This window comes from Leiobunum rupestre, chromosome 4, assembly GCF_980474605.1.
Source record: "Leiobunum rupestre chromosome 4, qqLeiRupe1.1.hap1, whole genome shotgun sequence".
In the NCBI taxonomy this organism is placed as follows: domain Eukaryota; kingdom Metazoa; phylum Arthropoda; class Arachnida; order Opiliones; family Sclerosomatidae; genus Leiobunum; species Leiobunum rupestre.
The window spans coordinates 38,941,826-39,013,497 of NC_143387.1; the positions used below are offsets into that span (position 1 = coordinate 38,941,826).

General features: G+C 38.9%; 6 protein-coding genes across 6 annotated transcripts; 1 reads left to right on the forward strand and 5 right to left on the reverse strand.

The window, feature by feature from the left end:
- Positions 1-9,092: 9,092 nt before the first annotated feature.
- On the reverse strand, positions 9,093-17,262 carry LOC149947706 (monocarboxylate transporter 12-like). The gene is made up of 4 exons (XM_090170939.1): positions 17,142-17,262; positions 16,850-16,993; positions 10,470-11,357; positions 9,093-9,305 (listed from the first exon to the last, which is right to left on the reverse strand). The coding sequence occupies exons 1-4, from the start codon at positions 17,260-17,262 to the stop codon at positions 9,142-9,144; spliced, it is 1,317 nt and encodes a 438-aa protein (XP_090027065.1). The 3' UTR covers positions 9,093-9,141.
- Positions 17,263-26,625: 9,363 nt separating this feature from the next.
- On the reverse strand, positions 26,626-27,633 carry LOC149947707 (uncharacterized). Its single transcript, XM_090170940.1, has one exon. It carries the CDS (start codon positions 27,631-27,633, stop codon positions 26,626-26,628), a length of 1,008 nt encoding a protein of 335 aa, XP_090027066.1.
- A 211-nt stretch (positions 27,634-27,844) lies between these two features.
- LOC149947708 (uncharacterized) lies at positions 27,845-28,938 on the reverse strand. The gene is made up of 3 exons (XM_090170941.1): positions 28,847-28,938; positions 28,523-28,789; positions 27,845-28,469 (listed from the first exon to the last, which is right to left on the reverse strand). Exons 1-3 carry the CDS (start codon positions 28,936-28,938, stop codon positions 27,845-27,847), a joined length of 984 nt encoding a protein of 327 aa, XP_090027067.1.
- An 11-nt stretch (positions 28,939-28,949) lies between these two features.
- On the reverse strand, positions 28,950-30,389 carry LOC149947709 (uncharacterized). Its single transcript, XM_090170942.1, has one exon. It carries the CDS (start codon positions 30,387-30,389, stop codon positions 28,950-28,952), a length of 1,440 nt encoding a protein of 479 aa, XP_090027068.1.
- Positions 30,390-38,126: 7,737 nt separating this feature from the next.
- Positions 38,127-38,708, reverse strand: LOC149947710 (uncharacterized). Its single transcript, XM_090170943.1, has one exon. The coding sequence runs from the start codon at positions 38,706-38,708 to the stop codon at positions 38,127-38,129; it is 582 nt and encodes a 193-aa protein (XP_090027069.1).
- Positions 38,709-63,345: 24,637 nt separating this feature from the next.
- Positions 63,346-70,053, forward strand: LOC149947711 (uncharacterized). Its single transcript, XM_090171613.1, has 8 exons — positions 63,346-63,423; positions 64,217-64,435; positions 64,948-65,299; positions 65,443-65,643; positions 66,239-66,577; positions 66,653-66,881; positions 66,980-67,481; positions 67,967-70,053. Exons 2-7 carry the CDS (start codon positions 64,218-64,220, stop codon positions 67,456-67,458), a joined length of 1,818 nt encoding a protein of 605 aa, XP_090027739.1. The 5' UTR covers positions 63,346-63,423; position 64,217; the 3' UTR covers positions 67,459-67,481; positions 67,967-70,053.
- Positions 70,054-71,672: the final 1,619 nt, after the last annotated feature.

The window sequence follows — 71,672 nt, forward strand, 5'->3', positions numbered from 1 at the left end:
TTAACGGTCCAGGACGTCGGGCCACTACCCGGATCGTTCTCGACATTCAAATCAAACGAGTTGAACAAGTCGATTAACAACCTACCCCTCTCATCGTGATGCTTTGATCCCCAAAGCGCGTGATGGGCGTTAAAGTCACCACACAAGATAACCTTTTTTCCACTCTGTACTTCCAATTGATTCGCAATCTTATCGATATGGAATTCAATGTCATCATTTGGTGGTATGTAAATGGAGAACAGGCATAAGCTTAGATTCCCCAAAAGCACATCCACCACAACCATGTGAGTCTTCTTAGAGCACGATCACTTGTGCCTGAGGGTTGAAGACAGCTACAGCTGCCTTTGGATTGTCCTGGGAACAGACGATCCCTGTTCCCATGGGTAGACCTATTACCCGACCGTTAATTGCGTATGGTTCCTGTAGTAAGGCAATGTCTATAGGGTACACGCTTTTCGTACTGGCGGGACTCGTTTTCCCGCGCGTTCGACCTTTGGTTCACCCGCTTCTGGGTCGCGTTCTCATTCGGAAGGAGGTGCTGGTGCAAGTACACCTTGTTTTCGTTGTGGAGAGATGGCTCACGTTGAAAGTTCCTGTAGATTTAAACGAGCCCAGTATAATTTTTGTAAGCGGCATAGTCATATCAAACGAATGTGTAAACAGAATATCGAGCGTAATAAACGCCAAGAGAAACGTACCAACAACAAGAAGAAACATGTTCATTCACTTGACGTCGAAAAGACCGGTAATTCTGGTTCCGAAAACGAAGATGACTCCCACTTCTTACACAACGTATTTACAATCAAGATGGGTGAAGAACAAGACGCCCCGATATTTATAGAGTTGGAAGTGGAGAAAAAGCGCCTACTGATGGAACTCGATACCGGAGCGTCCGTATCCGTGATACCGAAAAAGTTATACGATGAACAGTTTAGCAAAATTCCTTTACAGCCAACTGGAAAAAAGCTCTCGACTTATACCAAAGAAATTGTTAAGCCCTTAGGTGTTCTTCTTGTCGCCGTTCGTTATGGCTCTCAGGAGATAAAAGATTTGCTCTACGTCCTAGATGGTGACGCAATACCACTCTTTGGTAGAAGCTGGTTGAGAAAAATAGTTTTGGATTGGAAAACCCAACATTCACTCTCAAGCTCAGTTTCGGATTTGAATACTGTTAATGATCGGCCGGAAAAACTTAATGAAATACTTGAAAAGCACTCGCAAGTTTTTGATTGTTCGCTTGGCAAAATGAAACATTTCGAAGCTCATCTCAATCTCCGAGACGGAGAACACGCTAAGTTTTGCAAAGCCCGCAACGTGCCATACGCTCTCCGCCCGATGGTTGATCAAGAATTAGAACGTCTGGAAAAAGAAAATGTTATTACCCCTGTCGATTTCAGTGATTGGGCTACACCGATAGTTCCTATAGTCAAGCCAAATGGCTCCATTCGCCTGTGCGGTGATTACAAAGTAACGGTAAACCAATTTTTATTAGTTGATCAACATCCAATGCCTCGGGTCGAAGAAATGTTCGATAAACTGGCCGAAGGACAACGTTATTCCAAAATAGATCTCAGCGAAGCCTTCATGCAAATTCCCGTTGATGAAGATACTAGTAAGCTTTTAACCATTAACACATCGAAAGGACTTTATAAAGTAAATAGACTAGCCTACGGAATTGCGTCTTCCCCGGCAATATTTCAGAAGGTTCTGGAACAATTATTATCTGGATTAAAGGGAACCTGCAACTTCCAAGATGACATTTTAGTCACTGGTAAAACGGATGAGGAGCACTTGGAAAACTTGGATAAGGTACTTCAGCAATTAAAAGACTATGGTCTGCGTGCGCGAAAAGAAAAGTGCACTTTTTTTGTGGACACTCTAGAATGTTTAGGACACGTCATAGATTCGAAGGGTTTGCATCCAACTACCAAGAAGCTCGACGCTATTAGAAATGTACCTATTCCAACTGATGTTTCTCAACTAAGGTCGTTTTTAGGACTTGTGAACTATTATGGGAAATTCATACAAAATTTAAGTATGAAGCTGTATCCGTTGCACAAACTCTTGAATAAGAACGAACAGTGGAAATGGACTGAAGCTTGCCACGATGCCTTTATAAATATTAAGAATGAACTGACTTCGAGTCACGTACTGGTAAATTTTAGTCCGAATTTACCTCTCGTTTTGTCATGCGAACAGAGATACGCGCAAGTTGAAAAAGAAGCCTTATCCTTAATATTCGGTATTAAGAAGTTTCACACTTACCTCTATGGTGCACATTTCACTCTCTACACGGATCAGCAGCCCTTAACAAGAATTTTTGGTCACCATTCTGGTATTCCAACTTTGGCTGCGTCCCGCTTGCAGCGATGGGCCGTGATTTTATCAGCTCATAACTACACAATTAAGTATAAACCCGCTTCCGGACACGCCAATGCGGACGCCTTGTCACGTTTGCCTTTGCCAACTACATTACTTGAAAAAGACGACGGCGCAGAGCTATATAATCTAAATCAGCTGAGCAACATGCCACTGACCAGTCACGATATCGCAAAAGACACCCGTAACGATCCGACCTTGTCTCGAGTACTGGAGTATACCTTGAACGGATGGCCGATTTTAAAGAAAGAGGAGGTGGATTTGAAGTTTTACTTCTCCAGGAGAGATGATCTTACCGTAACCCAAGGTTGTTTATTACGGGGAATGCGAGTTGTAATACCGCCAAAGTGCAGACTGAAAGTTTTGGAAGAGCTTCATCGCAACCATCCAGGTATCGTTAATATGAAAGCCATTGCGCGTAGTTTTGTCTATTGGAAAGGTATAGACAACGATCTAGAAAACCAGGTTAAATCGTGTACCGAATGCCAACTTTCACGAAAAAACCCGACTAAAAGCGCATTGCATCCTTGGATACACGCTGACAGACCGCTACAGCGCTTTCACGTCGATTACGCCGGACCTTTTCGCAACCATATGTTTTTCGTTATTATTATTATTATTATTACTAACAAATATCTTTTCACGATTTGGACTAGCAGAGTGCATCGTTAGCGATAACGGATCTAATTTTACAAGTTCAGAGTTCGCCGAATTTACTAAAGTTAACGGAATTAGACACGCTTTCTCCGCCCCATTTCATCCTTCGACGAATGGGCAAGCTGAAAGATTCGTTCAAACTTCGAAACGAAATCTCAAACACCCGCATACATCGACATCTATCCAGCGACACTTGGACGATTTTCTAATGTCGTACCGAAACACTCCTCATGCAGCGACTGGAGAAACCCCGGCGAATTTGTTATTAAAGAGAAACTTACGAACACGTCTTACTCTCTTAAAACCTGATGTCAATGCTAATGTCAGATCTCAACAGACATACCAAGTCTTACGGCGAGATCAGCATTCTTCAAGGAATACGTCGTTTAACGTCGGTGATTCAGTTTACGCCCGCGACTACAGAGAAACTAAACCAACCTGGACACAAGCAAAAGTCATCGAACGAACTGGACCACTGTCTTATCGATTACAGACCAACGAAAACGCCATTTGGAGAAGACATCAAGATCAAATAATCGAACGAGTTGAACCTGTAGCTGAAAGAGCAGTTCAAGCTCCCACTTCTCCAAACCAATCTTTTTCCTCTCCCAAGCCTCCTAAAAGTCAGAGTAGTCCTAGTCAACTACCTCAACGCGGAAGTGTCTCACCCAGGAGACAAGCTACACCTATTCCTTTTACCGTTTAAAAAACACCTATCCGGAGCAACGGTCAATAACTAATACCTCTAGTCTCCGACGTGAAAATTCCAACGCCACTGAAACGGCCAACGATACTGCAACAATTCCACTTCGCCGTTCTGGTCGTTTAATAAAACACCCTATTAAACTCAATCTTTAACTTTATGGTTAACTGCCAAGAACTTTAAGCTTAAGTTCTCTAACTACTAAGAATATGTGAAACTTAAAGATTAAGTTCCTATTTTGATTTTGTAATTTTATATTAGTTTGAAGTGTAACTTCCAATGTAAACAGGGAGGAGTTGTTATGTTCTACGTATTAGGTTAGATGGCGCTAGCGTCTCTAATAGGGAAAGCCCCTTTCTTTACTCTTGTGATCCCCAATAGCGCTAGAGTTAGTCACCGCGCCAAAAGCTAAATAGTAACAGCTCGCCCCTGGTTCCGTGTTAATCCTGTATTGATTAGTTGCATTAAAAAGTTGTTTAGTTTAATTTAGACTCTTCCATTACTTAAGTGTATATAGTCTCTATATGTAACTCAATTTACAGTTCTGATAACAGACCTATCTACGACTAACACAATAGTGGGAGATAAAACGGATCCACAGCTGAAGCGGGGAGACAACATTTCAACAAGATGGCCAAGGTTATTTTATAAAAAGAACTATTAATCCTTTTCTTAGAAAGATGACCAGAAGTGACAATGTTCTACGCCCGATGGCCATTGAAAGTTTCTGGTACCTTAGTACCAGTTGAATAAAATTCTTCACGCACTGTTCACCATATTTGGTGGTTAGTGTAGAAGTAGCGACGAATCGCCTGTAAAGGGAATAGAACCTCCAACGCGTTCTTTATGGAAGACCCCATCAATTTCCTTTATTCCCTTCACAATCAACGATTATCAGCGCCGCAAGTGTTAAAAGCCATGGGAGGCAGCGGAAAATGTTGGAACCCTCGGAGGGCGACAGAAATACCAGAGGTTATATTCCCTTTAAATGTTAAGATATTAAAATGATACTTAAAGGGGCTCCAAAGTTTGGTGGCAAAATGTGTGTAAAGTCAGTAAAGTGCGACATTTACGGTTGACTCTGCCCGCCTCTGCCAAGGCCGAGTGAGGGGTTGGGGGGAATGAAAAGCATGCTCAATTTTATTTTTTTTTTGCCACTGAACTTTGGAGCCCCTTTAAGTGATTAAGCAAAGTCCAACGAAGTTTTCATCCTGGGGTGATGTTCCTGGGATCACTTTATCGCGAACCGCACATACGATCGAGTATTGGTAAAGAGGAACCGTTAACGAAAAAACCGGAAACTTCTTCTTTGCTTTGACCACCCGAGCTGAAAGCTCAGTCTCACTAGGGCTGAGACCTCTGAGAGAAGATGGCCCAAAATCCACTGTCTTCTGGTTTTAACCACAGGGGCACGGGACCTATTTCATCCGGGTCGGATAATAGCGTCACTTGGAACCAGTAGCAGCGCTAAGGTTTTTTCACAGGTGGGCTAATTATTTTGTGGCCCCTAAGAATTTTGTGGCCCTTACAACCATGGGGTGTAACTACACTCCATTTTACAAATTTAGTGACCCCTTATAAATTTTCCAGGAAGCGAGAAGAGCAAGGTCGTTTTCTTGGTGCGGCTCTCGTCGCGTTTACTGGACCCCCTATGACCTTGTATCCGACCTGGAGGGGACATGTGCATGCCCGGGTTATTTCACTAAATTCCCTTTCTTTTCTTTCTATTGTCCATTCAACTTTCTCCCAATTTCCGTTCCCTTCCTCCCGAATCTATCTGTTTATGGTCTACTATCTTATTGAGTAAACAAATTGATTTTGAAGTTTTTTTCCAGAAAATTTTTCTTGGCAATAAAACCAATTTCTAGAGATAAAGAAAATTCATACATTCAAATATGTGGCCCCTCTCAGAATTGCAGGGGGGCTAAAGCCCACTTCAGCCCACCCTTAGCGCCGCTACTGCTTGGAACCAATAACCTATTGGCGTCCATATTTAAATAGCCCAATAGACCGAGGTGGGATGTACTAACAATGTAAGCTTTAATGGCCAAGGGGGCACTGAGTCTTGATGACCCCCAGGGGGGTCAGAGGTCAGGACAATTTAACTGTAAGTTGTTAAGTCCCGCACCCCACGCGCAACATCCCAGGTTAGAGACCATAAATAACATCTTTCACTTTGACACATTCGATATCTAAAAGCAATATAACAAAAATACTTTCTAACATGAAAGCCTCGATACCGATGCTTTATTTTACACATTACTGGTTTTATGGCAATTCTCAATTCTTGGAATATGAGTTCAAAATGAATAAAGAAGGTAAGGAACTTTATGGGACTAACATTTGGGAACGGGCGGCTTAAAACAAAGCGCAGAAAAGTAAAAGGGTGAGAGAGAGGGTTGAGCCTATCGGACTAAGGACAAAGACGAGGTCGGGGAATAGAGACTATGCGCTCTAGCCTTCTAAACCAATTTGGGGACGACTCTGCTACAGTGCCTGGGGGCACCTTCGCGGAGGCCAAATGAGAATATAACAATCGTCAGAAAGAACGGCCAGCATTCAAACTCAGGAAAGATATTTTAAACGAAACTTAAGGGGGGAGAAGCGTGAGAGGAATAATTGTTACTAAGAAAACTTAACGAAAGAGCAATGTATTCCAAAAATTAATATTTGGGCATTACATCCGGCCGATCTTTATGTAATTTTACACGCTTGTTTGTATGTTAAAAAAATCAAGTTTGCTAGATTTGGAGGCAAATATATCAAAAATGAATTTTTGAGGGGATTTGGAAGTAAACCCCGCAAATTTTATGATTTTCGCAAAGCGTTTGCGCCTCTTTACTCAATGACCTATAAGTTGCGTTCTTTTCAGTTGAATCTATTGAAACCATTCACTTTTATGAAACAGTAGTCGAGGAATACGATGGTGCAACTAAAAATTAGATGATTATCTTACGTGTTTTGTTATGGATATTTGAATATTTTGCGGGGGGTCCGATAGTATGGTCCATAACATAATGTAGTCCAAAATTTAAAAATTATTTTTTGACGGGTTTGGAATACCTACAAACAGATCTTTCAAACGATAACCATTTCGTTTCTGGTTGATGATTTGTATTTAATTGGCATAAAAAAACGAAATTTCAATGTTTCGCCCAAAAATATATTTTCTAGGGTATTTTATTTATTTTATTAATATGATTTGAAATGACCAACATCGTATTTTTACTACAGAACTGTCTTTTTATTTAGTATACTTGATAAGAAGAGTCGATAAATCGCCTTTTAAATTCCTTTAAGATTAATAGCATTAGTTTTTATTGAAATATTAATTTAGAAAAATAATGAAAATGCTTTCTTTATTGCTAGTTCGTCCTTCTAATTTAATTTTTGAATTGTAACGTTGCGCCATCGCTAAAATAGTGAATGTGCTCCAAATTGAGCGAAGGCAGCCAATATCATGAACTAAAGTGTTGCTGGGCTCAACGACCAAAACTCCGCATTTCAGCCGCTAGAGACCCGCAAAGATAGGATTTATATCCCGTTCCCCTACGTGTGTTCCCTGTGCTTTTCCTTGTTCCTATAGTTTTCTCGGTACTTTTCTGACAACCTAACCTTACTACCTGACCTGGGTCGTGTGCGTGGTCCTTTCGCTATGAGATTCAGAAAAAACTCACAAGTTTGACTGTTGAAATTCCAGGCGGAAAAAGGAGGTAATTTTTGGTTTCCTTTAATTTGCTATTAGTGAAACCATTTCATGGGCGATAATTTCAAGACACGCGTATACGTTGTATGAAACGAAGTTTCAGCATTCAGCTCTGGCAGGTGAAAGAGCGTTTTTACACCTTAAAGATAGAGCGGAAGTGACAGCGCGCGGGTCAGCCTGTATAAACACTGACAATTGAGGGCGACCCTACCCAAGACCTCATACTGATTTGAACGTTTTCGTAAGAAAGTGTTGAACCTAAATTTAGAGATTTTGAACGAAATTCCGAAAGATTTCTTTAGATTATATCAAAAAAATACACGAAAATTCCAGAGATTAAAATAAAATTCAAAATATAACACAAAATTTCACATATTTAAATTTATTTGTACCATTCTAAACCGAAATTAAAACACCTAGTTGAAAACCCAAACACCAAGCTGAAAGCCTGGCCGATGAACTTACGGATTGGATACAGGCGTGCGCACGGGTGGACCTGTAAAGTAAGTTGGGGGCCGAACATTCGAGGAAATTAGGGCGCCAAAAAGAAAAGGAGGTGTAAAATATGTTTAATAAGAATATAGGGAGCTCAATATAGTATGTTTTTTTTTTAAATAGAGCTAATACCCAAGGCACCACCTTCGACCACATAAGCAATGTTGCTTGTGCGTGATCAAGTAACAGGTGGCCGGGTTACAATGCGTAGGAGGGTGGTGGCAAGCCCTTCATGCCACGCGAGCCAACAGCTCCCTACACTAACTATTACCGTTAACCTTAGCAAGTTTTTATGGGAAGGGGAAACCGAAGATCTCGGTGGAAAACCCCTTTAACCAGTGGGGAGATAACTTACAAACTCTACGCAGAAGGAGTGGTTCCGGATTTTCACCCAGTGCCACTAGCTGGGATCGAACCCGGCCCCTCTTGCTGCGAGGCTAAAGTGCTAACCACTCAGTATGGTTGTCCGACCTAACTTTAAAGGCACGCCTATTATTGGGCAGAATAGCGGATGACGAGACCCGGCGATGCCCCTCCTATAATATGATGCAGCACCAAAAACTATATATACATCGTATATACTAGTCTTTGTGCAGCACAGATGTCGGCTTGCTTTAATTTTAAATATGTAACATAATAAACGTAAGTATGGCACTTCCTATAGTACCGTTTCTCCTAAAGCAACCTTTTTAATAGTAGTCGATTTTCGTCAATGACCGTAAAAATCATAACGGGACTGAGGATTAAAACGCTTTTAAAAGTAAAAATTACGCTTACTTAAGGAAAATTATGATGAATTATTTAATCTGAACGTGAAATTGGCATTTATTTTCGAATTTGAGACCTAAATGCGTTTTCGCTCGTATTTATCGCCATCAAGCTAGCCTGGAGGGTTGGAATAATGAATATAGAGCCGGTTGGGTGACACCAAGAAATGGGCGTAACAGCAATTAGGATCGGTCATGTATAAAAAAAAACAATAGAGGCTAATCCCATTTTTGAAACATGGTTGCTCCTTGTGATACCTTCGCGGATGTGCAGAGTGGATTACGCATTTTTTATAGGGAGATGGATCGGGAAAAGTGTATTAACGGTTTTTATTGTGATTTTGCATCACTCAGGTTGAGTAAACGTTTTTTTTTTCTGAATTAATATGGTGTCTTTATCTCAATCATTTATTAATATTTTTAAATACAAAAAATTAAGTAACTTCATGAGATGTATCGTTCTTCTGTCTTTTCACATTTTTCGGGTAGTTCTGTGTAAAACACCGCTCAGTAAACCACATGGCTCCAACTACGAAGAGTATAACTCCATTCAGTCGAAATATATTGTCATACGTTCCAAGGCTATCCCTGAAGTAACCTAAATTTCGTAAGAAACGTGTAATTAATACCAGAATTACTTTGTTAATTTGAAGGATTTTGTGTTTAAAATAAAATTCGATGCTATTTAATATTGAAAATGCAAAGTTCGAGTCAGGATAAAGTGCTACTATAATCATTTTCGTTCTTGATTTTATTGGTCTTATATGCATTTTAGTTGTGAAATGCATCTTATGTACAGCCCGGTACCTATTACAAAGCGGAAATTTTTTAAATAAATTAAATGTGAGCCCAAGTTGGATACTTCGAAATATTGCGGTTGAAACCAGTCTAGGTGTAGCCGCGGCGCCCCTACGTACTTTCATTGTAGCGGCGCCTATGATCTAGCGTCTGCTATTATCAAATTACCGAAAAATCCCGAAATCTGGGAGTCGTCATTGCTCACAAAACAGTGTTAAATTATAATAAAATACAAATATGAACCTTTGATAGCTTTCATTTCATCCATCAGAACCCTCTAATGCGTATAATTTCGTAGCATGAAATTCCTGGCGCTACTGGCTGCCAACCGCTAATAGCATCTGCTACTTATTAATTTTTTTTACGGCAACCGAAAGAGGACGTGGCGTGGTGATACCTTTCGGTCACGAATAAATCACCGCCATTCAACAATCTTTATATATATTAATATTTAAAACCAGAAAGCATATTTACTCAATCAAATCTTACCATTTTACAAAACAATTTAGTATTCTTGACGACAGCAAGCCAATGAATTTGAAAAAACGAGCAACGTCATAAAATTCGACGTACTCTAAAGGGGCACAGAATCGTTTGAATTTTGGGGTAGTGGTAAAGAATCACGTGTTTTTGGAAAGGGGAATGTATTTCTAAATCACGTGATAGAAGGGGAGAAGCTACCTGAAATGCAGCCCGAATTTCTTTTAAACGATTATGTGGCTTTTAAATCTAACCCGTTTCTCGAGTGGCATTCATGAGAAGTTGGAAATGGAACTTTAGATATTGCAAATGTATGTACATAAGTTTGATATACATAGTGGATTATCTACCACCGATTGTAAGTAACTAGCGCTAGTATTGCCTAGTAACGTTAAAACTAGTTGTAGTGTTATATATCAGATGTAAAATATACCCCCTTTAATAAAATTGTTTTACGGACTTCGGAACGATATGATATACATACCAACCAAACTGGCTCTTGTAAGAAAAGATATTCCTTTTAAGCATCTAGAACATCCCATAGCCATCATATTACTCGACGAAGAAACGTAGTCCTTGAACACTGCTGTTCCCACTGACTTTCTAGTTCCTTGAGAGATTCCGATGAGGATTCCTAATAATAGGAACATTTCGAAAGATTCTATTTCAGCGAGAGTTAAGGCCATTACTCCCGTTAATATGTTGAATGTGCCAAGATAGGTTTGGGAGGAAATGAATTTCTTGTCGGTGATCCAACCAAGTCCTAGGTTACCGAGCATTTGACCAAAACCGTAAGCGCTCATTAAATACGACCCTTGACTTAAAGGAATTCCCTTATCTTTCATGTGGTCTATCACGAAGACTACGAAATTCATGCCAAAATAGGACGAAGCTACCGAGTTAAAAGTTATAAGATAAAAACCTGGTGTCAAAAGAACCTCTTTCAAGATTTTACAAACCGGTGGTCTACTCGGGGCTGTTGCCAGTTGGGAACTTTCCATTTCCGATCCCTGGTGTTCGTAACATTGCGCGTCGTTACCTAAATCGTTCTTTTTCGCGTCACCTTTATCACATTTAGTGTCGAGATACGTGGTAACGTCTCGAAGCTCGTAATTTGTTCTAGAGTCTGGTTTTTCAGTCGGTTCAACGATAAGCACCACTCCTAGCAGCGAGTGAAGCGCGATGCCTCCCAATAAAAGCATACAACCTTTCAATTCGTACGTTTCTAAAAGGTAAACAGTTAGTGGCGGGAAGAAAAATGAGGCGGTGGCCGATAATCCTTGATCAAGTCCAATTACACTCGCGGTGTTTTTCTTGTAGCTTGTGGTAAGAATGGATGGAATTATTGTTAAGGCCATGGATATTCCACAACCTATGAAAAGAGTAATTTTGTAATTAATCGGTATTTTACTTAAATTAATCGTAAAACGCTCCACGATGTCGATTGGAGTTTATTATCAAAGTGTGTCAGTTCCCTACCTTACGTGTTAAATTTTAACCGTGAGCAAGCATAGCCGACTTTATGCTTTCGCCTATTGCGTATCTTTTCAAATACTCTGCTTCTGAACTGTCAGAATTATAATGTTGATTATTTTAATGTAATAAAACAATTATAATTTGCTAATAGTATCATAGCCCGTTCATGGGTTGTTGGCAGTGAAGGATTAACCAATAGACTGAGTAAGCTTAAGCCTAGAACCCCTAAATCTAGGGAGACCCGAAATGTTAAGTTAATAAGAACCACCTATGGACTGCATTGCAAAGAGTGATAAAATACGTAAATAGGTAGAAAAGTCCATAATGAAAAGGGAAAAAAAGTTAAATCCTATCAAATTTGAAGAAATTAAAATACTTACAAATAACTCGTACCAATAGGTATTCGAGCAAACATAAAGACGCGAATCTCGGACCAAATAGATCTTCGAGTAAAAAACTTCAAACTAACTAAAATAGGCAGAAATTCCAACGATAGACCGGTTTCTTCCTATTTGTGACTCATCACGACCTATTCAAGTATTTTATCACTCTAGGGAGACCCAAGACGAGCCTAAATGTAGCATGGTCATCGGAACCCTATTAAAGCTTAAGCTTAGGGGCCCGGATTGTAGTTAATCCGCCACTGGTTGTTGGGCGCCCAAGTGCAAGAACAATTTTGCCGCTCTTATTGGTTTAATATTATTTAATAAATAATTTGATATAGTTTTTCAAGAGCGTGTTAAAGGGTTTAGAGGGGTTTGGGGGATCAACCTCTCCCCCCGAAATGGATTAAAGGGAGCGGACGACGTAAGTGGCTTTTAGGCTAAAAAGGGGTGCGCCGAAATGAAATCCTGAATACGCCCTTGCGGTGTTGCAATTACGTTTGTCTAAAAGGTTAATAATTATCAAAAAAGTATTGATTATTTTTCTTAATAGTAAAAATTAGTACAATAACCGGTCTGTGGCCGCCCTCGGATTTGGCTGCTCATATGCACCATTTGATCCCCCGTCAGGAACGGCCCTGTGATCGTCTCCATGTTCTCGCTCAAATATATTTTAAAAACAAAACTTTTACCCTTTTCCATTTCTCCGTCACTATACCCCGAAGCAACAAAATTAGATGCACTTTTATGTAAAACTCGATTAACTCCGAAATCTGATCTTGATAGCCCAATCGGATATGCAAAGAAAAACCAAGTATAATGTCCTAATTTTAGTAGAAATCCCAAATGAGGCGGATACTTTAAGCTTGTTTTCGCATTCGCAAGGACAGAGTGGAAGTAAAATGATGTCAAAGAGCTAATAGCTAACCAACCTCAAAATAACAGAACAGCTGAAGAGTATCATCCTGCAGACGATCAAATATCAGTTACGAAATAGTAGGTAAAAACTATTCGTCAGTCCAGAACAGTTCGGACTGTCCCGACGCAGGCTATTCGCCGGATATATAATTCTCGGACAGTTCGGGCGCAGACTATTCGGTCTCGAGAACCAGTTTTCAGATCGTTCGGGACTGTCCAAGCAGTTCTTACTCAAAAACAGGTACTGGCGAGAACCCAATTGATGGCTTTTAAAATTCATTTTGCGCGTGAAAATACTTCTACATGTTATGGTCAAAAAAGCACGCAAAGAAGGCTGTGTGCCCAAGACATGTATCTGTAGTGTCGCGCGCTAAAACGTCATTTCAAAATCCGTCAATTCCAAATAACTGAAAATTAGTCTGCATATTGCTCTGCGTAGAATCTAGTCTCAGCTAACATTTGTCGCTATGGAAGTTAGCCGATGTTATTTACATACATTGTGTGCCCATTGTATTTTCTTAGTCCGCGGTAAATATTATTTAATAGTTTTTTATTCATTTTCCTTAAACTAAATCGATTATATTTCCTTTTGTTTTTCACGGCTAAGGGGGATAGACAAAGGCGTATTCTCAGTTAAATCTCAGATAACAATAATTAATTCTTGACTGACTGCGTATAATAAGCATTGGGAAATTAACAAGTATTATTATAGAAATTAGATGGGTTTAGCCTGTGGTACAAACTGTGTACCGAACTTGTAGGAGTGAAGATAGTTTTATCGCGTACAGTCTACACTCCTACAAGTTTTCTACAGCTGGCTAAACTAGTCTATGTATATCTTCTGCAACAAGCATTGTGATATTAATAAATGCCAAAAATTCAGTATTATTTTCAAAACTAGACAGGTATATCCTCCACAAGGTTATGAATTTTTAGTTATTGCCTTCAGAAATGCCAACGAAGGTTTGGGAACAATTAGAACATCCCCTACATGTTTTCAACAACTGGATAAACCTGTGTCTTGTAAATAAGGCAAAGAAGTAAGCAACTATGAGGGGATTAAAATGTAAAAAAGTGAATAATAAAAAGAAATAAAATTGGTTTGCCTCTAAATGGATTTTCATCTTACTTTATCGCTATATTTAAGAGTCTACAAGTACAGGCCAACCATAAAACAAATTAAGACAATATTGGTTGATGGATCAATGGTAAATGTCCTTTATTTTCTATAAAAATTGACAATTTACGGTTATACCAGTTTTATTGTTTATCCTTTGCGCAAGGTTTGTTTTAAAATATGCCCTGAATTAGACTAAAGAGTTCACTAAAATCCCTTAGAAATTAGGTAAATCTGATATCTGTTCAAACCGTCCCTTTAAGCCTTCTTTATCTTCTGACTATCGAATTATACTTGCAGACACATAAAACAAATTTATTGAGTCTTTTTAATGTTTCTAACTCTGTTTTATGTTATGTTGAATCTGTCTGAAGTTTCATGGAATGATACACTACAATGTCTAACAAACCAGAGGAATACTAATAGACGTTTATCTGGTGACAATACCCGTCTTCCACTCCCTATAATTATGTTACAATTTTATTTAAACCATTACAATATTAAGTAATGAAACATCCCTGAAGAATGTTCAGATGCTATGAGCTACCAAATTTCATGACTAGCTCTTCGTAAATGATAGGCCTAACTCTAAACATACTCTTAAATTCAATATCATGATAACGATTAACAATTAAACAATCATAATTAATTATAATCATTCGGAAATTTCGTGCCGTACTTAAAACAATTCCTATTACTTCCATTTCATCATCAGATGAAGATTCTGAGCTTTATATATCTTAATTTAATAAATTAAGTAACATGCCCATTACGGCCGCCATTTCTTAATTTTTATTTTAGGTTAGACTATTCGTGATCTAGTCCCGAACTGTCCGGGATATTTTGCTGACGTCAGAGCTCATGCCTGAACAGTTCTTTGAGCAGTCCAGGACTGGCGAATAGTTTTCACCTAGTGTAGTGCATTTTGAAAACGCCCAGAATTCCTCGCGCGTTTCTGGTTTTTTGTGTGTATTACGATCACCTACTGTGTAGCCGCCGCCGCCGCCGCTGCCGTACACACGATTGCTCGCGGTACGTTAGTGGTACAAAGGCGATTGATATCTCAATCGATAGGCACTATTATAGCCTCGACGGGATTTTCGTAATTTTGGGATCGGAGCCCGAGAAGTTGGGCAAATGCCCAATTTACAATTTTTTGTGGTTTCGCTTTGTGTGGTTGATATTTTATCTAAAATTAAGTCCGATAACGTTAAAAAAATATTTTTGGTTAGGTTAGGATTCAGCGGATATACAACTTCAGTTATATCAGTAAATATTAAATTTAAGTATAGTTTCCTGGTTAATTTACGGGACCCCAATTTTCGCGGTTTTATATTTTCGCCTAAAAGTCTACATAACTTTCTTTAATTTAAGTCCGATTTTCATGAGAGTTATATTTTTGAATAGCTGTGGTTTCCCTTAAACCTAGATTTACAATTACGTTGCTTAATTTTAATTCTAAGTGAGGTTTTTTGGACAGCGTATACGGACCCCCGCAACTTCCGACATGGTAAATCCGCGTGTCTATAGAGTTCTAAACGCCAGTTTCCCTCTCGCATTTTTCAAGGCCGTTCGCGCCGAGCTTTCAACGTGTTCCCAGAAGTAACAATAAGTGTGACCCCCAACGTTTTACGCACGTTTAACGCCCTTTTTACGCACGTCGTACGACAGGAAGTAGGTAAGTAAGATTTGATCAAAAACAACCAGTTTTGTTACTTCTAGGCCTATTCCAGCTTAATTTGCAGCCGCGTTGGAAAAAGTTAATTTTAAGTGAGTTAATTAGCCATTTCGCGTCATACCTGAATTCTTTACGCGCTGAAGCTATATTCGCATTCCATTGAAAGTTTACTGAAATAAGCATAACGTATGAACAGGCGCGTAAAAAATAAGTGTGACCCTAAATATTTGTTATGCCCAGAAGTTAAGCATAAGTGTGCCACTAAATATTGTTTTGACCAGCTGCCGTACACACGATTGCTCGCGGTACGTTAGTGGTACAAAGGCGATTGATATCTCAATCGGTAGGCACTATTATAGCCTCGACGGGATTTTCGTAATTTTTGGGATCGGAGCCCGAGAAGTGGGGCATTTGCCCACTTTAGTGTTTTTGGTCGATTTTCAATTAAATGTACCCCACCACCCGCGTAGGCACTATTGTCATATTTGAATTTCGTGCCAATTGATACAGGTGCCATCTAACTCGTTGGTTTTTATAAAAATTAATTTAAATGAACGTGTTCGCGTTTCGCCACCTTATTTCCAAAACCAGGTAACTCGAAAAACTTGGTTTTTATAAAAATTAATTTAAATGAACGTGTTAGCGTTTCGCCACCTTATTTCCAAAACCAGGTAACTCGAAAAACTTGGTTTTTATAAAAATTAATTTAAATGAACGTGTTCGCGTTTCGCCACCTTATTTTCAAAACCAGGTAACTCGAAAAACTTGTTCGCTACCTTATTTCCAAAACCAGGTAACTCGAAAAACTTGGTTTTTATAAAAATTAATTTAAATGAACGTGTTCGCGTTTCGCCACCTTATTTCCAAAACCAGGTAACTCGAAACGCTTGGTTTTTATACAAATTAATTTAAATGAACGTGTTCGCGTTTCGCCACCTTATTTCCAAAACCAGGTAATTCGAAAAACTTGTTCGCTACCTTATTTCCAAAACCAGGTAACTCGAATAATTCTTTTCCGATAACATTCCTCTTGGGTTTATTAAGTTAATACATCAGTACGAGATTTTGTACAAACGGTAACCTTTTCAATAGCACAAGGAATATAAGAAAATTAAATTAATGGTCCACTATTTGCATGTTCTGCGTATTATTGAAATTGTTTCAATAGAAAAGTTTATACAGAGACATTCTTACTTATGGTTACACTTTTACTTCCAGAGCAAAGAGATTTACGGTAACCAACTAAAATTCCGAGGTAGCTGACAAACTAAAGGTAACGTGAATGTACTTACTTCTTATGAAGCCGTAACAGACTGTGAAATAAGGAATATCTAGTGAAATTGAACAAGCACATTGTCCGACAGCGAACAAAAGAGCCGCTACCGTGGCTAGAAGTCTCGGTGAAAATCTCAAACTCAGTAGTCCAGTTAAAGGCGCTGTAAATATCATTTAACTCTTATTGGAGTGAATCATCTTGAAACCAACGAGCTTGATTATTGTAAATCCGAAATTTGTTATACCAGAGGTATATAATAAACATGTATATCTAGGAAATTTATTATTTAATTGAGGTAACGCTATTACCAATGGCGATCTGAGCTACTCCCACGATATTGAACGGCCATGAAGCTTGGCTTCTGCTGATGTTAGAAGTCGTGTATAAGGCGACGAATATCAGTCCATGAACTTTAGTTAGTCCGGTCATGTTGAAGGAGTAAAATGTGCAGGCCAAGACTAATTTCCATTTGGAAAAGAACCTACTCGTACGCATTTTCCAGTTGTATCTGTCTCGTTGCATTTTCTTAATGAATATAAACGGTAATTGCCCCGAATCGGCAGCCTTTAAATCGGACCTACGATTTCGATTAAAGCCTTCAATCAATTAATAGAAACTATCAATATTTGATAAATAACAGTTTATCGTAAAATAATTTATAGAATTTTATAATAACGGGGTTGGTGGATGATGTAACATAATCACTTACAATATTACATATGGTGTGACTATAAGTGTATAATATTGTTACATAAGTGTAACACTTCCTATTCTTCACATGCAAAAGTTTTACTGAGAGCTATTCACAAGGCAGACTGCATTACAGGCTTTTTCGCCGCTTTGCCTTTGACAGCGCCTCGCTAGGGGGACATTTTCTTCTTGTTATGACGTCGCTCCGTTACTAGCTCTTAGAAAAATATTCCCCGAAGTGACAAAGTTATAGAATAATATTATAGACTTATGGTGTAACGTATAAAGTGACACGACGTCAACCCATGCTTTTTCCTACAGATAAAAAAAACATACCCTCAAAATAGTGGCCACGGTCAAAGCTACTGAGTGGGACAACTCTGTACGCGTATACACATTTTTAGTTATTAATGGAATGAAATTGTAACATTCTCGCGATAGTCACAGGTCGCTCCATGTGAAGATTGAAGACGATATTCTGTTGTCACACGGAATAAATTATTTTTGGAGGTTAACAGTCTCTGTAATAATCTCCCTGTAATATTTATGAACCGAGATTTTAATGCTTTGAGACGGTTATTTGTCCAAAGGCATATTTAAGAGAGTTTAGATAAAGAGATATTTAGTACGGAGAGTTATCGTAAAACGGTATAATAGTCAATTATTTTTAATGCTCTTTATCAAAGACATAAATTGTTTTTGAAATGTTTATTTAACCAAAGATAAGTTTATCAGATTTCTGTGGTGTACGTTTACCCTGACTAGCGCGTTATATAATATCTCATAAACTAACAGAATGGAAAGTTAGGATCGACTTATAATGTAAGTTATACTACCAGGATACGATCAATAAAGTTTGCTAAAAGAGCCTAGAATTACGGAAGCTTCGTTTAATTTTTACACGAGCTAATACCTGGATCCGAAGAATCAAAATGTATCTCCTAGAGAAATGTATCAATTTTTCTTTACTGTTATTCGCAAGCTCCCTCGGATTTTCAAAATATCTTCCGGAAGAAAAATTAGTGCGGGGCGTAATTCATTATGTACTAACTTTCTGAAATTATTACATCGAGAACATATGCTCTTTATGTACGTAGTGTAAGGTTGACATTTTACATCGTCAGACATAAACGGTAAATTTTGGGTCATGATGCGTAGTACACATCCACGATTTGGCGGAAAGTTATTTATTTATTTAGTCTCGTCATGGGACAATAAAAGATGAAATCTTTTATTGTCCCATGGTCTCGTTAGTGTGGATTAGGCCACTAACAAGGAGACTAACCGAGATGTAACTCATCGATTTTGTTTAAATTCAGGGATTAAGTAGACCTTCATGTAATTTAAAAAACTCCAAATTGAAAAAATGCGATGGGCTTTAGTTTTCCCATGGCAGCCGAACACGTTTTTGACAACTAAAGTATTATATTTCTCTATGTAAATTAACATGGCAAAATCGAAAATTCCTTATGAAATTATTCAAAATTTTAAAGATTTTTTTAAACAAAGGTGGTTAAATTTTGGTAAATATCTAATTTTGGGTAAATATCTCATTTTGGGTAAATATATCATTTTTGCATAAACATCTAATTTTGGGTAAATATCTAATTTTGGGTTAATATCTAATTTTCGGTTAATATATATTTTGGGTAAATATCTAATTTTGGGGAATATCTAATTTTTGGTAAATGTATAAAATTTGGGTAAATATAGAAATTTGAGTAATAATTTCGGTAAATATTTAAATTTTGGTAAATATTTTAATTCAGGTAAATATCTAAATTTTGTTAAATATTTTAATTCAGGTAAATATTTAAATTCAGGTAAATATTAAAATTTTGGTAAATATTTAAATTGAATTTAGATAAATATTTAAATTTGAGTAAGTATTTAAAATTGGTTATTTAAATTTGGGTAAATATTTTAATTCGGGTAAATATCTGAATTCAGGTAAATATCTGAATTCGGGTAAATATCTAAATTGTGTAAATATTCAAATTTTGGTAAACTTCTAAATTTGGGGTCATTCCACGACAAATTTACCAAATGTTTTGGAATTTTCCACCCTTTCTTTTTAGACTTGGATAAAAATTAGTCTTAAGGGTTATTCTGAGCGATAAAGCCGAATAAATTTGGATAAAAATCTAAATTCAAATGGGTTAATTGGGTAAATTTCGGTAAATTTACTATAAATAACTAAATTCAGGTAAATTGGGTAAATTCATATCAAATATCTAAATTTGGATAGATTGATCAGGTACTTTAAATTGGGTAAATTCATATCTAATGTCTAAATTTGTTTAGATTTATCAGGTACTGTAAATTCGATGAAATTTTATCAGGTTATTTAATTCGAAAAGCTTTATTAAGTACGAGTAAAATTTTTAATTTAGGGTAAATATCTAATTTAGACATTAGATATGAATTTATCCAATTTACAGTACCTGATCAATCTACCCAAATTTAGACATTTGATATAAATTTACCCAATTTACCTGAATTTTGATATTTATAGTAAATTTACCTAATTTACCCATTTTAATTTAGATTTTTACCCAAATTTATTCAACTTTGTCGACCAGAATAACCCTAAGACTAATTTTTATCCAAATCTAAAAAGGTAGGGTGGTAAATTCCAAAACATTTAGTCGATTTGTCGTGGAATGACCCGAAATTTAAAAGTTTACCAAAATTTAGTTATTTACACAATTTAGATATTTACCCGAATTCAGATATTTATCCGAATTCAGATATTTACCCAAATTAAAATATTTACCCAATTTTAAATACTTATTCAAATGTAATTACTTACCCAAATTTAAATTCAAATTAAGTATTTACCAAATTTAGATATTTACGTGAATTTACATATTTACCTGAATTAAAATATTTACAAAAATTTAAGTATTTACCCAAATTATTACTCAAATTTAAATACCCAATTTTAAATACCCAAATTTAAATACCCAATTTTAAATACTTACTCAAATTTAAATACTTACCTAAATTCAATTTAAATATTTAAAATTAGATATTTACCCAAAATTAGATATTTACCCAAAATTAGACATTTACCCAAAATTAGATATTTACCCAAAATTAGATATTTACCCAAAATTAGATATTTACCCAAAATTAGATATTTACCAAAAATTTGATATTTACCCAAAATTTGATATTTACCCAAATTTAGATGTTTATGCAAAAATGAGATATTTACCCAAAATTTGATATTTACCCAAATTTAACCACCTTTATTTAAAAAATCTTTGAAATTTTGAATAATTTCATAATTCATGTTAATTTACATAGAGAAATATAACATTTTAGTTGTCAAAAACGTTTTCGGTTGCCATGGTAAAACTAAAGCTCATCGCATTTTTTCCCTTTGGTTTTTTCTAAGTTACATGAAGGTCTACTTAATCCCTGAATTTAAACAAAATCGATGAGTTACACCTCGGGTAGTCTCCTTATAAGTTGACTTGTATGCAGCCACCACAATACAAAACAAAAAAGTCGGCCAAGGCCGTAATATTACTTCCACATGGATGAATTAATTAATTATTCTCTAAGCCTTGGCGCGTGTTAAAAGGCTTAAGCATAACGTTAGACGTAAGCTTCTTTATCTGTATTGTAAGTTTGAGCTCCGTATCTCAAATCCAATAGGAACTACGAAGAAAATTCGCATACGGTCACTAACCCTTGGCGCGGGTTAAAAGAGTTAAACATAGGGTCAAACTTCAGCCTCTTAACTGTATTAAAAGTTTGAGCCCCGTATCTCAAATGCAGTCCAAACTACGAAGAAAATTCGTGGAGGATCTATAAGCCTTGGCGCGTGTTAATATGGTTAAGCATAGTGCCAAACGTAACCACCTTTACCTATATTCAAAGTTTAAGCCCCATATTTCAAATCCAATAGGAACTACGAAGCTTATAAATTTTTCTCTAAGCCTTGGCATAAGGGTTAAGCATAGCGTCAGACGTAAGCTTCGTTATCTGTATTCTAAGTTTGGGTGCAGTATCTCAAATCCAATAGGAACTAATCTATTAATAACGCTTTACCCGGGAGATTTTTGGGAACTTTCGTACTCTGCGTAAATCAACGCTCAAAATAGGAAAAGGGGGGCTGTTGCGCCCCCTGTGTACCTGACAGAGCTGAAACGTGCACACAGAGCAGAGGTATAGCAGTAATATAGATTAAAAATTAAACGGAATTTATAAGTCAATCGGATCCAAAATGATAAGACTGCGTAAAAATGCTTAATTTAAAATTAAGTCTGGTAAAATATCCGCAATACCATCAAAATAACTACATCAAGGTTTCAAATCGCACGCGTATAGCGTTAAAATTAGGCCAAAACAAGCTAAGCCTTGATTAAATTAAAGTTAAGTCTGGTAAAATATCCGCAATACCCATCCTAATAGCTACATCCAGTTTCAAAGTTATACCTCAAATCGCACCCGAATAGCGTTAAAATTAGGCCAAAACAAGCTAAGCCTTGGTTAAATTAAAATTAAGTCTTATAAAATATCCGCAATGACCATCCTAATAACTACATCCAGTTTCGAAGTTATATCTCAAATCGCCCCCGAATAGCGTTAGCCATACACGGCTCCGTTAAGTAAGTGCCAAACTTATTTGTTACTTGAGGCCATACACGGCTTCGATAAGTAAGTGTCACACTTATTTGTTACTTCTGGCCATACGCGGCTTCGATAAGTAAGTGTCACACTTATTTGTTACTTCTGGCCATACGCGGCTTCGATACGTAAATCACCCACTCTAAGTGTCACACTTATTTATTTCTCTGGCCATACGCGGCTTCGATACGTAAATCACGCACTCTAAGTGTCCACTTATTTATTTCTTCTGGCCATACACGGCTTCGATAAGTAAGTTACGCACTCTGCGTAAGTCAAAAACGAACGTCAGCGGTAATGTGGTTTATGCGGCGCCCAAGGGCCCCTAATTTTTCTAGGGCACCCAAACCTGGCAAACCATTAGAGCTAAAGTAAATACGTAATTTCAAAAAGAAATTAAATTTTTAAGTCACTAACAAGGAGGCTACCCGAGGTGGTTAACACCGATTTTGTTAAAACTCGGGGGTTAGGAAGACCTTATGGTAGTATGAAAATTGCCAAAGGGAAAAGTTGCAATGGGCTTTAGTTTTCCTATGGCAACCGAAACTTTTTTGACCTCTCCATTTAAAAAAGCATGGGATTTTCTCGGTTACCCGAATTTTGTTAAAATTTCACCAAAATTTATCAATTTTACCCAAAATAGGTCAAATTCATCTTTTGGGGTAAGTTTTGAAAATTTATTTTTTTAAATTTTTAAGTAAATAAGTACCCTGTGAAACCGAGAAAATCCTATGGTTTTTTAAATGGAGATTTCAACAAAATTGGTGATAACCACCTCGGGTAGTCTCCTTGTCAGTTGGGTAATAATCAGCGTGCGTAAATCAACGCCCACAATCGGAAAAGGGGGCCTTTTGCGCCCCCTGTTTCCACGACAGAGCTGAAACGTGCGCACATTGTAGAGGTATAGCGGTTATATAGATTAAAACTTAAACGGAATTTAAAAGTCAATCGTATCCAAAATTATAAGACTGCGTATTTTTAAAATAAGACTGCGTATTTTTTTGAAAAGTGCCTAAGGGGGTCGGAAAGAAGGGGCTGGAAAAGCACCGCTAACTAAATTTAACCCGTGAAACTTGGTTGTGCAGATAGTGGCAACCATATTAAGCATTCTTAGAAAAAACGGCGGGGTTATGTCACCCCGTTCAAAAGATATGGAAGATGTTTAAAAGGTGGACGACGACGACGACGACGCCGACGACGACGACGCCGACGACGACGACGCCGACGACGACGACGCCGACGACGACGACGCCGACGACGACGACGCCGACGACGCCGACGACGACGACGACGCCGACGACGACGACGCCGACGACGACGACGCCGACGACGCCGACGACGACGACGCCGACGACGACGACGGCGTCGTCGTCGTCGGCGTCGTCGTCGTCGTCGTCCACCTTTTAAACATCTTCCATATCTTTTGAACGGGGTGACATAACCCCGCCGTTTTTTCTAAGAATGCTTAATATGGTTGCCACTATCTGCACAACCAAGTTTCACGGGTTAAATTTAGTTAGCGGTGCTTTTCCAGCCCCTTCTTTCCGACCCCCTTAGGCACTTTTCAAAAAAATACGCAGTCTTATTTTAAAAATACGCAGTCTTATAATTTTGGATACGATTGACTTTTAAATTCCGTTTAAGTTTTAATCTATATAACCGCTATACCTCTACAATGTGCGCACGTTTCAGCTCTGTCGTGGAAACAGGGGGCGCAAAAGGCCCCCTTTTCCGATTGTGGGCGTTGATTTACGCACGCTGATTATTACCCAACTGACAAGGAGACTACCCGAGGTGGTTATCACCAATTTTGTTGAAATCTCCATTTAAAAAACCATAGGATTTTCTCGGTTTCACAGGGTACTTATTTACTTAAAAATTTAAAAAAATAAATTTTCAAAACTTACCCCAAAAGATGAATTTGACCTATTTTGGGTAAAATTGATAAATTTTGGTGAAATTTTAACAAAATTCGGGTAACCGAGAAAATCCCATGCTTTTTTAAATGGAGAGGTCAAAAAAGTTTCGGTTGCCATAGGAAAACTAAAGCCCATTGCAACTTTTCCCTTTGGCAATTTTCATACTACCATAAGGTCTTCCTAACCCCCGAGTTTTAACAAAATCGGTGTTAACCACCTCGGGTAGCCTCCTTGTTAGTGACTTAAAAATTTAATTTCTTTTTGAAATTACGTATTTACTTTAGCTCTAATGGTTTGCCAGGTTTGGGTGCCCTAGAAAAATTAGGGGCCCTTGGGCGCCGCATAAACCACATTACCGCTGACGTTCGTTTTTGACTTACGCAGAGTGCGTAACTTACTTATCGAAGCCGTGTATGGCCAGAAGAAATAAATAAGTGGACACTTAGAGTGCGTGATTTACGTATCGAAGCCGCGTATGGCCAGAGAAATAAATAAGTGTGACACTTAGAGTGGGTGATTTACGTATCGACGCCGACGACGACGACGACGCCGACGACGACGACGCCGACGACGACGACGCCGACGACGCCGACGACGACGACGCCGACGACGACGACGCCGACGACGACGACGCCGACGACGACGACGCCGACGACGACGACGCCGACGCCGACGACGACGACGACGACGACGCCGACGACGACGACGACGACGACGCCGACGACGACGACGACGATGACGACGACGACGACGACGACGACGACGACGCCGACGACGACGACGACGACGCCGACGACGACGACGCCGACGACGACGACGCCGACACTTCACAACATTCTAACGAAAACAATAGTCTCACTCTATATACATATAGATGTGGAACTAAAAAGAGAAGTTAACGCGATACATAACAATATTAACAATATCAGAAATAAAATTGTGGTCGAAAGGTTAGTTTGAGGTCCACAACTAAAAGCTGACTCAAAAAAACTGAAATATTTTTAAGTTAAATCGCTATAATCAACGTCATTGCGACATTTTTGAGTCTAAATGCCGACCATTTGTTTTCGAATAGCGTTTTTCAGGTTATTTCACAGAAGCCCAGCTGATTATTTATTATTTAGCCGATTAAAAAAGTCCTTTTATTTAAAAGTTGGAAAATATTTATCTACTCTACGGTGACTACAGTATAAATACCAACCGTATACTACAATTCTCACTTGAAAATCTTCATTCAGACAAAATGCAATGTTTCAGTGAATTCTTATGAAGTTTGAAATAATTGTAACATCACGGTACAATTTTAAATTTGGGATTTATGATCTAAGATGGAGAACCTAACACTTAGACACGGTAAAATTTAAACCCTGCTATCTAGTCCATTTAAACACATCGTTCAAGTCGATGATAGCCATAAAAACGTTTCGAGTCATCGGCAAAGAGGATGAAAATAGTATTCTGAACGACCACGGGACAACTGTTGAGGTCCACAAACTGACCCTGGTCCACAAACTGACCCTGGTCGTACCCCGCTCTGCACAGCTCTTCAATCCGTACTACAACCCTTAAATACAATGTTCTGGCTACAATCAGTGAAAAAAACTCTCTAGCCAGTTTGATCGTGTCCAAATTGGGGGGGGGGGGGAGAGAAAGAAAACTAAACCATCCCTAAAGGAACTCAGCTAAAGGGTCCTCATATGCTTCGAGAGAATGAAAGAATCCGACAGCTTCAATGAACGTTAACTGACAACAACTTTATTAAGTAACGGAATATATATATCGTTTAGAGTAGTAAAAAAACAAATAAATCGGTTTATCATTAAGGATAAACCTAAAAAGATTCAAGAAATGTACACAATAAAAAAGGTTTTAAAAAGTCTGTATTCCGCAACCAAACATTCACCCGGCGTTGATTGATTCCCATCAACTTCAGGGCCTGCTGTCGTCCTTCGGATGTTCGTCGCAGTCAAATGGCAGTAGACATAATTTGGTTATTGTTCATTTGACTTCGCCTTTGCTAGTTCTCAATGTGACCACTCGGGAAAGACTGTTGGAACCAGGGTGAATCTGGATGACTCGAGCTAATGACCAGGTTGCAGAGGATGTAGCCTCGGACTTGATGAGAACCACATCGACGGTTTGGATATTACGTTGGGGAGACATTCATTTGGGTCGTTGCTGCAATCTTGTAATATACTCTTGACGCCAGCGCCTATGGATGTCCTGCTTGAGTTTTTGCAGTAATTGCCAGCGGTTCAGTCGGGACATCGGTAGATGCGCCAAGTCTGATCTGGTATAGCCTGAAGTGATTCTCCAATGAGGAAGTGTCCCGGCGTCAGAACTCGAAGATCGTTTGGATCAGATGATAGTGGTGTAAGACGCCTTGAGTTTAGACATCCTTCAATCTGCGTGACGACTGTTGCAAACTCTTCGTAGGTTAAGCGAGTGGCACCAATGACTCGGTAGAGGTGGTACTTGACAGATTTGACGCCTGCCTCTCACAAGCCGCCAAAGTGTGGGGCGCCTGCGGGGTTAAGTGCCACTAGATCCCTTGGGCGGAGAGATGATCCCTCACTGCGTCATTATGGACATCGGAACCGATTAACTTAGCAAACTCCCGCAATTCCCTTGCCGCTCCGATAAAGTTAGTCCCACAGTCACTGAATATGTCACTGGGTTTTCCACGTCGGGAAGTGAACCTTCTTAGGGCCGCTAGGAAGGCATCGGTTGACTGTGAGGACACGATCTCCAAATGTAGAGCTTTGGTTACGAAACAAACAAAGAGAGCTATGTAAGCCTTGTACGTGACCTTACTTCTGGGTGTAATTGGCCGGAGCTGGAATGGGCCGGCGTAGTCTACTCCGGTTCGGGTAAAGGCGCGGCAGTATTGCAGTCTTGATTTTGGAAGATTGCCCATCATTTGCTTGACTGTATATGCTCGGTATCGAGTGCAGGTGACGCATTTTCGAATTTGGTGACGAATTGCATCTCTTGCCCGGATAATCCAATATTTGAGAGAGAGGATACTATGAGCCAATTGAGCGCCGGCATGTAGCTGTTGGATATGAACCTCGTGTATGATCAATTCTGTAAGACGATGATGTCTAGGCAATAGTATGGGATGTTTGGTATCCGATCCGAATTCTCCCAGACGTAAGCGTCCTTCAACTCGTAAGATGCCGCGAAGATCTAATTCAGGGTTGAGACTCAGAATTTTACTTTTCCTTGGCAGTGGTCGGCCTTCTTGTAGAGCTTCGATTTCCGCCGGAAACGTAGACGCTTGTACCAGCTTGATCCATGTCAACGCTGCGTACTCTAGCTCTTGGGCGCTGAGTGCGCCAGTAACTGTCGTGATAGAAGTGGATGACTCAATTCGTTGTTGACGTCTTGCAGCCGCATTATGGGCGAAACGCTGCATCCACGCAGTTACGCAACGTAGACGGAGGAACGTCGAGTACCGGGTTAACATATTGAAGTCCATTTGAACTTGATGTATGATGACTACGGATTTTTCTTCCAGTTTGACTGCATCGGAAGACAAGTAGTTCATTCCTGGGCTTTAAGAGCTCGGACGTAACTCGGAAGACGACAACCAGATTGGTCCCTTCCACCAAAGTGCGTGGTCTATGAGTTCTTGAGCGGACGCACCTCTAGATGCTATGTCGGCTGGGTTCTCGGTTCCCGGGACATGTTTCCACGGGGACGAAGGTATGACCTCTTGACTACGTGAGACTCGGTTGGCGATGAATGTTTTCCAGCGTCTAGAAGCGGATGAAAGCCAGCAAGATTGTAGAGTCGGTCCAAGCCGTGATACGGTGAAACGTCAGATTTAGGGTTTCCTGGACCGCTTCTGCCAAGAGTAAAGCTCCACAGAGTTCCAATCGGGGAATGGAGATCGATTTGTTGGCTGGAGCGACTCTCATCTTTGAAGTGAGAAGAGTCACATGAATTTGTCCAGAACTGTCCACAGCTCGTAGGTATATCATGGCAGCGTAAGCGTGCTCGGAGGCATCTGAGAACCCGAAAAGCTCAAGAGAGGTTGCTGACGATGAGACGCGGGTCCATTGTTCGATGCGGATATGTCGAATTTGCGAGAATGCCTGTTTGAAATCTTGCCATTGCCTTTGAATCTGATGGGAGGGTTGGTGATCCCAGTCCGTCTTTTCTCTCCAGACCCGTTGCATCAGGCTCTTTGACCTAAGAACAATCGGAGCAAGCCAGCCCATCGGATCGAAGATTTTCGATATTTCGGAATGCAAGATCCTTTTTGTTACGGCAGGATGACTGGCCGGAATTTGCACCATGAAAAGGAATTCATCTTTGGCCGTATCCCAATAGAGGCCCGGGTCTTTGTAAGCGTATCTTCCTCCATCGCTAAGACTTTCCCTGCAGTTCGCAACTCCTTAGGAACTCCTGATAGGCATTCCAGCGAGTTCGACGCAAATTTGATAAGCGAGAAGCCTGCGCTATCGGTAGCTTGACGAAGTTCGGCTATGGCACGTCTCGTTTCGTCCATCGATTGCTTGCAGCTCATTACGTCATCCATATAGAAATCTGTTTTCAGGATTTCAGCTCCCACAGGGTAACGATAGAACTCCGCATCGCCCAACTGTTGTAAGACTCGGGTGGCGAGAAATGGTGCAGATGCAGTTCCATACTTGACCTTACAGAGCTGATACTCTTGAACAGGCAGGTCCGTTGAGGACCTCCAGAGAATGCATTAAAGGTTGCGCTGTTCTGGGGTCAGGAGGATCTGGCGGTACATCTTTTTTATATCGGCGACGAAGGCGAATTGGTAGACCCAAAATCTCATGACAACGGCATATAGGGAGTCTTGGATAACTGGACCAACCATCTGAGCATCGTTCAGAGAGAAGCCCGATCTGGTCTTCGATGATGCGTCCAGTCCTTTAGGATGTAGTGATGCGGGATGAATACCTTCTGCGGGAACGTATTCTTTGGATCCACTTTTTTCATGTGTCCCAAGCTTTCGTACTGCTGCATGGAGTCCTGGTATAACAATCTCAACTCTGGCCGAGCCATGATTCGTTTCTCGACTTGATGCAGCCTCTCTCTGGCTCGTTCTCTTGACGATACGAGTGGAACTGCCGGTTTCTTCATTGGCATATGAACTATGAACCGCCGTGTTCTAGAATGCGTCTTCTGAAAATCGTCCTCACAATCTCGTTCCTCCGGAGTCATAGCAGGTTTTTTCGGGACCTGATCTATCGCCCAAAATCGCTCAAGAAATTCTCCGAGATTAAGAATGGAGTGGTGAATCTGGATTCTGGGCTGAGCAACAACCCCCGTTGGACCGGAAACAAGCCATCCTAATTTCGAGTTAATGGCCTCTGGGGCAGTGGAGCAGCCCTTTCGCTTTCTTCCCAGCAACAAGTTGAAGAAGATGTCTGCTCCCAGAAGGATATCAACATCTGCCGGTATATTGAAACCAGGGTCGGCCAGGCGGAGCCTTCGAAGGTGCGGCCATTTACTCGTATCATATTTCCGGATAGGTAGACGACTCGTTATCCTTTTGAGGACAAAGTCGTTGATACAGAAGCTGTCATTACTTTTGACATAAAAATGAGGCTCGAACTGGACTAGGGCTAGGCCTCTGGTCTTGCCAAGATACGTCGACCCTAGGCCAACCACATCGGTTTCAGTCCTTTCCCGTTCTAGACCAAGTCGTCCAGCGCAGGATTCTGAGACACAGGAAACAGTAGAGCTGCCATCGAGAAGTGCTCGGAATTGAAGATATCTTCCTTCTGCCGTCTTGACTCTGATTACTGCGGTTGCCCGCAGCGCCTCATGACTTGATGGCTTGGCTTCATGCGAGTGGTAGCTCTGAACTTGACCTGATTGTTCTTCACCGGACGGCGAAAATGTAGGCTCCGAGTGAAGAAGTGAATGATGTTTTTTCCCGCATGACTTGCAGGTTTTATCGAGCTGACATTCAGAAACTCGATGACCCGTCCGAAGATAATTGAAACAGATTTTCCTTTGCTGTGCCACGGACCTCCGTTCGTCGATTTTCATAGCAGTGAACTTTGGCCATCTGAAGTTAAAATGGGGTCCAGCGCAGAAGGAGCAGTTCCCATCTGATGGTGTTGCTCCGGATCTGGTATGAAGAAGTACTGTTTTTTTCTGCTGATCTCTTCTAGCGGTACCATAGTCTGCCGATGAAGCCGCTAGAGAGCGAGCCCTTTGCTCGATGAACTCCAAAAGAATGCTTGAAGCCGGGATCTCTGTATTCTTTAAGCTTAACTCCCATTGTTCCTTCGAGGCGGAATCCAGCTTTTGCGTCATGAGAAATAGCAAGACGGCATCCCACCAGAGTTGGGCATCTTCGCTTCACGGACTGCCTTTGAAGAAGGAATTTACCTTCACTAGACTTTTTCGCGAAGTAATCGAATTCCTACAAAAAAGTCGAGTAGCCTTCACAAGTTGAAAGTCTTAAAACTATAAAACGTATCTAGTTTATTCGTTCAAACATTTCAAAGTTACAAATATCATCCGTCAAAAAAATGAAGTTGGAAATCAAACATTTTCCTGAACACCATTCGGTTTTATAGATGGTATAGTAAAAAATGTTTCATACTACTTTAGCCGAAATGGTCTGAAATATCTTCAATCGTTAAAAAATCACGTAAAGGTGCTTCGAAAACCGTCGAACGAAGAAATTTTTAGTGAATGAGTTATGTGAAAGCTTCGAAGTATAAAGCTTTAGTTCTTTCTATAGCAACATTCATTCTTCAAACTAAAATTCGTACTATCATTATTCTTATTTGATTCTAGCGACATCGCAATAGTGTGAAAAATGTATGCAAGTATTAACGTGATTAAAATTCGTGAGGTCATAAATCAGTTTTTTAAACTCTTTGCACAGGCTTTAGGCGCAAAAACTATAAGGTTTAAAACTAGAGATCCGGGAACTTGCTTAAAGAGGAGGGCCTGAGAGGATTGTAGAAAGGAAGGTCTTACCTCTAAGGACCCTTTTGAAGCTCAAGCCGAAGATCCTGGATGTCAATTAAAGCGCCACTGCCTGATGCGGCAATTTATTTTAACGTAACCGTATTTAAAGAGACTATGACATATTTTTATAAATAAATATTATTTGTTATTTATCATCATTATATTTGGCGTGGTATATAAATAAATACAGAGTTTCAAATAGCACAACCAGGTCATTTTTTTCAGTCTTATAACGTTTAAATTTTCAATAGAATCGAAATAAATTCACGAAATCTATATATTTTTCGTCGGTAAGGTTTTAATGAGACATTATAGGACATGTCATGGTTCGTTTACAATTGACCCCATATGATTTTATCGTATTAGATGGGTGACATTTTTGAGCCGCTGAAGTTACAACTCTGATAGTTATCGGGTTTCATTGACGTTTGTGATGTACACATTAATTAAGAATAACCCGTACTGTCACGCCAGCTTTATTATTTTTAATGCATTGCACACGATAGCTATATGTTTCTCGTTACTTGCTCTACATCGATACTGATCTTTTGTAAATTCAAATACGTTTATCCATTATCACAGGCAGTTGCGGAACTAATGTCCTTAGCCCACCCTTGAAACTGGTTTTGTGGCCCATTGTGATTTCTTTAAATCTATTGAACGGCCGCCAATTGTTCCGTGGGACCGTTACTTACATCATTGAGCCGACGCTTACTAAAGTGCTGACAGCTGCTATGTTTATGTAAATTGGAATACAATGAAAATTAGTTCCGTGCATGGTTAACTGGCAGTTTCAAAGACTACAAACAATTAGGAGTCGTTTTTAGTATTAAGCCTCATAAATGATTTATGTTGTGATTGGTGAGACAAACCATCCTAATTTTCGTGAATTAGCTAAAGCGAATAGATAAGCACTTTCGATTACAGAAAGATGGATCTACTGCTTATTAATTCTTCTATTTGACCTTAGATTCTATGGTGGATAAATTCAGTGGCGTAGCCAGGGAAAGGCACAGGGGGCACGTGCCCCCCCCCCGAAACCTATTGTTCTATATACAATTTTTTTGTTTTGTTTTATTTTTTTCAATGTGTACCCCTCCCGAAACCAATTCCTGGCTATGCCCCCGGAATAAATCGATTATCTAGCAATAACCTTGGGTTAATTTATGTATTAATTTGGATTTAGGTTTTAAATGTTCGATTATCGACACTACCAGGAGCCGTCGAATGGCACCCATTTTGTCAGCTGGGCATTTAAGCCTCAGGGCCCACCAAGCCGCAATTCAATACACTACACAAACCCGAGTCACGAGTGGCGAATGACGATTCTGACGAAGCAAACAAAATTGAAATTTTAAAATTATCTTGACGTTTGTAAATTCGTGACCGAAATAGTTTTACGTAGCGCTGCGGTTTTCTAGCCACTTCTTGTGTGTAGCGTCTTCTAAAATTGAAAATTCATAAATCCGGGAGTATTTGGTGTTTTGCGCGTATTGAAATAATAAAGTAAGAAACTCCAAAGGGAAATCCGCGTAAACCCGCGAAAAAGAGGATTTTTCTGATTGGTCGGAATTTACGGCCAACTTCGACAATTTTTTTTGCAGTCTAACGAATTCGCAATTCGCGAATCGGCAAGTTTGAAGCGATGGATTCTCCACAGAAAAGGTTTGTTAATGTTTTTGATAAATATAAATTAAATAGCACCTAAATAAAAAAGCAAACAGATCCTCCAATTCCAATTAGACGATTCATTTTAAATTTTTAACTTATAATTTACGTGTTAATCATAAGAAACGTTCGTGTAAGGCCACGATTCTTGCTACGGCTTATGTTCCCCACAAAAATACTGCAGCAGACGAAATTTGTTTTTAACGTTTTTTATAGTTTTGATATCTGTACATAGATGGCGCTGCTATTGAACATACGTCACAGACTTACTTCCCCTTTCTACCCCCTTTCCGAAATCCTCTAGTAGTTAGGGAAAGAGAAGAACTTAGGCGAAATATTTTTATCGGCCTATTATTTAGTGATTTTCGAAATTCGATACGACAGTTGTTCCCAAAAACCGACGTATTTGGTATTTGCCAAATACCTTAAAAAAGGACTACTCGCACAAACTTAAGCGTGGCTCGAGAGTACAGAGGAACATTTTGGACGGGGCCACAAGGGGTTGTTGAGGCAGATTTTCGAGTGACAATCGGAAATTATTTTTTTGCAGAAAAATACGCAAAATTTTCCGGAAAAGTTTCCGAGCAGAAAATTTTCAGCGGAAAATTTTCCGACTTACAACATTAATACTGTTTGACGAGAATATGGTTGGGGATTTTAATTCTTAATTTTAAAACAAATACCTGAACTAATACAAAATATTAGGTGTCCGCATAAAATAAGGTATTTACATTGTAATAATAATTTTTAATTATTATTCTTTAATAAAAAAGATGCGAATTATAATTTACAAAAGACAACGAAGCCTTGGTCTCACGTTAAAATAATAATAATCAGCTAGGCTAATACCCAAGGCACCACCTTAGGCTTAAGTCATCAAGCGACTTTTGAAGCCCTTAATTCAGGTGGCCGGGTTACAATGCGTAGGAGGGTTGTGGCAAGCCCTGCATGCCACACGATCGAGCCAACAGCTCCCTACACTAACTATTACCGTTAACCTTGACAAGTTTTTATGGAAGGGGAAACCGAAGAGCTCGGGGGAAAACCCCTTAAACCAGTGAGGAGAGAACTTGCAAACTCAACGCAGAAGGAGTTGTTCCGAGTTTTCACCCAGTGCCACAAGCTGGGATCGAACCCGGCTCCTCTTGCTGCGAGGCGAAAGTGCTAACCACTCCGCCATTCAAAAAGACCTCACGTGACTTGTTTCAGGTCTGATGTTTTCCTTATTTTTAAAGTTTTACCGTTGGGTGGCACCACCAGCTCATTTGTTTATATTATTGGCCGCGTAGTTATAAGAGAGTCATGTCCCTGCTTTTATTGGCTCATGCCATAAGGGAGTATGAAGAGAATCGAAACCGTGATGACTGGGTTTTAAATTAACTTGCGAAAATTATAAAATTGTCAATTGGTGGCATAAAGGCTAAATTCGTTAATCCACCAAAAACACGGCACTTTGTATTTATACTTCCTTTAAGAAAAATGTCGTCACGGCGCAAGTGGATTTTCACCAACATATGTACCAGGGTGCCTACTTTCCCTTGTGGCCAATCCACCTCTGTCCAATTGCCATTTTATCGATAGATAGATTAAAATTGCGCTTTTCTCCTGTTTATCTAAAAAACCAGTAAACATATTAGTGTACGGCCAAACATCTGTCCCGGGGACTGCGAGAGTGTTCTTGGATATTTTATATTTCAGGGGGAGAAACCTCGGCAATTTCCCAGGAGATCACGCTTACCCGGTGGAAGGGACCTGTGCAATCTCCCAAGAGATAACGCTTTAACATTTTTAACTTTTTTAACGCTGTTGCGCGGTTAACAGGCCGGTAGGTAAAATTAGATGGTCCTGCGTGTAGGATACAATGTTTATTCACAATAAAGCTAATTTTCCACCTTTAGCCTTGATTTCCATTAACTCGCGAAACATTACGTTTCACCATAAGTAACATAATACCCCTAAGTTTGACACTTGTAGCCTTGCTCATGCATTTTTTATTACTACATCCTTTCTTCACCAACGATAAATCAGAAAAACGACTAGCAACTCTGTAAACCGGAAGTTTAATACTCTTTGAGATTTGATTTCTTTTTATTGGTCATTGAAAAGAAGTCAGTGTAAATTTACCCAATCATATAGCGCTACAAAATATTATGAGGTACGAAACGTAAGAAATGTTGGCAAAGTTCCTTTCTAAATAAATAAATAAATAAATAAATAAATAAATAAAATTGCCGTTATGGTAGTCGGCTTATTAGGCCTAACTGATCTATCGGAAAATGATACCTAAATACTAAATATTATTAAGTCATTTTCAAAGTTTGAACTGAAAATAAAATATTTTTATTGCGTAATTAGCAATTGTAAAAGTTATTCCAGAAGTTTGGAAAATGTTAATTCTTACATTTTATTTCATCAATTCATTTTTATTTTGATCACATCGGACAAAACCAGGCATTCATCCAGGTACAAAATACAAGTATATTCAAATTATAATGGTAAAAATCTGGAAGAAATTGTAATAAAATATTCGTAAGCTAAATGAGAAACCTTTTTACATTAAAAACGTAACAAGCTGAAGGTTTTTTAACGTCTACAGTATTTGGTGCACAACATTGATAAACATCAATGAGATTGATCTTCTCAATATACTACACTAGTGATCCACAAATTTCGAGTTGTTGGTGAATTTCTAATATAATACCATTGGCCCGATATAAAGATTTAATATTGTTGCGGAAAATACATACAATTTCTTTAATAGTTGATTTTATAAAATGTCTTTACGCTTGCCCCACTTGTTGAAATGTTGCCCTGGAATAGTTCAGCCAATGCCTAAGAATGAGTTCATAAGCTCTTTAGTGGGAGAGAAAATGGATCCACAGCTGAAGGAGGCAACATTTCAACAAGATGCCCATGGTTATTTTATAAAAAGAACTATTTCTTCCGTTGTTAAAGTTTCCGTGGTGAAAACGAAATTAGTGCGGCTATACGCCTGAAGCCTAAAAATGACTCTTTTCAAAACCATGGGAATCACGTTCCCGGAAGTTGGGTTAGATTAGTTTATGCCGCCGCTACCGAGTGGCGCTATTTCGAAAAAAAATTGACGTCACTGTGAAGAAATGATGTAGTAGAACTTTTTCCTAATGTCATACTTAGGTGTATTATGTTACTTATGGTTTCACCTTGGATTAATAATAGGATTACAGGATATGGCACTTGCGCGTTTAGGCGTCTCTCAAATCTCCCCAGCGCTCCGCGTCAAGGTGGGACAAACTTTAGTTGGCGCTACTGTTTTCTTTTTGTTGTGATTGTGGCGTGCGCGTTAAGGCCCATTTTCATGCTCGCTGGTAGCGGATAAAAATCGTCAAAATTCGCATCCGCCACTCGCAAGCGTGAAAATTAATCTAAAATATCTGTTTGAAACAGATCGACGCGGAAAGTGAAAAAGCGTGTAGCGGAAACGGATTTTGTCGATTTTTACCCGCTACCAGCGAGCATGAAAATGGGGCTTAAGGCTTAAGGATTTTAAACCGAATTTTTTAAAAGCTAGCGTCGCAAATTGCGCATGCGCGGAAAATTTGTCCCACGACGAGCTAGTTTATTTTCCGTTTCGAGAGACACCCGATACTGCCGTGGGAAGGTAGAAGTGCTATATCCAGGAGTCTTATCATTAATCCAAGGTTTCACAGCTAAAGTTGAGACATGCAAAGGCTTTACGCGCGTAAAGATAAATATATTATGACTCGCGCAAATTAAAACCAATATTTAAGTTTAAATTCAAGCCTAGCGGAATAAGAGTTAGGTCATAATTATATAACATTTTTTAATAAGTTTTATTTTTGGGAATATTTTACAAACAGCTCACCACGGAGGCGCTGTTAAAGGGAATATAACCTCAGTTATTTGGTGTGGAACACCAACGTTTGCAGCTCTGGCCACTCATGCCTTTGGCTTTAAAAATGTTTGGCGCCACTGTACAGGATGATTTAAAAAATTGAAGGGGTCTTCTATAAAGATTGCTTTGCAGGTTATATTCCCTTTAAAGGCTACGTGAAACACGGAAACGTGCAGAAACAAGTATCTTGTGACTATCTCTCGTAAACGTTTAGCGTGTATCATATTTACATAAAAGTTATTATTATTATTATTATTATATTATAAACTTATGGTTTTGTATTATACTCATTTTACTTGTAAAAGGACATTAATGAACTTTTGCCACTTGTTATTAAAGTTTCTCGCGTCACGGATAAAAAACAATTGATAGTTTAATGAAAACAATTTGGTTCATAGAAGAATAATGTTTGCCAGATTTAAGGCTGTGTCCGGTTTTTGGGGTATTTTTTTGGGAGCACATTTCTCTGAAACGAAGCACTTTAGGACGCATGTTTATTAGACATTTTTACTCATAGAGACCCATAGAATGCATATAGAAAGTTTAGGTACTCTTATCCGTAACACCCTGTCTATATGATATATTTTGGTTGTGATACCGGCGTTGCAGGTTGCTGTGAATAGCTCAAACAAACTTAACACATTAGTAGGATTGTGTGTATTCTGACCGTCGTACGTCTTGTTAAATACTCTCGTAACAAATTACTTTTTTGTATACGACTACGCCACTGCTATAAACAATGATGAGCTTGGCCGAAGCTACGACTGCTTGGACTCTAATTCCGCTTTTTTGAAAGATTTATTTTCTCTCAGCACGGAGGATACTTTTTGCAGTTGAAGTTTAACCTTTATTGTCCAGTGAAAAACTTCAATGAAAAGTTGACTAGAAAACTGTGATACAAATAATGAAATTTTATCAACACCTTTCGTTTTATTTAAAAAATAGTACTAAAAAGGAAATAAACACCTTTTTCTTATCAATATCAACCTTCAACAATTTATCGCCCTAGCAACCTTCACTCTAGTAAAATTATTTCAAATGTTTACTTGTAATCGTCATAATATCTTTTTTTAGCCTATCAGCATATGTATATCTTCTTACGAAGAAACGCTTTAGTAAAACTCCGTAAAAACCTTCAAACGAAGACCATTTTAATTGGAAGAATATATAACAGTTTCGCGTAGTAAAGACGAAGTTTCGTTCACTGAGTGATAGTTTCCTTCGCGCAAAGAAGGTTTCCGCGGTTTCGAAAGGTAGAGTCCTATTCTTCTTTCAGAATAAGAAGGTTTCATATGGCGGAATTGGAAACTTCACTGGGCGAAGGAAATATTCGAATAGAAAAATATTCGTAAAATGCCCACCTCTGCATCCCACTTTTTGGTAACACAGAGAGTATCCAACGATCGTGTGCACTCCGTTGCAGCGTCCAGTATTTATCGTAACGAGCAGGCGCTGCTGATAGGAATGGTGGGCAGAGACATGAACCGCTTCATTATTGCGAAGTATAATTATCTCTTGTTCTCGAACCGCTTTGTGACAGCATCCCAGGCAATGTGATAGTTAGCATCGGTGATGTTGAGGGACTTGACCAACTTCGCGGCGCTTCCCGTGAGACTTGACTTCAGGTAAGTAAATTTCTGGGAATTAGATAAGTCGCCATTCTTGTGGATAGCCGTGAGGAACATATCTTGGAATGAAATCCATTCGTGGACTTCTCCAGAAAATGTTGGAAGATTGATTTTCGGTAGCTTTATCTCTGAACGAGAGCTTGACGCCACGGTAGGTAAGGCTGCGTTTACCGAGGATGCCTTTATGCCCTTGAGATCAGATTTGGTTGCAATATAGACATTGAATAGTCGATTCCATTCCTTATCATGGTCGTCCTGGCTATCTGAGTCCAAAGTGGTAAGCTTCACGTGAGCTTCTCCTACGCCTTGCCATGAGTCATCTAATTCTTCGATAAGGATTTCCGCTTGAAAGGGATCGAGTGGCATCTTGGAGTGCCCTTGAACCTTTGTGGATATGGTGCTTAAGGTTAGCGCTCCTTTAGTCCTCTCTGCTAGAGCTTTGTCCAAGGCTGCCGGTGGCATCTTCTTGAAGAAATTAAAATGCCGAAATGGACGACGAAACCACGAACCGTTGACTGTCTCCCTCCGAATGGAATTCCACGTACGTTTGTTGCCGGATTGAAGGATCCGACTCGACGGACCAAAATGATCGTGTCCAAATCGGGGGGGGGGGAGAGAAAGAAAACTAAACCATCCCTAAAGGAACTCAGCTAAAGGGTCCTCATATGCTTCGAGAGAATGAAAGAATCCGACAGCTTCAATGAACGTTAACTGACAACAACTTTATTAAGTAACGGAATATATATATCGTTTAGAGTAGTAAAAAACAAATAAATCGGTTTATCATTAAGGATAAACCTAAAAAGATTCAAGAAATGTACACAATAAAAAAGGTTTTAAAAAGTCTGTATTCCGCAACCGAACACAGTTAGAAGCAAAACCACAAATACACGTTTTACGATTTGCTCCAGTGACGCTTTGTTAGTTAGCCTTATTCGTACGTGCCGTTTCTTATGAATTGGAGTAATATTATCTATTTTCCAAGCGTACATCCGTAGAAAAACTTTGGTTATATGAGGATGGTTGTCGTGTGAGTTTATAATAATAATCAGCTAGGCTAATACCCCAAGTCATTTAGTGACTTTTAATGCCATTAATTCAGTGACCTGGTTACAATGCGTACAACTCCCTACAAGAACTATTACCATTAACCAAAACAAGTTTTTGTGGAAAGGGGAAACTGAAGAACTCTCGAGAAAACCCCTTTAACCAGAGGGGTGTGAACTTTAAACTCAACGCAGAAGGAGTTGTTCTGAATTTTCACCCAGTGCCACAAGATGGGCTAACCACCCTACTCTCAGCAATCAGGTAGGTAAAGAGAGATAAATTTAGATGCTGAGGAGTTACACCAGTTGAGACATTAGGAGAATTAGACGAAACCCCAGTCACATTAGACGTTACATTAGTATAACGTCTCGCGGATCAGCAGGATCGAGCGTTAGGGTTCAAACATAACACGGCAGATGAAGCTGAAAAACTCACAATCGTAGAAACAGTGGTAGAATTTACATCAAAGATTTCATGATAGGGAAAGTACGCCGAAGGGTAAGGTTTCTAGTTGATATATAGCGATGCTAAAATTATCGGTAAGGGCAAAGTTTACGACGATTTCATAATTGACGATGATTGAAGGTTTGACGGCGAATTAACGGTTGATGATGAATGTAAACTGGAGGAAATTGACGGAAAGGTAGATCACGTTTTTTTCGGCAAGTTTTCTGTAGTTTAGGTGCAGGTAACTGATGAAACTGTTGGGAAAGTTTCGATCTGAAAAAGACCGATCCATCCCGAATCAGCAGGTTCTTTTCACCATTTGGTAATCGTAATTGGAGTTCTCCAAAAGCTATGAATAGTTTGAGCTGTTGTGCTTTTGTACGGTCTATTAAGCAGTAGAGTGAGTCGCTGGGTCTGAAACACGTAGAACTTTCATACCAAAAATAATTTTATACGTGAGCGTAGGAAACAGTAATTTTAGAGGATCTTTGTTTTCCTAAACGTTTAACCTAAACGACCCTTACAAAAATTTACACAACTAAAAGACTACCGTTTTGACATATAAACTATAACCTAGTTGATACAATATTGTTATCAGCAAGTTGACAATTTATAAGTTCCTTGTAGATTGAGAACAACTAGAGGTCGGGGATGGTTAATCATTATCCATGATTAAATTGATTTTTTTCAGGAAAAAAATATAAACATAGAAATTTACCGGTTAATATTTCGGTAAACGATTAAAAAACATGTATTATTAGTAAAATTTGAGCTTTTTATCGAAAAAAACGTCATTTTTCCGATAAATTTTACAAATTTATCAAAAAATTAATTGGATAATACAGAAATATAAATTACTTGATCAAAATGTTTTACGAATAATTTTGAGAGCTTTATCTATTGAAAAAAAGTTAACCATCCCCGACCTCTAAGAACAACAAAATACAATTTTTTAACTTACCGCAAACACCATTTTTACATATAAACTCTAATTTAGTTGATATATTATTGTTATCAGCTAGTTGACAATTTATAGGTTGAGAACAGCAAATAGACAATTTACTAACTTCTCTGAGTTGCTATGACACTCTACCCAAAAAACCATTTTGACATTTAAACGCTAATCTAGTTGATATATTATTGTTATCAGTCAGTTGACAATTTTTATGTTGTTTACAGGAGCTGAGAACAAGGAAACCATATACTTTCTTCTAGAAGTTGCTATGACACTCACCTGTGGCGTAAGAATTCCGAGGCCCCCTCAAGGCGAAGTTCGGGAATTTATCCGTTATTTAGCATATCATTTAATAAGAAATTACAGAGCCCCTGAAGCTCTGGGGCCCTCCCGCATTGCGGTGGTCGCTCATTCGAAGCTCTCTCATTTGGTCGCTCATTCGAAGCTCTTTCATTTGGTCGCTCATTCGAAGCTCTCTCCTTTGGTCGCTCATTCGAAGCTCTCTCATTTGGTTGCTCATTCGAAGCTCTCTCATTTGGTCGCTCATTCGAAGCTCTCTCATTTGGTCGCTCATTCGAAGCTCGCCCATTTGATCGCTCTTCCGACTCTCGCCCATTTGATAGCTCACTCGAAGCTCGCCCATATTGTCGCTCTTTCGACTATTGAGTTAGGCAACTTTTAGTCTTCTGATCATCTGTTTGCCGATCTTTCGTCGGTCTCTTATAGCTTGAATAATAAGCAACTTTTTCTAAATCCGTAAAGCAGTTATCTGGCTTCCATTAGACAACAATTGATCTCACGAAAAAATCTTTGATGGCAATATTTGGGCTACCGATTTTTCGATAAGGGGACGAACCGCTGATAATAAATAAAACCATTTGAAAGATAAAAGACATTGCCGAAGTGTGGCATTTAATTGTCGGCGAGGAACTTCGTCTCTTTCTTTAAGGTATGCTTCAATTCGTACCTCTACATCGAGGGGCTAACCACTCTTAGAAAGTCTGTACATCGCTTAGATTAGCACTGCTAAAGGCAGGGACTTCAAAGATTACGCGTAATCCCATTAGTACAGTCAAAAGTACGGCTCTGTACACCGATTACGCGAAGTGATCAGCCCCTCGCTCTACATCAGCAGGAGGAACGGAATAGGAATCCGAATAACAATGTTCCAGTTAGAAAATTTACCGCAAAATTACCTAGGCCTTTTTATCCGGAAAATGTTGTTCCGTATTTTTCGGAAAATATTTTAAGAGGTTTTAATTCCACGAGTATCCTGATATTGTTCGCAAATTTAAATTTCGTGGCATTTTCGCCTAATTTGGTCGAATCCAAGAGTAAAACTAAATCTCTATACTAGTCTAGGATAAAAACCCTCAAAAAGTAATATATGTTTACATTTTTTTTCTGATTTGCGGAAAATTTTCCGCATTTAGTTTTTCCGGAAAATTAAAAACTCTAGTTCTAGTTGTATTAGACTCGTATAGTCAAAGAGGCAGTAGATTTATAAGGCCGGCAAGCATTTTTACGAACCTTGTTTGAAAGGAGTATAATCCAACTCGGAATTGAGGGGTAAAAGTCCCACCGCGTGGGTTGTAACATAAAATACTAGGATGCATCCAAAACTGAGAAGAAAATAATAGGGTGAATAACGCATTCAAAACGGACATCATACCAACTTTCTTTCTCTCTCTGTAACCCCCCCCCCCCCCCCTCCCTCCAAGAGTGTCGCCGGTAAGGCGAATAACGCTTTCAACGGAAAATGTATTGTAGGTAAACCCTCAAAGCTATATGTTAAAACCCATCCAGATTGGGTACCAAACTTGAATTTGGGTTATAAACCCAATCAATCATCCAACGATGTTGCGGATAGGCATGCAAAACTTCAGAGGCACAATAGAAGAATTAATCGTTTTCAATGCGTAACACCGGTTTCTTACAAACAAAAGCTTTCATTATTTAATCTAAATGCCGTATCAAAAGTTTCAACACCCTTAGTGCGTGTGCTTCAAATTGAGGACTCACTTACGTCGTTAGTAAGGACGCCTTTGCTTATAAATTCCCTAGTCTCGTAGATTCAATTATTCGATTTTTCTTAGATCATAGCGCCATTTCGAAATCTACATCTACATTCTCAGAAGAAGCTACACATTTTCAAATTTCCCAAGAAGTTGGTATTTCTCCTTTCTCTGATGAAGTTGGAGATTCGTTAATTCGGCAGTGGCGGCGCCAGGAATTTTCGCGACGGTAGGCAAACTAAATAAATGGGCCCGGGACCCCCGTTTTCTCAACGAAATACTTCAATAAAATAAAGTAGTGATGTACATGACGAACAAAAAAGTTCTAACAACAGTAAAACGAGTCCAAATATAACAGAACTGGTTTTATTTACTAGGAGATACCTAAAAAATTTCTAAATACATTATCGACATTTGTTTCTTTGTTATTTATTAATTTTATCTCTTGGGACAATTTTGAGACCCTTTCTAGATCAATTTGGGGCCCTTATAGGGTGATTTTGGGGCCCCTCAAAAATTTAAGGTAGGCAGTGGCCTACCTGGCCTACCCCCTAGCGCCGCCACTGTAATTTGGGAAGGTGCTACCTCTACACTTGGCTCTGTGTTAACTTCCGATGAAGGCATAGGTTCAATAGCCTCCTCAAATAACTACAGTAGTTCAGTTCCCAAAGGTGAAAATTTGAAAATCTGCATTGCCACGCAAACATTTTCTAGTTCTATAGATAAAAGCACCCAAATAGGCCCAGAATATGTGGAAATTAGTACACAAACTGTATTAGACGTCAGGACGTTTGCCATCGCTCCGCAGCAAACCCGGAGGTTCGAGGATAAAAAGCACACCGGCGAACACGAGGGCGCGTTTTACGATGGCGTTGACGGCAGCATGACGGGATAGACGACCAGCGCTTTTACGGCAGCTCAAACCGTGAGTCCCAAGCGAGTCGACATGGGCACCACAATTGCAGTTGTGCGCGACACAAATATGAGCGCCCAAGCGAAGACCGATAGCGATGCGAAAAAAATCATCGTCGAGATGAGTTCCCAGAGAAGGTGAAGGAAGCGCGTTTAGCCAGGCACCGGATTCCTTTGAATTCAACGAAAGGAGCCAAGCCCTATCGCGGTCGCTTGAGGCGAGTTCCGTTAAACGCCTGATGGTTTGCTCGAAGACGGGGTTCTCCCAGGAACGCTGATAGCCCTGCTGATCTGGGGGAGCGGGATTTGCCCCCGTTAAGCATTTCCATTTCAAAAGAGCGTCGTCGAAAACGTGGTCTTGACCGATGAGAGAGTGTGGAAGGATGTCTCGCACCAAAAACGCCACAGTAGAGGATGAAGATAAAAAGGCGGCGAATTCCGAGGCCACCTTTGGAGACTGGAAGTGACGACTGGACCCAGACCGGTTAGTCCAGTAAAGTGTTGGTGACCTCTTGAAGAGCCGAGCGGAGGGTATCGTCGAAAGAAATAAGGTCTTCCTGACAAAGCCAAACGGGGCCACTTCGGAGAAGGTATGATAGCTTGGGTATAGCCAAAGAGTTTTTCAAGAGGAAAAACCCGTGGTGGAGATTCTTAGCCATGACCTTCAAAGCCTGGATTTTATCACTCATGCAGGATGAAATCGCCTCATCAGAGAGGGGAGCGCCCAGGAGGACGTACCTCGAACGGTCCACGATTTTGATGCCAGGGGCCACTGCGTCGAAGATAGATTTAAAATACTCCTCATCACAATCGCCCGGGTTAAGTACGAGGAGTTCACATTTTGATGGATTCAGTTCTAGACCAACATCGGACGAAAGATCTAGAGGTCGGGGATGGTTATCTTTTATTCAATAGATAAAGCTCTAAAAATTATTCGTAAAACATTTTGATCAAGTAATTTATATTTCTGTATTACCCAATTAATTTTTTGATAAATTTGTAAAATTTATCGGAAAAACGACGTTTTTTTCGATAAAAAGCTCAAATTTTACGAATAATACATGTTTTTTAATCATTTTCCGAAATATTAACCGGTAAATTTGTATGCTTATATTTTTTTCCTGAAAAAAATCAATTTAATCATGGATAATGATTAACCATCCCCGACCTCTAGAAAGATCTTTAAGAAGGAAGAGCGATCAAATGGGCGAGCTTCGAATGAGCGACCAAATGAGAGAGCTTCGAATGAGCGACCAAATGAGAGAGCTTCGAATGAGCAACCAAATGAGAGAGCTTCGAATGAGCGACCAAAGGAGAGAGCTTCGAATGAGCGACCAAATGAAAGAGCTTCGAATGAGCGACCAAATGAGAGAGCTTCGAATGAGCGACCACCGCAATGCGGGAGGGCCCCAGAGCTTCAGGGGCTCTGTAATTTCTTATTAAATGATATGCTAAATAACGGATAAATTCCCGAACTTCGCCTTGAGGGGGCCTCGGAATTCTTACGCCACAGGTGAGTGTCATAGCAACTTCTAGAAGAAAGTATATGGTTTCCTTGTTCTCAGCTCCTGTAAACAACATAAAAATTGTCAACTGACTGATAACAATAATATATCAACTAGATTAGCGTTTAAATGTCAAAATGGTTTTTTGGGTAGAGTGTCATAGCAACTCAGAGAAGTTAGTAAATTGTCTATTTGCTGTTCTCAACCTATAAATTGTCAACTAGCTGATAACAATAATATATCAACTAAATTAGAGTTTATATGTAAAAATGGTGTTTGCGGTAAGTTAAAAAATTGTATTTTGTTGTTCTTAGAGGTCGGGGATGGTTAACTTTTTTTCAATAGATAAAGCTCTCAAAATTATTCGTAAAACATTTTGATCAAGTAATTTATATTTCTGTATTATCCAATTAATTTTTTGATAAATTTGTAAAATTTATCGGAAAAACGACGTTTTTTTCGATAAAAAGCTCAAATTTTACGAATAATACATGTTTTTTAATCATTTTCCGAAATATTAACCGGTAAATTTGTATGCTTATATTTTTTTCCTGAAAAAAATCAATTTAATCATGGATAATGATTAACCATCCCCGACCTCTAGAAAGATCTTTAAGAAGGATGACCACCCAGCGAGGAATCGTCAAGATACCAAATATTCAATTCCGAAGCCATGCGAGAGGCCACTTGTTGAACTACAAGGCAGAAGAAAGCGGGGCCCAAAGGGTCGCCCTGTTGCACGCCACGCCCGGAAGATACGAGTGAGTCGCCAAACGAGAGGTGCGTAGAGTTCTTATAGCACTGGCGCCGAAAGGTATAAAGCTCTGGAAGTACCTTATAAACGCATTCGAGAAGGCGATCCCGTCGAATCATGTTGAAAGCGTTGAGGAAATCAACTTTGAGAAGAACCGTTGGGTCCCGTGAGGGTAATTAACGTACCGACGCGCTGCGTGGGCTGCGGCCTCGGCACCACCACGGGTTTCAAACCCTAGCTAGATGGGACGGAACGAAGGTCCCAAAGTGGGCATGATGTGGGAGCAGGCGAGCTTGGCAACCAGACGACGAATTGTACAGCCTACAGCTATAGGCCGAGAGGGCATAACGAGGCGCCTATATGATAGGGCAGAGCTCAGGCGGAACTTGACCCGCGAGCATGTGGTAAGGGATTTGAGCAAAACTTTGCCAGCTGCACCCGCTCCTGGACCGATCAAATCCTTCAAATGTTGCGGCATCAAACCGTCCGAACCCCCTGCAGAACCCGACGGAAAGGACATGATGGCGCTGCGGACGTTAGAGTCAGGGTGGGCCAGGTGTCGGGCTCGTAACTGAAGTCCTGGTGGTCGTCTCCCGAAGGATGTTTGTCTGGAGAGTTTCCAAGGTCGAAAAATAGTTTGCTTAACTCTTCTAGTGAAAACATAAAGCAATTGGTATCCGAGCTTGGCACACTAGAAGACGAGTTAGGCCAACATAAATACACTGAATTTTATTTTTGAGGAGATAGAGGTAATTTAAAAGTAGAGTACTTCACTGGTCTTGAGATATTGGAAGTTTTACTGGTTTTAGTTAAAGAAGTTTCACCATACTTATTTCAAAAATTAAAGTTGACCAATTTTCAGCAAGTCGTTTTAACGATCATGAAGCTAAGACTAGCTCTAACAAACAAAGATTTAGGTTTTCGTTTTTGGGTATCGGAAGCAACAGTTGGGATAATTTTTTACAATTGTTTAAACGCTATGTACAACCGTCTTCAAAAATTTGTAAAATATCCTGAAAGAGATGAATTATGCGCTACAATGCCTATGTGTTTTAGGGAAAAGTTTGGAAAGCAAATGTGCTGTCATCATAGATTGTTTTGAGGTTTTTACCCATAAACCATCAAGCGTTAAATGTCGGGCTGAAACTTACTCCAACTATAAAAGCTGTAACACCGTAAAATTCCTCATTGGTGTAACTCCGCAAGGATCGATAAGCTTCATTTCTAAATGATGGGGAGGAAGAGTTAGTGACAAGCACCTTACAGAAAATTCTGGGCTTTTGAATAAGTTGTTACCTGGGGACCTTGTTTTAGATGATAGGGGATTTAACATTGATGATTCTGTAGGCTTCTATTATGCGACTATAAAATACCCAACTTTTACGAAAGGAAAGAGCCAGTTATCCCCGACAGATGTCGAATCTACTAGAAAACGTGCTAACGTCAGAATCCATGTTGAGTGGGTAATAGGTCATCTCCGCCAGGAATACTACATAACTCCTTTATTTTGTTTTATTTCCCTTGTATCTCCCTCACATTGTACTGTTTTCCTGTATATAATATCTCCTCTGTATATGTATAATTTGTATTGTCCACTGTCTTAACGTGATGGGTCTTAGACCTCTTGTTGAGCAATAAAAGAACTAAAGAACACAATACTGTTTACCAAACTACCAATTGATTTACTTCACGCAGCCCCTGAAGAAGAAATGGCTACTCTAGATAAAATTGCCGTAGTCTGCGCTGCCCTGACAAATCTCACCCCATCAGTTGTTCCTTTTGATTAGATTTTAATTTTTGTTACTTAACTAATATCAAATACCCACTAGCTGATTAATATTTTTTTTAGTACTAAATATATAGAATAATTATAAGAGTCAAATACTATTCCAGAACCTTTTTTATTTGTCTCAAGAGTTCTTAGTACGAGACATTTTAATAAAAATTGTCATTAAAATCCAAGTCATTTATTTAAGTTTTTGGTGCAGTTTTTAGTTTTTTCTTTTTCACTTCTCTGTTAATTTTGGCACAGTCTGAGCAAAACCATCTCCCTTTTGGGATTCTTTTAATTTTCAAACAATCTGTGTGAAACCAATTAATTCTGCAATTTCCCCCTTCACAAAAAATCATTTCCTCATATTCATCTCCTTCGCAGTAACACCATTTCCGGTGATATAGATTGTCTGTCTGACAGACCTGTTTGACAGGTGATAAAATATATTGTAGTGACTTCTTTGAATTGCCCATTTTATTCGGTGTTGAACTAATTTTGGTAGATTTTCTGGGTGATGAACAACTATTTTGTTGTTTACTTGGAGATAAAATGGCCATACTACTGTAAGTTGTTGGTTTCTATACCGTAGCCAAGGTTAATTGGGTTTTCGATACAGAAGCCACATGACGGTCAGGTTCTGATACGGTAGGTAAAGTTTGGATGGGTTTTGAAATCATGAAATGCTACCTGAAGGTGTACATTTTGAGACAGGTTTTAAGATGAAAGTATTGGTTATGTTGAGTTCAGTTTCTGAAGTTGAAGTTGGTTTTGATTTTGTAGTTAACTTGGATTTTGATTCGGCTGCCGTAGTTAGGATTGGTTTGGACATAGTAGGCTTTGTTAAATTAGGTTTTGATATGGTAGCTATAGTCAGGCTTGCTTTTGTTATGGTAGCGGTATTTAAATTCGGTTTTGATATATTTGCGGTAGTAGGGGTTGGTTATGATATATTTGCGGGCTATTTTGAACAATAGCCCCGCCACCTAGTTTCCACTTTTTAGTTACACCATACCAACGTACTTATTAAGGGGAATCTAATGGTGCAAAAATTATAAGCCGCAAATAATTAATTTTAAAGATATTCTAATTTAAAGATGTACGAACCGAACGGTTCGGGGCGTAGAATTCACTCCGCGAAAATCAGCCTTTCTTTATTTATTGGGAGTGGTAATGGAGCCAGTAGGACTGCAATATTCGCGAAATATGCTGATGGCGCCAGTAGGACCACAATATTTTCGAAATATGCTGCTGTAGTAGACGTGGGGTCTAAGGATTAAAATGACGGTGCCCGAAACAAAGCTTTTGTTAAAGGATTAAAACCGTATTCAACGATTCTTTAAATTCCTAGATTTTAATGCGTTTTGGATAACGTGGGGCTGATGACGAAAAAGAAAAATGTGGACATGCAAAACATTACTAACTTACTATTTTCGGTATTTTCGCGGTATTTCAACGAATTTTAGGGGTTTTGGTGGGGAAAATAGGTTAGGTTATTTATATTATTAGGTTAGTTGTATTAATATCGGGTTGACGATACTTAATGCGTCAGGCTTGGTGCTGTCCTCTAGGTTGCGTTATAGATGGCCCATAGCTTTTTTTAGTTTGGGGCTGGGGAGGCACCGCGCGCCCCCAGCGCTCGAGCGAAGTGAGTGCGCGGCGCCGTCAGGTGCCATTAATTAGAATACATTCGATGTTGTATAAGTCAACATCACACAGAAGACATATAATATGACATAGCATGATTAAAAAAGCCTTAAATGCGTTGAAATACGGGGGAAAATCCCAACCCTTAAAAGTTAGTACTGTTTTGCATTTCAGCCTTCTTCTTTTTCGTCATCAGTCCTACGTTATCCAAAAAGTATTGAAATCTAGGAATTTAAAGAATCGTCCACGTCATCAGTCCTACCTCATCCAACACGAGTGCGCGGCGCCGTCAGCCGCCAAGGTATAGTCTTTGGGCATTTTTTTATTAACTTTTTAAATAATGCTTTGCGGGGAATAATTTTCGCACCATTGGAATCTCCTTAAAAAGTACTATAAGTGGGGTCGAGAAAGGGGGCAAAGGGGGTGGCGGGGCTATTGTGCCATTTTACCTATTTGCGGTAGTAGGGTTTGGTTTTGATATATTTGCGGTAGTAGGGTTTGGTTTTGATATATTTGCGGTAGTAGGGTTTGGTTTTGATATATTTGCGGTAGCAGGGTTTGGTTTTGATATATTTGCGGTAGTAGGGTCTGGTTTTGATATATTTGCGGTAGTAGGGTTTGGTTTTGATATATTTGCGGTAGTAGGGTTTGGTTTTGATATATTTGCGGTAGCAGGGTTTGGTTTTGATATATTTGCTGTAGTAGGGTTAGGTTTTGATATATTTGCGGTAGTAGGGTTTTGTTTTAATATAATTGCGGTAGTAGGTGGTTAATAGGAGGAGCATTTGAAGTTCTTGAAAAAAAATTGGCCAAAAGCTCAGGCAAAATTGCTAACTTACAGAAAGCTTCAGCTTTTGGTGCCATGGTATTCCAAAACTGTTCATCTCGATAAACGCGTTGAATATGAAAATCCACGTTTGTCCATACACAAAAATCAGCGTAGAAACGTCCCGTTATAAACAACTGCGCTTGAATTTGGTAAAAATACTCATGATTGTTTATTAACTGTATTTTACTAGAATCTGTATTTGCTAAGCAATGTTTAGAATCGAAAGTCCTACATGACCTATTTCTCATTGTATAAGGGCACTTTATTTCGACGACTCCTTTGCCACAACAATCACACTGTACTAATGCAACAGGGGATGCCCCAAGGTGGGGTAGGCCACATTTAAGCAAAGGCTCGCAAGGTCTACCTTGAAGTTTTGATGATCGGCTTCCATTTCCGTTTTGTAAATTCTTCGCATGGTTTCTTCGTGCATTTTTCCCCATTTTGTAGCCCCAGTTTCAAATGTTTTCGTGCTTGGGTAGCAAATTAAAGCTATCAAAGAAGCTGACGGCGTAGCTGGATCACTGTGGCATGATTTCCTAAAGTTGGATGCAGTTATGCGACCTGCCCGAAAGCGATGCCATGACTTGCTTGCTGCCTGCATCTTTGTTTCTCTCTCCACACATTCATTAAGTAGTTGATTAAATTTTAACCCACACTTAGTTTGATCATGAAGTTCAGTTAGAGCAACTGGGAATCCAACGCTAACACACTTTGGTATGTAGCTTTTTTTTGGTACTTTCGGTGAATGCTAAAATACGAGCAATTAAGCCCTACCTTAAGCAGTTCATCTTCTAATTTCGGGTGCTCTTCTTTGGTTATTAAAGGAACAGAGTTTTGCTTTAACACGCATGACTTTTTAGGAACATTAATGGCATCTTCTAATATGTCATCTAGTTGGGTTTTTTTTTTACTGACGCAGCACTGAGGTTCATTTTTGAAATTTCAGAATATGAAGCTTGTTTTGTCACAGGCACAGACCAGTACGCTGCAATACCAGTGACAGTTTTTACTTCTCTAAAGCGAACAGCATACTCATTGTAGAAAATTAACCTACATGTGAGCATAACTCCGCAAGGCCAGCCATGCATGTGCAATGCGCAGAAACAATTGAGCCATCATAATTTGCAATAATCCATGGTTTAAGGGGGGTTTCCCTTAGTCTCTGCGAATGCATGACCTATGAGAATTTGAATATTAGACTATTTAATCAAATTTAATTATTGTAAATAACTTAGTACTTACAGTGTCTAAAACGAGAATTTTAAGTCCAATATTTTTCACTAACACGTCTCTAACAAAGCCGCACACAAATATGTTATATGAGTACATGCTCTTGTAGTTTTTGAAGTTTTCTTTCGTAAAAGGTGAAATACCCTCGACAAGGTACATATATATATCTGGGAAAGACGTTGGTGGTAGTATTTCAAACGTTTTCAATTCTGTTGGATCAAATTTTTGGAAGTCTTTTGATTTTAAAAGGTACGGATTAACGTTATTAAGTGCCCCAATCTTTTCTTTATACCGCTCTTTAAAATATTTTTCCGTTAAATTTTCAAAATAATTTAAGGACTTAGCCATGATGTTTAAAGACTATGCTAACGAATAGCCTAGGCTAAATTAAAACCCCACAAAATGGCGACCGAGAAAGATAATTTTTTTAACCAGAAGAATAAATACTATCTATTATGTTATTCTCCTTGGTTTCAATAAGCAGTCGACAAAAGTTCCGTCCCCTTTCCCCCACTGAAATATCTCTATACGAAAACTAAATTATTGGAAGGAATTCCAAAACCATTTCGGTCTAGTCGGTAATTCTAACTGTCCGAAAGGGTTTATAAGTTTATTTTTTTTTAAAGTTGAACATCAAAGTCAAATTACAGACATTGCGGCATTTTGCTACGTAAATTAAGTGCCGATTGATCTCATATACGACACCTTAAAATTCACGGGAGCCAGCAAAGCCATAAAAGCAGCATTCGAAAGTTGGGGATCCAGCATGGATTTGAGAAAAGCAGTTAACAGCTTCTGTGTGCGGGAAAATGAGTACCAAACCTTGGAGGGTGAAAGGTAATTATAATAATATTATAAATAATATTTTTCATTAATATTAATGTAATAATATTATTAACCGTTTATATTTCCATAATTTTATAAATTAATATTTATATTATTGTAGTATTATCAACCGTTTATATTTTACGTTATAAAATTTGCTATCGATAAATTTTTAGAAGCTTGTCTTGCAATGTTGGGGTTTCTGAAGAGTGTTCGGCCTATCAGACAACCGCCCTCCGAACTAGTTTCTCACCCATGAATACTCAGGGTGTCTTTTTTTTGCTATGACTGGGCATTTTCCTCAAAAACTACAAAAGTTAAGAGTTACGAAATTTTTAGGGTATTATGTCTAGTATGGGAACAAATAGTTTTAGAGATATAAAAATAACAAGCAATGCACGTTAGAAAAGGATCTCAGTCTAAATTTCGGGGCTTACGGTTTCAGCACAGACCAAAGCCAGGCGATCCGGAACAGATTGCGTTGTAAAACTGGCGGCTTGTAGAAAGCAGGAATCGAGGGTAAGAATAAACAGTAAACCTATCGGTTTACTTTATCTGAGCCGCAACATGTATCGGTGGTTCTGTGGTAGAACACTCGCCTGTCTACTCCTGTAATCCCAAGCGTCTGGGAGGCAGAGTTTGTGGATGGCCGTGTGAGGACGACTACCAATCCCCCAAACGGGTGGTCGGAATACTTCCGCCACGGGTGTCCCCACCCCTGTCCCCACGTATCGGCCCTAAATGGGATAGAGTGCGCAATAACTGGTCGCTTTACCGGGGAGTCGAGGTCCGGCTCTTGTAACCCATAAGGGCGGTGGTGCACTGGGAGATGTTAGCTTTGATCAAATGGTCCTATCTCCACCTCCGACTTCGGTCAGGTTTGGGCTGCATACTGAGCTTCGGCTAAGGCTAACGGGGGGTCCGTGCAAACTGGCCGCCTCGGCGGATTGGGTAGCTTACTGTGGGGTGGCGGGCCTCCGTATGAGGGCACAGCAGTCCTGTTTCCCGGTCTTTTGGAGCCACACCGGGATCTCCGGTGCCAGCTGTGCCGGGTTACTTGGGCTGCTGTGTGCTCGTCGTTCCCCTTTAGGAGCTCTCTCCAAAGGGTTTGACTCTTTACATGTAGGCTACAGCATCCACTCTTAATCCCACTGCTGTGTGCGAAGTGGGAATTGGTCCACCCATTGCTGCACATTCTGCTGGGTTGAGTGGCTTGCGTCAAAGGTACGACCATCAGTAGTAGGGTACTACTACCCATGCTGGATTTGTCACCTGTCCGGGCTAGGTGAACGCTGGCGTAGGGCACTATGATGATAGGCCTCCGGTGGTATGGTCTCTGTTACTAGGTACACCGGGCTATAAATTCTGACACACTGTCCCCACGTATCACCCCGTTGGCGTGGCCGTTACTCTTATCTCACCCTGATTAATTAAATATTGTGTGCCGGTGTCTAAGGCCTTGGGTTGACACCGATTTGTATCTATCAAAAAAAACACTCGCCTGTCATGCAGGAGGGCTCGGGTTCGAATCCCGCCCGATGCGATCGCAAATTGATACTAAGACGAATACCGTAAAAAATTGGTGGAAACCATGCCATTTGGACGTTGAGACGTTTATCGTAACCCTCAGCACTCGGTCCGTCCCAAAAGTCAAAAAGAAGAAGTTGGAGAGAAAACACCAATACATACAAAACGCATACACAATAAACTCATCACCCACAACCGCCCCTCCTAGGGGACTTTGTCCCTTCGGAGAGGTAAAAATTAACAAATTCCACCTACATGGTATATAAACATTTTATTTTCTTTATAAGATAATGTATGAAACAATGGCTACAAGACAAGGTAAAGTTGTAACTAAAACTATCTAGGGTTAACTTTCTTGCTAAACAATTTGAAAAACAAGACGGCCAAGGCCGTAATATTAGTTCCACATCGTGAAAGCTCACGCGGGAAAGAAAGTGAGAAAAATTATTTTACATCATATGCTGAAATCAACAAAATTCAAGATGAAAAATCGAATTGGAACAAGACTGCTCAAAAAACCTTTAATTTTTCCCTAAGCCTTGGCGCTAGTTAAAATTGTGAAGCATAGCGTGAGCTGTTAACTTCTTTATCTATATTCAAAGTTTGCGCTCTGTGTCTCAAATCCATTAGGAACTACGAAGAAAATCCGCATACGCTCACTAAGCCTTTTTGCGGGTTATATAAGATTCAAGCATAGTTAACCAAAATTCTCCGAAATGCTTAGTACGAACAGACCCTTTTCATAATGAGCTAACTAAAGTTTTGGAGGATATAGCAAATGCAAACGGAACCCTACTGCCGAAAGTAACGACGATCACTTTAAGCTGTTAGTATAAGTGAAGTAGGGATGAAGCTGTTACAAAATTAATTTTAAATTAATAAGCCTTGGTTAAATTAAAATTAAGTCTTGTAAAAAGTTATACCTCAAATCGCACGCAAATAGCGTTAAAATTAGCCCAAAAACATTCTAAGCTTTGGTTAAATTAAAATTAAGTTTGGTAAAAAGTTATACCTCAAATCGCACGCTAATAGCGTTTAAATTAGCTCAAAACATGCTAGGCCTTGGTTAAATTAAAATTAATTTTGGTAAAATATCCGCAATACCCCATCCTAATAACTACATCCAGTTTCAAAGTTATACCTCAAATCGCACGCGAATTGCGTTAAAATTAGCCCAAAACATGCTAAGCCTTGGTTAAATTAAAATGAAGTCTAGTAAAATATCCGCAATACTCATCCAAATAACTACATCCAATTTCAAAGGTATACCTCGCACGCGAATTGCGGTAAAATTAGCCCAAAACAAACTAAGCCTTGGTTAAATAAAAATCATTCAGTGCTAAATTTTTGAAACCGATAGATGGCGGTAATGTTATTGAAACTGGCAAATTAGAGCTTAAATTTAATATAATTTTTAAATTTAATTTAATATTTAATTTAATTTTTTATTTAATATTTCCAAGACTATTGATAACAAAAATCCACATAAATACCTTTCTAACACTTAACGCAGGTTCCACTATCCGTGTAATGCAAAGGCGAGCTAAAAAACTTCAAAAAAACGTCCACAATCCATAGCTAAACGTATTTTATTTCAAATCCTGCGAACGTAAAATTAAGTTTCATTTTAAGGGCGTAGAGGGATACTTCTTTCGTAAGAACTATATATTCAAAGAACTATATTGAAAATGCATAGTTCCATGAAGCAGATCATAAATGATGCAGCGTTAAGTATCAAGTGCAGAATGAAAAGGCTGCGAAGGCCTTTCAACGTTAGCGCTCCGACATCCTTTTCTTCCTGCCTCCATTTGTTCTTCCAGATCAAATAGTCGGAGCTGTGGTACTCTAGATTCATGTTCCCAGTCTCTAACAGTAATCTAGACCTGAAAGTGCATACCACATTCCTATCAGTTATTCAATTTATTAGTAACAGAAATCGCGTTTAGTTACCCTTTGACTACTTGCCGGTGCAGCTTTGACGATATGTTAGTACTTATGGGGAACACTAAAAACTCGGTTTTTAAGGGGCTGCTGAAGTAAAGTCCTCTGTCGCTCCGGGGAGTTAGAGCGTAGGCAGCTCCTATACGCCAATGAAAGTAGTTAACTATCAATACTTTCCTTCTAGAAGATATGTCTTCGTGTAACTCGTTCGATATCATGTCGAAAAGTTCGATAAAGCAGTTGTTTGTCATACGATCTAGTAACCTTCTGTACAACTCAATTTCGCTGCTCTGGAAAACAAAAGTACGCAAAGGCACGGAGGCACAACGAAGAAATATATATATTATGATGAAATATACGATTTACCTGTTGGCGAAAATATTCGTGTTCCATAGATCCTTTAATAAGAATTGGAAATACGTCGGAATGATCGGTTAAAATGTCTTCGATCGTATTTATTTTTACGGTTTCTTGTAACGATAGATCGGATTTGAGGCTGCTGCTCACAAAAACTGCATTGAACGTTGAACATATCAGCCATGTCGAGTAGAGAAATCTCAAAGATAGTAACTTTGATGTTTTAAATAACGCTAAGCGGGCAGAAAGAAAATAAATTTTACGAAAAACCATAAATTTAAGCGACTGGTTTTACGTTTTTGGACGATAGCCGGCACAATATTCCAAATGTTGTTAAGTATTTCATAAATAATATTGCATTTAGTCGACTTCCTTGAAATTTTAAATTCTTTTTTTGCTTTCTTTACTGCATTAACTAATGCAGCTATAGTTCCGATTAGAAATAAACTAACGAGTATAAGAATTGTAATCTAAACGATAATTCAAAGAAAAACGTAAAAAATTTAATTGTTTATTAATTCGTTTAGTTCGCATCAAGAAACCGTCATCAGTCGCGGGCAAAATTGTGGACTCACTTGAGAATCAATGTCCACGAAACTTGATATGCCCGAAGCGTGTTTTATCCGCGGATTTCCTGAGATTATGATTGTATCGCCGATTTCGACAGTAGCTGAAGGTGCGAAGTGTATCGCTTTTTCAAATAAGGATATGTCGAATGGAACAATAAACAAATAACATGGCTAAAACCAAAATACCTCCAGCATTACTGTCTCGCAATAATACGAACGTTGTAAATGTGTTCTTAACATACCTCGGGAAAGGGGATGTCACTTCGAAAATTTTCAAAATCGGAAAACGAAAATAGTGTAATTTGTATCCTGCGTATTGCAAATTATTATTTGGATAATTCCAAACTTTTCTAAAATACATAAGGACTTACGTAACGTTTTTAGTTATGAAATTCGTGAGGTACTTTAACACCCGGCGTGATCCTGCACCGTTGTCAACTTCCGTCAATTCCTGAAAAGTATTTATTTTGCTGTTGAATGTCAATAATCTTCACTCTGGTTATTTTTACTGACGTCAAGAAAGCCTACGGTCAATCGCTTTTCCATGTTCGGGAAGCTTAACTGAAATTTTAAGCTTATCGTGCTGACCCTTTCATACAGTTTGTTCATGTGACATTCAGGTATAATTTTTTAGAGATTTTCCACTCATTTGATTTTCCGATATTAATGTTTTGGTCGTAAAGAAATTAAATATGTAGCACTGAATATTTGAAAAGATCTTAAGAAGAAAGATATAATTAAAGAGCTGTAATGTATATAAAAAACGAAACGAAGAAAATGTTTTTGCGACACGCAAAAAATAAAGTAATATATAAATTTAATCATAAGTAGATTATATATTACAAATATAATAGTATACATTATATTATCAGCTATAGATACAATTTATTCTGGAAGTGATATAGAAGATGACTCTAGCACCAAAGACGTGGTTTTATGACATTACGAAAAATTTGCCCCAGATGATTCTATCTCCTTTAATAGCCCTTTGTAACAAGAATCCACTGAAATTTACTTATGACGTAAGGTTTATTGTTTACTTTTGAATATAGCTTACACTTAGAATTAGAAAGAGCTCATTGAAATCGCGTGATATTTTGAGCTATTTTCGTTTATCAGTATATAGATCTTAAAATAAATTGATTTGCAAAACTTCAACGGTTACATTGTATAAATAGGCACGCGCTGGTTCGGAAGGGATAATCTTATTGGCTAAGACAAATGCAGATAAATATTGCTAAGCCCGCGTGATTCGATTTTATGATCAGAATAAATAATTTAACGGGCGACGAAAAAATGCGTGATATCATTGAGATTCACGCGATTTTAATTTAAAAACCCTTCCTTTGGACGGTTTTTATTTTCAAGCGGATAATTTGTTTTAGCGTCTATTAAACATATTTAGTTTATACTACGCGAAATAGTACCCTTACGAAAATGACTTGATCCAATTTTGGACATTGGATCCAATTTGTATCCAGCTATATCCTGAAAGGATCAAATAAGAATCAACTATTTAATAATCTTTATCAAATTTGGATCAAAAAAAATCTTTTAACTAAGATCTCGATACAAGTTTGATCAAAATTGGTTTGATCCAATAGCATTGGATCCAAATTTGGATCCAAATTAAATTGATCAAATAATATCGTATCAAATTTAGATCCAAAAAATCTTAACTAAGTTTGGATCCAAATTAATTTGATCAAATAAAATTGTATCAAATTTAGATCCAAAAATCTTTTAGATAAAAATTGAATCCAAGTTTGATCCAAATTAATTTTATCAAATAAAACTGCATCAGATTTGGATCAGGAAAATCTTTTAACTAAGAATTGGATCCAAGTTTGATATAAATTGTTTTGATCAAATAGCATTGGATAAAATTTGGATCCAAATTAATTTGATCAAATTAATTTGTTCAAATAAAATTGTATCAAATTTGGATCCAAAAATATCTTTTAACTAAGAATTGGATCCAAGTTTTATCCAAATAGGTTTGATCAAATAAAATTGTATCAAATTTGGATCCAATTGATATTTAGCCGGGACACTTTCTTGGAATCGTGTATGGAATCTTGTACGGTGGCTTAAATATATTATTTCTAAAATAGATGACGGCACCGTATAATGATAAATGACAGCAACGGTAAGTGTTTCTAGAAAGTGGTCCCAACCGTGACACCATAGCGGATATCAATTGAGTGTTCAAGAATCTAGAGTATACAGGGTGTTTTTTTTTTGCTCGAAAAAGTTATTTTTTTCAAAAACTATGTCTAGAAAGTTGAAATTTGTACTGTACATTAAACGTGCCGGAAGACACTTTCTACCAAAATTGCATCTAAATCGAAAAATATTTTCACGTTTTTTGAAAATTTAAATTTTAACCGCTAGGTGCTATAAGAAAATTGTCAATGAGAAAATTGTAGAGGTTCACCGAAAACGTAAATATAGCATTAGCGCGAAAAAATAGACGTATTTTTCACTGAAAAAATACGACTTGAAAAAGTGAAAAGTTGGGCAAGCTAAAATAACTTATTTTGAATTCCATTGGGAGAGTAGTGTAACTTTATGAAAGTCAGAAATTTGTTAATCTGGTGTTTAATGCAATTTGGCTTGCAGTAAAACTCGCATTTGGGAATTTTTACATAGGCATAAGTACCATCCTTACAGAGCAACGCTTCACCACGGTTTACGAGATGGAGACGCTCAACAACGGCTGGATTTTTGCAACTGGCTGCTAAATTCCGTGCACGACGACCCACAATTCCTCGGCAACATGCTATTCTCGGATGAATGCTCGTTTGCAAGAGACGGCTCTTACAATCACCAAAATAATCATGTTTGGGAAGACACAAATCCACACTGGGGATATGAACACCGTCAAAAATTTCAATTTGGGCGCTTGAATGTTTGGATTGGCCTTGTTGGAAACCGGTTAATTGGTCCAGTATTCTTACCGCAAAATCTAAATGGCCAGAGTTATTTAGATTTATTGAGAAATGAGCTAGAACAACAACTTGACGAACTGCCGTTGGCGCAACGAGCAAGACTGTGGTTTCAGCAAGACGGTGCCTCGCCTCATTACCACAGAGCCGTGAGAGATTACCTAAACAACGAATTTCCACAACGATGGATAGGGAGAAACGGTCCCGTACACTGGCCAGCAAGTTCGCCCGATCTGACTCCGTTGGATTTCTTTCTTTGGGGCTTCGTCAAGGACAAGGTGTACGCCACTCCGGTTGAGACCCTTGAAGAGCTGCGTCAACGAATTGTAAGCGCTTGCCGGGAAGTAACCCCGGAAATGATTCAAGCCGCCTTCGACAATATGATTGTTCGCGCCCAAGCCTGCATCGCAGCCGAAGGTGGTATTTTCGAAACGTACTTATAAATTTGGTTTGTAAATAGATAAATAAAATGTATCTTTGTTTTTTCAAAAAATTCGCATTTTTCATCCTTCGAAATTAAATCGTGTAATACCTTCTTCGCCATTGTCTCCTCGATTTTTAAGCGGTGTTTATCGCATTAAACACCAGATTAACAAATTTGTGACTTTCATAAAGTTACACTACTCTCCCAATGGAATTCAAAAAAAGTTATTTTAGCTTGCCCAACTTGTCACTTTTTCAAGTCGTATTTTTTCAGTGAAAAATACGTCTATTTTTTTCGCACAAACGCTATTCGTACGTTTTCGGTGACGCTCTACAATTTTCTCATTGACAATTTTCTTATAGTACCTAGCGGTTAAAATTTAGATTTTCAAAAAACGTGTAAATATTTTTCGATTGAGATGCAATTTTCTTAGAAAGTGTCCCCCGGCACGTATAATGTACAGTACAAATTTCAACTTTCTATAAAACATAGTTTTTGAAAACAATCACTTTTTCGAGCAAATAAAAACACCCTGTATATTCCTAACTCAATGGTATAAACATAATTATAGAAGGCGATAGGAGATTAGATGACTACTTTTTATGTCTGGCGAGACCGCCAGAACAATATCGATCTCAGTAAATATATTTTTATTTCAATGGTTAAATTTATCGAACAACTGGCAACATATTGATAAAACTCTACAGCATAGAAATCAGAATGTAACTAGAACGATTTTTACAATGGACCACGCGCCGATTTGAAACTGGCGGATTAGTCAGTAACGCCCAAGGTTAGTAAAAAATGCTATAAAAGGTAGCCTCATTTGGGTTGTTTTGGTTTACGCGTCGTCTTATTTTAAGTCTGTTTCCTGCCTTCTACACTCTAGTCGGTTCTCCAATAATTAGCCTTCTCAAAGTTGCAGTGACGTCTTTCGGTTCTGGCCAATTACATTTGTTTGTTTTATTTTATCTACCATCTAAGCGTAACCAGGGGTACAAACAAGGGTTATGGATTCATTGGTTTTGTTAATTTGTATGTTATATTTACCTCAATAATTTCCGTTTACAGCGTTTTGAGCACTTGGAGCACGTGATACACGTGCCGTTTTTTTGATCAGTTTCTTTATTTTAGGCCAAAGTAGACGACGTTTGGCAGATATCGTAGGTTTCCTAGGTTTTTGGCCTTAAAATTAGCTTTTCATTGTAGTACCTTATCGTTTCTTGGCATGATTTGTTATGTATGTTAGAAATTTTTAAACGAAATTTTGCGTTGTTTTCGTCCCTTTGGCTATAATAAATTGTGAAATGTGCTTCACTGTGAGTTATTCTCACAGCTAGTGAAAAGTTTAGTTTCTGTTGTTAATGTTATTTAAATATAATTCATGGCACTAAAATTACCTATTTTAAGTATTGGTTAGCACCCAGATTCCGTACTTATAATGCTGGTCCCAGTCGGTTTCCAAATCTCTTTGGATCCCAACTGTATCCAAATCTCATTGGATCCCGACCGGATCCCAGTCTTGTTGGATCAAAAGCTGGTCCAAAACTAATTGGATCCAGACCAGATCCAATTCTCTTTGGATCCCAACTAGATCCAAATCTCTTTGGATGCCAACTGGATCCAAATGGATTTGGATCAAGAGCGGATCCAAATCTCATTGGATGGCGACAGGATCCAATTGTCATTGGATCCCGACTGGATCCGATTCACATTGGATCAAGAACGGATCCAATTCTCATTGGATCAAGACCCTTGGATCCCAAATAGATAACAGTTGGATCGAAAATTTAATCCAGAGAAGTCTGTAATTGGATCCCCGTTTGATCTGTCCAATTTTTGATGAAATTTGGATCACATTTTGATCCACCATTTTCGTAAGGGTAGATTCTATCAAATACGGGAGGTCATGTGTTTATGTTAGTTTTATTGTACTGTTGTGCGTGATAATGTTTTAATTTAGAGACCGCGTGCAAAATTGTGCGAGTCAATTTGTATTATAGAATTGAACAGCGCGTGCAACAAAAATGCCACTTTTATACATGTTTTGACTATTATCAGAATTAGATCTAATTCTGCTATTATATTATAGAAAGAGCTATTGTAAAAAAGCAACATGTTTGAAGAAAAACTAACTTCTATTGAGGAAATATATTCGCGTATTTTCCAAAGTGGTTTCTCTTTATTGTACATGACTACTTTGACGTTCTACCACTGCAGACCAACTATGACTCTCGTAGTTTTTGCTTCATCTATTTATTTCAATTGTTTTATGCTTTTCTTTGAATTATACGTAAACATATTTACAACATTCTGAAACTGAAGATTAATTACCTAGCCGCTTGGAATAATGACTGACTTGGGCCTATGGGGTGCCTTAGGTATCAGCCTAGCTGGTTCTTATTGTTGTTTGTTATTATTGATAATTGCTGTAGAACCAGAATAAGCGAGAAACAATCGTTATTTGAAGAAAAATTAAATAGCGAATACTACAGTTGATATTGGAAATAATCTAATTTCTGACGAAACGGTAAGTTTCATAATTCCAATTCACAATTATACTTCGACCAACGAAAGTCAAGTAATGACAATTTTGCCGTGTCTCTTTGGTCTTTACTATCCGTATTTTCACTATTTGATCGTTATCATCCGATTTTAATTTTTTGGTCGTTACCACACAGATTTTAATTCTTTGGTCGTTACCATCCTGATTTTATCTCTTTGGTGTTACCCTCTAGATTTTATCTCTGGGTTTATCCACAATTTTTTTTGAAGCATTCTGTAATTTCTGTTCTGCCAATAGAAAAACTGATACGTCGGGTCGTAAAATCCTCAGACGCTGTAGTTTCTTTTATAGTATCAGAACGGATTACACACAAAAATGAAATGACTAAACATCATAATCCAACTGCGAATTGGGAAAATGGTTCATTTCTCGTTAGTTGGAGTATATTGTATAACAGTATCATTTGAAGCATAGCTTAGGTGTTGCTTTAAAGCCTCCGCCATCACAGCCAATCGATTAATACCGTGGTTATTTTCTGGCGCTAGGTGGCAGACCGATAAGAACTTCGTTGGCAGGCTGCGCAATCGATAATTACACGCCCGAATCGGATTTGGCCGGTGGCTGAGTTCGCCTAGGCTACGCTACGCCTACGTTTATTTCCTCTTTGTTTGTAGAATTTTGCCGTTTAGTCGAACCATTGCAGTTTACGAAAATTAAGCCATTCTAGCTATATTAGGTTAACCGCAAATATTCGAACTCGAATACAACGTACTCATGGTGTAATATCGCATCGTGAAAGTCTTTGGTGATGTTATCAACAACTCTAGACGAGTGATTTCTGAGAGCCGTGTTCGTAGTATGGTTAAATTTGATCCGTTTTCCCAAAGGCTTAGACAAAGACAATTCAGTTATGTAGAGTGTTGTTTCGGAAAATAATTTCCCAAAAATGCGTATCCTTAACAAAGGTGAGAAATTTTTACGTATTAACAAAAAATATAATTAATTAATGCCATTTACGTCTTGGGATTTAGGGTTAGTTTATATAGAGTTCTTATTTAAATCACGTTATTTGGACACGTGAATATTCCCAGTTTACGCAACCTTTGTCCAATGCACTCTCTATGTATGTGTTGGGTAGTAATCGATTTTTGTGTTTGGATTTCAATCATCCATAAGAGCTCGTTTTCGCTTAATTCGGGTAATTATAAAAACAGCATTATGCATTTCCCAAGGTTTATGTACAGTACAATCGAATTATAATATTAGACGATGCATTAGGCCTAGCAAGTGGTCGATGAACGAATACGAGTGGCCTTGAATTTTTATACTTTCACTCATGTTTAGTTTGATACCAGATCACACTGCTCTACTCAGTACGTGGCAGTTTATTCTACAAGCTAAACGTTTGCCACATGTTGCAAACTTTCAGTGGCGTAGCTAGAGCATTTTCCGCCCGGGGAGGTCCCTGAATTTGTAATTGTTTTGCTTCCCTCTCTACACTTTTCTGTTAGAAACATTGACAACAAAATTTGCCACTTTTCTAGGCCACTGCAAACTTTACATTGGGTAATAATTGTATTCCAATAGGTAGTGAAGTTCTGAGGATTGCAAATGTTATTTCATTTTAATTATTTTTAAGCCATATAAAATTAAATTGATCATCAAATCATTAAGATCTTCACCGTAACACAGTTGTCCAACTTTTTATACGCATTGTCATATTCTGGAGAAAATTAACTTAATGCCAAATTTTTTCAGAATGGTAACCGTTGCGAGTTCTCGGAGTCCATCTCAGCAGAAGATAATCGTGGCCTCAACCGCAGCAGAGCAGATAAAAGTTGGCGGCGGAGGAGAAGGTGTCAACCCGACTAGGAGAAGTTCAGTTGGACTGCCACCAAGCTATCAGCAACAAGCGAACAACAATAATCACCACAAGAAAAACGGAAGCAGATTCGATCTCTTTACTAATATATTTAAGTAAGCCGTATGACTTGGTTGAAATTTACAAAGGGCTGCTCCACCATTTAAACTTCCTAATGTTCAAGGCCGAGACATTTCGGGCCCCGAGTCAAATGCCACCACGGACCATTCTAACTGAAATATTAAAGAGGGGAGGGGTTCCGGTGCAAGGCAAGACGGCGGCCCTTTTTTCGCCAGGCCCTGAGGATTTTGCCCCATTTGCAAGCTTTTTTAATGTTAAAGGAATAAAACAAACGCCCTTACGCTGATAGGCGCCCTCAGACATTTTTCTTTCATAGCTCATGAAAGGGGGCCATCTGCCCCTTAGCCCCCTTCCTGTGTGCGCCCATGTTTATACTCGTGCCTTTAAATGACCTTGAACTTTCCTTGTTTAAGAAGGAAATATTCCGAAACCGGAAGTACGTGCGAGACTTTTGATAGAATTTAATAGCTGGGATACAGCTTATACGTTCACGTAGGAACGTTAATTCTGGCCGAGCCCAGCCTGACGGACTTTGAATAAATTATAGGAAGAAGCCGAAGGAGAAAGAGAGTGAACCTCCGCCAAGCGCAGCTGCGACCGCGACTCCGAATAAAGTCGAAGGCCGCGATCATTTCGAAGAAGAAGGTGAGGATAAGGAGACATCGGTAGTACCGACAGTAACTTGCACCACGACCTCATCGGCTCCTTCGACGGCTGGTGAACAAGATCCTAAAATACCCATCACGGAATCAGTGATTAGTGGCAGCGTCAGTCCGACAGTGATCTCTTCTCAACCAATCGAGATCCCGCTGCACTCTTCGTCAACGATGGGTCACTCTTTAGGATACAGCGATCAGCATCCCTTTGTTCATTCAAATAGCGACGACAACGCTTTAGAGGTATGGCAAATCTTAACGCTATAAGCAAGCTGGTCGAGGATGAGCCCGAAATTGTTTTTTTTTGCCATATTCAATTGGTTATGATTACAATATGGTAATTTAAATCGTTTATCTTCACGGTAATGTTTAAACTATAATTACAGAATTTTAATTCGTTGGCCGAGTGTCAGTCAGGCGGGGCGGTGGTAACTATGTCCCCCGTCGTGTCTCCTCGCGTGCGCAGCCTTCATCACGACATGCACGCTTTGAGAATGTCCAGGCAGGACAATCCTTACCTGCAACAAAAGCTTGAAAAGTTTTCTCTGCATGCTGAAGATACCCCGTTCTCATCTCCAAGAAAACAGGTACACCATTATAGGAAAAGCTTTCGCAATTATTTGAAAAGGTTTTTTCATTACGATATATTCACGACAAAATAACTATAATTATAATTTATATTCCTCGCAAACATCTCAAACGTCAGTTACAAATTAATTAAATTATAATTTGTATGGTTGCGCAGGATATTTCGATTTCACTATCTCGATTTAAAAAAATATAATGCCCACATGCACTTTATGAAGGTTACGCGCTGGTTTTGAAATACATTAAAGCTTGCTCCACGTGTAAATTTATACACATATCAATCGCTATCACGCTTTACCAAAAGTTTAAATTAAATGGTTCATAAGTATTTCTCATTAGTAGATGTATTTTTGAAATATTTCCCCCTTGGTTAATTTCTGTGTGCCCCACTGGAACGCGATTTTCGCTAGGTATATAAAGGAGAAGCAAAATGGCAACCGAACTTTCAATACTTATTCAACATATCTTATAGACTTAAATGGCATCACATCATACAAAATTTCAGGGGGAGTTCCTATACTTTGACCCTAAAATTAGATTTACTCATTTTCCCATACTCTCGGGAAAATTAACTCCTATTTTCAAACTTTTTAGGAACAAGAAAAACTTGTAGACGATAGTGACGAAGATGAGGATTCCGAAATGGATGAAGACGATATTATCAACCTCCACCAGCACTTAATTAGGAGTCCTCCCCCTCAGTTTCCTCAGAATGTTTCCCAATTCAGATTTCCAGAAACACGGACAACCGGACCCACGGTTGTAGTTCCATCATCGAGTCCTCCGATTCCAAATCAACCGATGGAGAGAAGTTACGAATCATCGCCCGCTAATGGCCGCTCTGGAACTCCAGCCTACGCCTTGGATCCAAACCATCCGGTTGGGATTTCTAGCAAACCCATCGTTGATAGACCAAAAGGAAGTTTACCATTGGTGCGTCTCAAACCAGAAGGTACAAATCGTTATTGAATAATTGTTTTATTATAAAGTGTATTTATATTTTTAAAGCTTCCGATTGATGAACTAACGAGCATTCAAGGCGAAAGTGGAAGTCAAAGTACATACCCAGCTCTAACACCTCTTCCATCGTGTCCTGAACCAGAACAAATGAGTCAAATTACGATTGTTCCTGGTCAGGGCAGTAATCTAAATCCAATAGTTATTAAAAGCGGTGTGGATATTTTGGACCCTGGTATGAGAGAGGTCCTAGAGTTTCAAAAGCACAAAATAGTTCACGGTAAATTGTATTACCAACCAAAATTGATTGAATCCACCCCTTTGTTATTTCTAATGTGAAATACGTGGCGAAAATTAATTGCGAAAAATTATTTTCAGACATTGGACTTCGTTTACCAGAGCCACTTGGAACTCCGGCACTAGGGACTTCCGAAGTGACTGTCCCAGTAACTGGACGACTTAGCGTAGACGGAGCGATGCCCATTCATCATCACATTACACAAAGGGCGTCGATAGGCAGTTGCTCGTTTAACGTCAAAAATTTACAAATTCTTCAACCAGTGTCCGGATGGTCTTCCTTAACTTCTCAGCCTCCCGCCACGGCACCTTCTTTTCCATCATCGCAAGCTGGTATTGGCAGGCCACCTCTCGTTTTACCCGGAAAGAGTCTGGGCGTCGTTTCACCACCGACGGCAACGTTCAGTCCCTTGCCTCCATTGACTGGAATGGTGACTTCTAATTTAGCAAATAGAAGTACCGGCGTCACGAGTCCGCCTTTAGAAGGGAACAGCCTAGCTCCTATTCGGACCATTTCGAAAAGTATTCTAGGGTCATCGAGAAATCCTACTAATCCTTAGCGACCGTATTGGTTTATATTTGGGTAAGTTCGAAATGCGTTAAACTACGGAATTAGTAGTGTTTTGTATTTACCGCACTCGGAACACTGGTAAACTAGAGAAAAATATAAAACTGCAGAGATTGATCAATTATTCATGACCGAAAACTATCGCTACACCCCCTTTGGTTCGCCATTGAAATATAGATAGGTAGCGGCTAAAGCAGACGCTATTAGTTTTGCCTCATCGTTTGACTTTATAAATAATGAATATAATGATACTTGCATTTTAATATCATTTTGGCCTCGTTTGCTTATATTTTGATAAGTTTATTTTAAAAAAACGTTCCTATGACATTTTAATTTAGCTGTAGCATCATAGCCGCTACCTCGGAGCAGCTAGCGCCGTTACACCACCTAGACTCGTTTCGGTCGCCAATTAGTGCGAAAAATGCAGTAATTGGAAAACACTGCTGAGTTTGTGAGTGGCCCACGTATTTAATGATAGTAATTTCTCCAATTTATTTTAGCAAAAGGAATGAAGGTATTCGGCCAGTGACATTCTTATAAAAAGCTCAAAAGAACGGCGGAATCGTCGTCAGCTCAAAGAGAAGAGTTAGCCAATTTGCGCTTTACACGAATGGCTTAGAGCGGTTTAACTCTTTTGTCGGTTGAAGGTTAAAAAGTTTATCCGAACGAATATTTCATCGAAAAGTTCCTTTCAATCGCGAATTACCTAAAGCGACGGAGGAGGGATACGCTATGTAATCTCTCAAAAGGGAGAAAGTAGCGCTTTGCAAAGCACGACTGAAAGGAAGCGTAGACGGGTTACGATAGGGCCTACCTAGAGTTCGTTCGAGATCCTAAGATTTAATTATAGTATTTTAGCTTAGGCTAGAAGCTAGGAGATCAATAGTATTAATTACTTTAGCTCGACAATTAACGAATCAAAATTGAAATCTCGGACTTAACAAAAACCTTCTCGATATGTAATTTATATTATCCGAAATCAAGTTAAAGCGTACGTAGAGTAACATAACCAACGTCGTATTAAAAACCCTGTGACAATAATGGTGATCCAGACAATCTGGGAGGGTTTCCCTAATTATAATCTATCATAGTTCATTCTTTCCAATATCTCTGCTGGGGAAACGTTATATTTTTATTGAAAACCAACTAATACTAGAAGAGTGGTCCTGAAAGTACATGTATTGCCTCCAAAGTCATGATCCACTAAAAAACCCATACTTCATTCGGGAAAACGTGTTGGCGCCTCCGAAATTTTCCAAACCAGTTTTTTTATATAGTTCAGTGACGTAAATAATGACCCCGAAATTCGGGGGGCCCCGGCTTCAAGGGGCCCCATAATGGAGGTGGTCTCCAATCGTCCCTTATAAACGCCACTCATTATAGGGGGCCCCCTAAAGAGTTTCGCTGGGGGGGGGGGAGACCTTAGCTACACCACTGTTCTAGTTCGTCACTTTTGCCGAGGCATAAAGATAGAAATTGTTAGTGGTGTAGCTAAAGGTGATGTTTCGTCACCTAATGTCGGAAGCACATGAACCGAAGATATAGAATAGTAATAGCTATCATGCCAGCCGTAATATCCCGATGCGTCACTTTTTTATCGGCTTATACACTTCCTATACGCTTCACGGCAAACGCCAGCAGGGGCGAAAGGCCCTCCTCCCGCTGAGATGACGGTCGTCTCGCTCAAAGGGCTGGAGCAGAGAAGCGCTAACAGTTGACGAGAGGAAGAGTGGGGGTGGCAGATTTTAAGAAAGCTTATAAATTAAAGTCCATTCGATAACTTTGGTTCATTAAATTTTGTTACTGGAAGAATATCTTATATCTCTTAAGAGAGCACTATCCATATCCATATATTTAGAATGCTATTCACGTGAAACATCTACCTTCGCAAGCCCCGCTTGTTTTTCAAAATACCTATAGGCGGAGTGAAATACGTCAAATAGTTACTTTATAAAACTATTACATCGAGTAATTAGTTATTATCCCTATGCAGTATAAATTCCAAATTTCATATCGCTGGACGGAGAAATTAACACGGGTTTATTTTCAGCCTTGATGCGGTGTGTGATTCCGCAGTTGGGCGATAAATTAGCGCTGATTATAATCTGCCACGAGTCCGGAAGTGTATATATCACTAAGCTCCCTTTGGTTCGCCATTGTGATCTAGATAGGTAGCGGCTAAGGCAGACGCTATTAGTTTTTCTTCATCATTATTCGTAAATTTGACTTTATAAATAATGATACTGCATTTTAATATGCTTTTTGCATCGTTTGCTTATATGTATTTTGATAAGTTTATTTAAGAAAAAACGTCGTTATGACTTTTTAATTTGTCTGTAGCAGACGCTAGATCATAGGCGCTTACTCGGAGAAGCTAGCGCCGTTATGCCACCTAGACTCGTTTCGGTCGCGAATACTTATGGATATTTCTTTCGTAAGACATATTATATATTTCTGGTAATGGAAATGGTTCTTAATGCCAAACTTAGGAAGATAATTTGATTTAATGAATGGAGCGCCAAAAAAGAGGCAACTTGGTAATGATTTTAGTTATATCAGCTTGGTGGTAGTTAATTGAATAAATATATTGGCCCTCGAGTAAAGACAGTATTATCAAAGTTATCAACAGTACTGTACCCTAAATTTCAGTAATTTAATTTTTTTTAAATATGTTCTGTATATAATGTGTATATGTATAAAATGTTTACAAATTATGAATTTGAAGTGTATATATCAAAATAAGTTACTTAAAATGGTAACTTTAAAATATTCGTGTTGCAATGACATGTTACCAGTATCATTGTAAATATTTATAATTGAATAAAAATATTGAGTTAATATTGTTATTTCACTGAGATAGGGCTGTATTCATAGAAATCAGAGTAATAACTAGAACGCTCATTCGAATGGCGGGAAGCTTCCCGATTAGAAGATGTAGCTTAGACCGTGCTTTTGTTTGGCGGATCGCCATCTCTGGCGTACCTTGTAGGCTCATTTTACAAAAAGTTCAGGCCTTCTTAAATACAGATCCAGAGCTAATAATCGAAAAGCCATTTTTCCTAGGAATTTGATATTTTCAGATCGCGTAGCACGCACAATGGGTCAATACATCATATTAAACTCAATGACCTTGAACCATGTCCTCAAGGTCATTCAAAATGTATCTCGAAAACCGTTAGGTTTGGAAAGCCGGTTCCAATTCGAAAAGTGTGCGCCATCACTTTTTAGATCCTAATAATTTCCACCTACTTAATTTGAGCTTTATTTAAATAAATGTTCATGTTGATAATTAGTCATTGAACATTTTTATTTATCAAGTTGTTGTTTTTGGTGTTTATATTCTTGCCTTACTATTGGCCAATTTACATAGGCTCAGAGCCACTTAGACATTATCAGCGATGGTGCACGCCTTTCTAACTGTATCCGATTATTTTCTAAGCCCAACGGTTCTCGAGATAATTTTAAAGACCTTGAGGATATGGTTCAAGGTTATTGAGTTTTGTATCATCTAAAGAGCCCCTGTACATGCTATACGATCTGAAAATATCAAATTCCTAGGCAAAATAGCTTTTCGATTATTAGCTCTGGGTCGTTTTTTAGTGTTGTAGTGCCAAAAATAGGATTAAACGTAAAAAGAGAGCTTTCTTCAATTTTAAATATACAAACAATTATGGTAGGCTATATTCGTTAATAAGACTTCGGGTAATGGGTTGGTGATGTTCGAACCGAAGGCGCTGGTCGCCAAGTTAAAGTTAATGGTCTTTGGTTCAGCGGCCAATATTCTCCCTGGACCCCCGAGCTCCAAGTTTGTGGGGCGACCACTCTGAGGAGATAGCGGAGCTTCTCTCTCTTCTTTTATGGAAATATTTTTTAAGCAATAGTAACCCCGTTTAGCCAATCCCGTTTTATCACTGAGAGTGCCAAACAAGAACCATTACCAGATTTATTTTATTTTAAGCGTTGTTTTATAGTTGTGTCCCCTCTTCGGCGTGTGTTTGTGTTCCCCATCTGTGATGTTTGTGTGCGGCGTTGACGTTAGATCTTTGGACATCCAAGAGCGCTCCATGGATCCAACAGAGATCAAATAGTGCCACTTTAAATATAGTTGGTATAAAGGACTCGTAAGCTTAATTGGGCTGAGATGCGGAATCGATCCGTTAAAATTTAAAATTTATGAGTAAGCGAGTTATGAGTGTCTAACTTGGG

What these genes read in the sequence shown, in the direction of transcription:
- LOC149947706 (XM_090170939.1), bottom strand. Translation starts at nt 17,262, where the DNA reads ATGACCGGACTAACTAAAGTTCATGGACTGATATTCGTCGCCTTATAC. An exon ending in CTGTTACGGCTTCATAAGAA is followed by an intron (nt 11,358 to 16,849) that starts GTAAGTACATTC and finishes CTCTTTTCATAG; the next exon opens with GTTGTGGAATATCCATGGCC. An exon ending in TACAAGAGCCAGTTTGGTTG is followed by an intron (nt 9,306 to 10,469) that starts GTATGTATATCA and finishes TACGAAATTTAG; the next exon opens with GTTACTTCAGGGATAGCCTT.
- LOC149947707 (XM_090170940.1), bottom strand. Translation starts at nt 27,633, where the DNA reads ATGAACTACTTGTCTTCCGATGCAGTCAAACTGGAAGAAAAATCCGTA.
- LOC149947708 (XM_090170941.1), bottom strand. Translation starts at nt 28,938, where the DNA reads ATGGTTGGTCCAGTTATCCAAGACTCCCTATATGCCGTTGTCATGAGA. An exon ending in GTCGCCGATATAAAAAAGAT is followed by an intron (nt 28,790 to 28,846) that starts GTACCGCCAGAT and finishes CATTCTCTGGAG; the next exon opens with GTCCTCAACGGACCTGCCTG. An exon ending in TTCTCGCTTATCAAATTTGC is followed by an intron (nt 28,470 to 28,522) that starts GTCGAACTCGCT and finishes TGCGAACTGCAG; the next exon opens with GGAAAGTCTTAGCGATGGAG.
- LOC149947709 (XM_090170942.1), bottom strand. Translation starts at nt 30,389, where the DNA reads ATGACGCAAAAGCTGGATTCCGCCTCGAAGGAACAATGGGAGTTAAGC.
- LOC149947710 (XM_090170943.1), bottom strand. Translation starts at nt 38,708, where the DNA reads ATGCCACCGGCAGCCTTGGACAAAGCTCTAGCAGAGAGGACTAAAGGA.
- LOC149947711 (XM_090171613.1), top strand. Translation starts at nt 64,218, where the DNA reads ATGGTAACCGTTGCGAGTTCTCGGAGTCCATCTCAGCAGAAGATAATC. An exon ending in CTCTTTACTAATATATTTAA is followed by an intron (nt 64,436 to 64,947) that starts GTAAGCCGTATG and finishes AATAAATTATAG; the next exon opens with GAAGAAGCCGAAGGAGAAAG. An exon ending in GCGACGACAACGCTTTAGAG is followed by an intron (nt 65,300 to 65,442) that starts GTATGGCAAATC and finishes CTATAATTACAG; the next exon opens with AATTTTAATTCGTTGGCCGA.